Below are 72,089 nucleotides of genomic sequence, written 5' to 3' on the forward strand. Positions count from 1 at the left end.
AAAAAAAATTCAAATTGCATCAAGTGACTTACTGTTTAAATTTTCAATGGTTTCTCAATGCATGTAAAATACAGTGTAGACTCCTTGCCCCCAAGACTCCTTTCCCCTCTGACCCCATTTGCTGCAGTTCTCTCTTTAGCTTACTAGGAACAGCTACTCTTTGTTCAGCTCCTCAAACTTAGCAAACTTTCCCTAGTCTTTGAAATTGTTCTTCCCTCACTCTGCCTTTTCCAAGGGTTCTCTGCGCTATTCATGATTGTTATCATTTTATTTTTTACTTTTTCTTGAGGTCTGTGAGGACCATGAGTCAGAGTCCCTGACTGTCTTGCCCACTCTTTTACCCCCAGCTGCCTCTGCACTATTCCTGGCAGATAATTTTTTAAACAATACCTTTTGAACACAGAAACTGTTGAATCAATGTAGTGCAAAACCTAATTAGAAGTATTATATTGAGGAGGAAGGACATCTATTTCAATGAGACTGGAAAGAAGGAGTAAGAGCAGGTGCTGGTCTGCAGGAGCTTATAGCTTTGGGGTAGGAAGTTACCTGAAGGCTTGATTTCCTTTCTGAATGAGGAGGACAAGTCCCCTGCCTAGAATTAATGAGTGGGTGACGGGGCATGGGGTTGAAAGGGAGCCACTGAAAAAAATTTTTTAAGATTTTATTTATTTATTTATTTATTTATTTGAGAGAGAGAGAGAGAGAGAGAGAGAGAGAGTGCAAGTGGAGGGAGGGAGAGGGACAAGCAGACTCTGCACAGAGCCCGAGGCACTGCTCAATCTCACTATCCTGAGAGCATGGTCTGAGCCAAAATCACAAGGCAGTTGCTTAACCGAGCCATCCACACACCCCAAGAGCCACTGAAATTTGAATAACTAATAAAAGGAGTAGGAGAATTACAAAAGAAACTCTAGAAGAAATGGCAGGTGGTTCAGGTGGTGTTGGGGACCATGACCTTGTCATGACCTCTCTTAGTAGAGTTGAGAGTTTTCTGCAGCTCAGCGGCATAGGCTGTGGGGACAAATCAGCTTCACTGAACCGATGTTTAAAGTTTGAAGGATAGGTGTAAAGAAAGTAAAAAGACATTTAAAAAAATTGAGAACAGTGGTGAAAGTGATTGCACTGATTAACAGCGACCTTCGATTGAATAGAGAAAGAGGTGAAGCCAAATGGCGGCTAATATTCTGACAAAATGGGAGGATTACAGGAATGCAAGTATCCATGCGTCTGAGGAGAGGGAGAGGCGGAGGGGAGAGGTGGGGCTGAGAGATCTCTTTAGAATAAGGCACTTGTAGGAGGATTTCATAGGAGGATTTCTTCCAAGATCTTTTTCTACCAGATGATGTTTTAACTGCTTCAGTACTGCGGTATCTTGAAGGAAAAACAAGCCTAGAATATTTTATGGAATGTGTGGTAATGAAGTGATTCATTTGGCAGTGGCAAAACAAGGGTCTATTAATAATTCATGCATCTTAACAATTTCCAGAGGCAATTTGATAAATGACTCAGGATAAATTCAGATCACTAGCAGCTTATCCTCAGTTAGAACATTTTCCCCCTTGGGCTGAGGAAGCATTCCAAGAATGTATTTAATGAGGTGCTATAGTAATCAGCCATTCCCTGGGTATACGTCTCTATGAGTGCTGACGCTAATTGCCAAATAAACGTGTTTTCTCAAATATTCCTTACCTCTATACAGACCATTTTAAAAGGAATCACATATCTTTAGTTGTTAACCTCAATCAACAAATCTTTATTGATGAAATAAAGTGACTTTCGGTGCGACTTAATGATAACAACAGGATGACTGGCAAAAGGACAAATGAGAACATAATTCTCAGTAGGATCTTAGCAAAAGGGTGAAAATTTGATGTCAATAGTAAGAGTATCAAATATGTGTGCGTAATACTTTACAATTCTTGTCATTTATATTTAGTTTATTTGATTCTCATAACAATCCTTGGAGGTTTTATTAGCCCCTATTTTACCGGTGGGAAAACTGCTTTACAGATTTTCAATGATTTATCTAAGGTGACTGGCAAGTCATTTTCCCCCGATACACTTCACTTCCTCAATTGTCCAGTAGTACGTCAGGTGCACAGCCTAGCGCTACACGGCAGGATGGTGTCCCAGGTCAGGATCCCTTCTAGGCTGAGTTCAGTTGCTCCAGGAACTGGAGAGGCGTGCGCACAGCCATTTCTACCATGGCTCCACTAGGTGGCAGTGAAGGCCACCCCACTCGAACGTGTCACTCAAGACATCTGGCTTTAAGTGGTCAAAGCCAGAAAGAGAAAAGCAAAGCGATGCTCTTCTTCTAGACTCAGAAAAGACTGCATATGCATGTGTATGCGTGCACGCGCGTGTGTGTGCGCACATGTGTTTGCTAGGCAGAGGAGCTGGAAAATGAATAGAAACTGTTACTGCACTCTATGCAGTTTCTCATACTGCTAGTGGGTAGGACCAGAGTGAAAGAAAGACCTTGATATTTGGCACCTTGATGCTATAATGTGTTCTCTTAGCCCATATCTGCAAGGATGGATCCTGGATATCCACTTAGGTATTACATGATGTCCAAGAGTATCATTGTCATTTGGCATAAAAGTGAATGTTCTCTCAAGAGGAAGAATTCATGACTTCGGTGCATTGTCTGTGGGTTGTGCCTACGCTCTTGTCTTTCTCCTCGAGTGTATTACGATCTGTTGTTGTGTTATAGCTGGCAGAAAGAAAAACCACTTGCAGTATCCTATGCGTAAAGAAACTCAATAGCTAAAGGAATTCAACATACTTTTGATGCTTTCTTGGTTCAGTAATAACCAGCATTGCTAGAGGTTAGTTGCAAATTTTGGCCACTGGATGAGGAATTGGAGTTCCCAATTAGAGCAATTCCATCTTAGAAAATAGATGTGGCTGGAAATGAAGAGTTGGAACCCATCCTTTCCAATGAATAATGTTTACTTGTCATCCTAAATCTTCCAGAAGTTGGGAAAAAAAAGTTTCATTTGTCTGTCTCTAGCAACTCTGGGGAAACCCCCACCCCATTTATAAAACCAGAATTCCCATCAGTTTGAAGAGTGTTCCACTCGAGGAGACTCGTCCACTGGGGGCACCTGCTTCTCTTCTGGCACTGGGGGTAGATCAGGTGCTTTCTGTCCACACCTTGCAACGGTGAAGCGACTCATGTGAAGAGCTTCTTCATACCCTGGGAGGGTGTCCAAAGAGGAGGGCAATTGGCCGAGGGGGCTGTGGGAGTGAGCCACAGCCAGGATTCTTCGAGCTGCAGGGCCAAATATTGACTGCAGGGCTAGGGAGGAAAGAAGGAATAGAATTAAAGTAAATGTGACATCTTCAGAAATCAGGGACTTACAACACACTTAATTTCCCTTCATTTTTAGCAAGTGTCCAAACCATTGCCACTCTCGGCCACAAAATGTTATGAAAATGCTGTGAACCTTGTTTGGAAACCAACTTCACTCTGCTGGAAGATACTTTCTTCTCTGGGGTCCTCAACTAATCTAAATTGTGTCCCCATGTCTGACAACATTGTCCTTCCCTTTTACGGACTTGGGACCCTTTACACCAACCCACTGATAATGCAGACTCCTTAGAAATATTTATTTCTGTCTTACTTATCTTTTTTCAAAGGGCAGTAAGTGAGACAGGAAAGGTGAACAGCAATGTAGTCTCTCTTCAAAAGAAATTTCACAATGTTGTGCCACCTGCTGTTCTGACTAGTCTTTCTTCTCCCATTTCAGGAAAGAATATAATATGAAGAAGAGAACAGAAGGACATAAAGGAAAGTGTTTTATAAGCATCAAGGTGATGTTAGGCTAACATATAAGTGTATCAGCAGATACACTACAGAACAAAGAATTGCAAGTACACATGACTAATCTCTTCAAAGATGTAAAATAATATATAGGTAATAAAAAATACAGGTTCTCACAAAATCCAAGACATTTTTGAAAAAGGGATACACCCAGAGCTTAAAATAGTTTTATCAAAATAGCTTTATAAACTGGGTAATTCTTCCTATAAGACATTTCCAATATTTTCTCCAACATTCTACTTCTTTCTTCACTCTATCATTAGACCAGTATTTGAGAACACAGCATCAGTGAGAGCCCAGGTCACCACACCATCAGGTTTCTGGAAATTAAAACAACCCTGAGTTCTAGAATCTTTAATACTATTCAATCCATGTTGCTATATTGTTTCATCATCCTGATCATTCTTTTACTTGTCTTTTTTTTTTTTTTTTTTAGTAGGTTCCTCACTCAGCGTGGAACCCAGTAAAGGGCTTGAACTCACAACCCTGAGATCAAGACCTGAGCTGAGATCAAGAGTCTGACACTTAATTGACTGAACCACCCAAGGGCCCCCAATCATCCTTTTTTCCCCTTAATTTTATTTATTTATTTGACAGAAAGAGAAATAGCGAGAGAGGGAACACAAGCAGGGGGAGCAGGAGAGGGAGAAGCAGGCTCCCCGCTGAACAGGGAGCCTGATGAGGGGCTTGATCCCAGGATTCCAGGGTCATGACCTGAGTGGAAGGCAGACAGTTAACCCACTGAGCCACCCACGCGCCTCCCTGATCATCCTTTTAAACCCCCTTTCAGGTTATAATGTCAGAGTACTCACAAGTGATAGTGCTCTGGAGAGTGCTATCATGATCAAAAGCTATGACTGTCACTTCATAGGGAGGCCGGCCCTCATCTTCCCCATTTTGCTGGCAACTCAGACAGCAGCGGAAGCACGCAGAAATCAGGCCGCACAGAAGAAGCAGTGCTCCAATTACCACCAGCAACCTGCAAGAAGACCACCCCCCAGAGAAAGCTCTGTGATCTGGTGTGTTTCCCAGCCCTGGCCGTAACTGGTCTTCAGTGTCTACATTTTTGACTTTGACTATTTTGCACAATAATCATAAGACTTTAATTTCAACACTTTCACTTCACATGCATACTTATTTTGTCGGCAAGACTACATCAGTTCATTAAAACAGTAAGAGATCTAATGTGGTTTGGAGGGTCTGCTTTCTACTTTATATTCTCCTCTCTGTAGAAATTTCTAGAGCTGACCCTGACAAAACACACAATAACCTTTTGATGGCTGAGGAGATGGTATTGAAATAGGAAATCCTGGCATATTGTCACATAGTTAATGATGAGGTAAAGAAACTTTACTCATGAGATGCTAGGTAAGTAGGCTGGCTGTCTCATACATTTTTTTCCTGCTGTCAATATATTTAAAAACTAAAAAACTAAAAATGAATGCCCTTGAGAAAAATAAAGTTCCTTTGAAATGTCTTTCTGCGTATGATAGCTGAAACTTACCATATGTACCAGAGATGCACCCAATCTGTGGTCAGGCAACTATGGAGAAAGAATAAAGTTTTTTTTGCAATAAAAACATAGTCGGTGCCTGTTGTAGTTCCAGAATCAGGAATATGAGTTACAATATAATTTGCTACCTTGTTATAACAAAAGCATCACAACTTACATATATTTTTTTAAGTTTGAGTTTTAATTCCAATTAGTTAACATATAACAAGTTATTCTAACTTCAATATAGCCAGCAGAATCTGTTGCAAAATGGGATGCCTTAAAGTGTTTAGTACTACAGATGACATTGGGTAAATAATTTTGTAAATCATTATAAGACAGACTAGTGATTATGAAAATGGTGTTAATAGAAAAAATAACCATGACCACAGTAAACACTTACGATGACAATTACCAAGAAAGAATTTGGAGTGTAAGTTTACAAAGTTTGAAAATGGGTAGGAAAGTTAAGGTTTGTGTGTGTGTGTGTGTATATATTTGAGTTCAATAAAATTTAAACATAAAGAAAATTTCAGTTATAAGCATGAAAGCAATACAATGAAGTTTGTAACTTATGTTTTGCAAATTGTTGCGAAAAGGGTCACCATTAAACCATAAAAATTCTCACCATGAAAAAAAACCCTGAACTTTCACATCCAATATCAAAACTAATATATACACCCACTGAAGCCAAATAGGAAGGAGGAAAAATATAGAAACCAACTTCACCATGTTGAAAGTTAAAGTAACTGAATTTTCTCTATAGAGATGACAAAAATATGGATTGCAAGGAAGAAGGAGTATGGGGTAAGCGCAGGAGTAGGAAGGGGAGAGGAAGGAAATATTTATGTTTGAAGATGAACAAATTTAATAATACTTTCTGATATATTGAGCTATTGAAACCTATTGAAATTTTCTTCTACATCCTCTCTTTGGTTGCACAGTTGTAGAATATACGATTTGCTTTTTCAATAAACAATGTCTCCTGTAGGTTTCTCACATTCTCCATTTATTTAAAACCTCTTCTAGTTCTATAGTGTTAGTGATTCTGATTCTGTTAAAAGTGATTCTTCCTGAGTAGTAGGTGTCTAAAACCTCAGACAGTGTGACAAGCAACCAAGGCCGCCACCATTTCCCCTGGGTTTAACAGTCTTGGCTATTGAATAACCCTTCCCATGGCTAAATATGTGTTTTCCTTCAGGCTGAGCAAGTGTTTTGTTCCAACTGGCCCTGCTTTCTTAATAATTTACCTCCAAGTGGAATGAATCTCTTCCCCTTTTATGTCCTCTGTGTCTGTGTAAGACCTAATTGTGATAGGTTTAGATTAAGGGATAACAGCATCAAAGTGACAGCTGAATGAAGTCTGCACTAAGTATTGACATGCCCTAAAATACGGAAAATGCTCATCATATTTCAGATGGTGATGCTACTTTGGAATTACCCAAACGTATCTGCCCGGGATGAGATTTTAAATCCAGTCTGTCCTGATGAGTCACTGAGAAGCATGGAAAAGAAACACTTTTGCAAATTTCTGTGACTATATAAATTGTTTTTATATTAATTAATATAAAACTATATATTTTATATTAATTATAAAAAATTAATATAAAATGGATTAATTCCATTGTTTTAATGGGAAGATAAGCCTTGGAAAAAATGCCTTGAGGGATGTTATTTTAAGTACTTAGGATGACACGAGGGCATGTCTTTATTTTTGTATGACCCATCTGTGAGATTAGTGGGTTGATGTCCATTTAAGTAAAGATAAAGGGAAGTCACAGATATTTAATGACCTCTTGACCCTGTTTTGGGTACTGTTTTTGTCTGTTTCTCCTTCTTCCCAGTTTGGTCTCAGATACTTACTGTTCAGGATTCACGCAGTTCTCCTCACATCTTATCAGGGGAAGCTGTAAGAAGGGAAATAGTCTCAGACAGGGAAATGTCTCGTCTGCTCTGCTCAGCAGTCTACCAATCATTCCTCATGACTCTGCTCTGTTTACTTGGTGAGAGCCGGGACAATATGAGGACAAGGTCATAGGGTCAGCCATGTTTAGGACTGTTTTCATTGCTCCCATGCCTGTTGATTATTATATTTGAAGTGGGAGACACTGGAAGAGCAAATATCTAATCTGGGGGGGGGTTGTTTGTTTTGTTTTTTTGTTTTGTTTTGTTTTTTTGTTTTGGGTTTTTTTTTTTTTTGGTGGTGGGTAAGCATTACAACTTTTGTGAGTGGGAGGCAGAAGCAGCATTTAAATCAATTTGTCCTAGAAATGTCCTGATCTGTCCCTCAGGATATTGTTATCACCATCTTAATTCTTTCCCAGCAACAAATTGAATTCTACCCCACTCCTCTTTTTTATTCCCTTAACTCATCAATAACACACCATACAAAAAAAGGAGAAAAAGGAGAGGAACAATTTTATTTATTTAATAGCTACTATATGCCAGTCAGGCTGCTAAGAATTTTCAATATGTCATAACATTTCATCACAAAATTCATGTAGGTGGGTATATTTAGCCTTATTTTGAAAGGTTACATGATGGAGGCAAAGGGGTTTAAGTTAACATGGCCAACTGCATGCTCCTATTGATGTAGCCAGAATTCAAATCAAACTCTATCATATATATGTGTTGAATGAATTAGTAGAACAAGGGCTAAATCTGCTCTAACAACTCCTTGATATTGCTATCAAGTCCCTTCTGCTACTGATAATGAAAGCTTCTACTCCTTCTTTTACCTGGTATTTCAGTTGACTTTTTCCTTCACATAGAGAAGCTTCTGTTTAGAAATTGCATCTCACTTCCAGTAAATTGAATGACTTAATATTCTCAGGAAATCATCAACAAAAACCACAAAGTTCCCCCACAAGGGACAGATATTTGTACTTATTGAGAGTTTATGGGAGGGAGAGGGGACACTCAAACTCATGACATAGCAGGTGAAAAGGATTTGTAAAAGGACTAAAGAGCTGTCCTCTGCAGACAACATCTGAGAAGCTTTATTTTTTTTCTTTTTAATTTAAAATGGTTGATCACTGGGCGCCTGGGTGGCTCAGTTGGTTAAGCGACTGCCTTCGGCTCAGGTCATGATCCTGGAGTCCCGGGATCGAGTCCCGCATCGGGCTCCCTGCTCGGCAGGGAGTCTGCTTCTCCCTCTGACCCTCCCCCCTCTCATGCTCTCTGTCTCTCATTCTCTCTCTCGCAAATAAATAAAATCTTAAAAAAAAAAAAATTTTAAATGGTTGATCACTAAGGATGACAAAGTGTGTACTTCCTCAACCCAGCTCTGGTTCTTTGTTTTTCTTTTCTGACTAAAGATAAGAGAAGCTTAAAGTGCTAAACAGATAAAATACTTCTTTTTGTGACTATTGCCAAAAAAGAGAAAAAAAAGAAAAGAGAAAGAAAGTGAAGGGCAAGGAAAAGAACAGGAAGCAAAAGGAAAATACAAGAAGAAGAAATGGATTTACAGACAATAATTTAACTGGGATATAGAAAGCAAAACAAGCAGTCCATTCTCTACTAAGAGATGTACAGGAATATGATACTAGCCAGTTGCTTGTTTTTCTTCTTCTTCTTTTTTTTTTTCTTTTAAAGTAAGCTCTACACCCAGCATGGAACTCAACACGCTGGGCTTGAACTCACAACGCTGAGATCATGACCTGAGTTGAGATCAAGGGTTGGACACTTAACTGACTGAGCCGCCCAGGTGCCCCTGCTTTTCCTCTTTACTAGTGTTCATAGCTATGTAAATTTCCCCTTGACAGTTGTCCAGAATCCTCAATCTAATGACCCTTTTCTCAGCTAACAAGTTACAGGGGCTTCTGATTTTTGGTAGGGAGAAATAAAAGGTTGGAAGTATTTTTCAAGAATTTTCCCTCTTTTACCTTATTTCTGATCTGGAGGCACCTAAGCTGCTAGAATTGTACCAGGGCTTATGTGGAAACTCCGTTTAGGGGAATTATGTAATTCATTTTGATTATTTAGGATTTTGAGGGATGAGTGACAGGATGCTAAAAGAGAGAAATATAGATAAGTGGCATTTCTAAATTACCATAGCTATCCTGCATGTGTATATGGTTACCCTAATCTGTCCCCCCATCTCACTGATGCCATTGGCCACACATGGGCCATGTAACCCGATAACACTAAGGAAACATTCTAGTTATGCTTTTCCCCACTACCTCTTTGGTTCAATACATGTCTTTCCCCTCAATCATTTCCCCCAAGGTTCTTCTGAGAGTTGGTTTATCTGAGAAACAACCAAACAAACAAAAGTTTTATTTTTGCATTTTTGCAACTCACCTGGATGCAATATACCAGGGCAGAGATAGTCACAGCCCGGGTTCGCACCCCCATGGGGCTGAACTGCTTCTCCAGGATCAGGTACGGCATGTCCATGTCTGTTGCCTCCTTTCCATGCTCTGTGTTGGTCTGACTTCTTGACCTGGAGGACTTAAGGAGACAAATTTTTCTCAGCAATAAAGCTTTCGCTCTCTCTTTTCCTCTTACTCCTTTGGGCTTTTATTTTCTGTGGTCTTTCTCTCCCCTTTCATCCTGGCTTCTTTCTCTATGTCTATTCTGTTGTTCCGGTCTCCACATTTGCTTCCTTTGGCCTTCTTTCCTTTCCTTCTACTAGCAATCCTTTCTATATGTCTTTAACTTTTCCCCACTGCCCCCAAAAGGAAAACATTCAGGGAGGACATATTCAGTCCTCAGAGTTAGGTATTTTTCTAGGCAGTGGTGAGAAACTTGACTTGAGGAGGCTCAACGGTGAATTGCTGGTGACCAAACAAGTTCTCTCATCTCCATCAAAAAAGGAGTAATACTCTTGGTCCTTTACTGCAGCACTTCAGGGGGACTGTTGAATAACTGCCAATCACCATCCACTCCCCTCTCCACGTAATAAGCCCTCCTCTCTTGCTCTTTGAAACCCTCCCCTTCTCTATGTTGATAATCAACTCTCCTGGTTCTGGGTCATTTATTCGTAACCATTGCAGTAGGATTGAGAGGTTAACAAATGGACCGGAAAGCACTCCCATCTTTGAGGAAAGCAGGTCCCCTCTACCTTGACTTCAGTTCTTTTTGAAACACATAAGTCAGACAGACACACATCACATTTTTTTAAACTGGGTTCCAAAAAATAGAGAATAAACTGGGTTCCAAGATCTATGGGTCTCTAGGGTTCTCTCCCTCTCTTTTAAATAAAATCTAAGGTCAGTGTAAAAATAAGCACACGTGGAAAGAGAATATTCGTAAAGAAACATCTCTACAGGAATGAGTGAATGTTGTATAAACGATTTATTCTTAAGTCAGTAATTTTTTACTTAATACAAAGTACTTCAAAAATTTTTTTAAAAATACAAAGTATTTCATAAGAAAATTAGGCATCAGTTGATGATTCTATTTCATAAGAATTGAATAAAACCACCTTTCAGATCATATCTAATGCTGAAAGTCTAATTTTACTTTTACTGAGTGATTGTTGAGGGCAACTGTTGGGTGGGATTGATTCAAAGACTCCTCACACAGCTTTAAAATATGGTATCAGCATAGAGAATATAATCTTTTTTTCCTGTTAACTAAGGGAATCAAATAGTGACAGAAAAGCCTAATATGATACTGGTGATTAGACATCATTAAGTTCCAAAACTAAATGAGCACTACATTATTTTTTTAGAAAGGAAGATAGAAATAAGATGAAGAGTATTTTTCAAATTTCAGCAGAAAAATTGACAAGGTGGGAGGTATTTCATAGGACAAAGAGAGCAGAAAAATCCTGGCCCTCCACTAAATTATTTGTGGTTTCTCCAAGCCTTAATTTTCCCATTTATAAAACAGAAGAGGAATGCTCACTTGACCTGCCCTACATGTTGTTTCATAGAAAAAAATACCATTGGAGATATGAAGGCATTTCGATTAGAATATTTCTACTTAGAGTGGCCTGTATATGGTAGCATCACTAATCTTTCCCTGACCTTTCTCTTGTCAGAGACACAGTAGAGCATCATGGCTAAGAATCCAGCTAGCTTATCTGGGATTAAATACTTGCTTTGTCACTTATTTTTATTTATTTATTTTTTTGCTTTGTCACTTATTAGCTGTGCAATCTTGGGAAAGTTATTATATCTCTGTTGGGTCAGTTTCATTCTCTCAGAATGGGGTAATAATAATAATGTTACTTCATAAACTTACAGAGATTAAGTAAGTTCATGTATGTGAAATGCATATAATTGTCCTGATGTAACAAGTATTTTATAAGCATTAACTAGGATTATCTTGATTTCCATTCAGTTTTGCCAATGACCTTCACCTTCAATATGCTGAATAACTGATGTCCTCTTGATGTATTATTACCATGACCGTGTTTTAGCTTTCCTGGTATTCCAATTCTTGAATATTTCCTCTTGCTGTTCTGGCCATCTCTTCTCCCAATCATACCAGCCAAACCTGCATGAACAGGTTTGTCAATTAACATGATTTTTCCCCATCGCACTTTCCTGCGTGTGATTGCCATCATCTTTTTGCCCTCCAGCTTTCTAACAGGTTTGAACAAAATGGGATTCTGTTAATGACCTCCTTGTTACTTTTCTTTCTTAGAATTACTACTGCTATTTTTTGTTGTTGTTGTTCTCACTGGATTATTCCTTGAAGAAGTAGAACTTCTTGTTTATCCTAATGAAAGTGATTATGCCTTGTGGCAATTTTAGTGCTGAGTTCAGTCCCTGTCAAAGCCTCCATATCAGGAACGATGACAGAGGAAAGAAGATCCCTGTAGGAAGACTGAAGACGGTATACACTGGAAGGGCAGGTAGCTGAGGTAGAGGGGAATGACCTCATTTCAATCCTACACAATCTTGTTGTACTTCCATTAAGTTTGTGAATCATTAGCTTATACCCAGGTTGTTAAGGACTTGGAGTGGAACCAATGGAGGGTGCATGTACATAGGCCTTTTCACCTATGCCTCAGGAAATTGTTATACAAAACCTGTAACAAGTGAAGCTAAAAAAATTACTTATTTCTGGCCCCTTTGACTATTCTCCTTTTGACCTTGTCTACATCAGGTGACCAACCAAGAATTCCTTTCCTTTCTGTGCCTCAGTGAAATAGATGCCAGGACAACACTTACTGTGAGTCATCAAGCATGAGTTATAAAGTGTTGAGCAATGAGTTAGGCCATACCCATGGCTTCAAAAATAGATAATAAAGCAGAAGAGATTAGTTCCATCTTGCAACTTCTCCACTAGGAATTCCCTCTATCTTATGATTCAAGATTGCAGTGTAAGCATTGAGTGACAACCTCAGAGGTATTGACAGTCAGGATTAGATTTAAGGACATTTAACAAAACAGAAGGATTAAGTTTATCACAGGATTATTAGTTTTATATGCCCTCTAACACATTACCACAAATTATATGAGTAACAATGTAAAACGACACACATTTTTGTTTATTTCACAGTGCCTGTGGATCAGAAGTATAAAAACTGTTTAGTTGGGTCCTCTGTTTAGGGTCTTATGGGCTGCAGTCAAGATGTCTGTTGGGCTGTGTTCTCATCAGAAGGCTCAACTGGGGAAGGATATACTTCCAAGCTATGTCAGGCAGGAATTCATTTCTTTGTGGCTATAGGATTTGTGTATGCTTGTTTCTTTAAATCTGGCCAGAGAAGCAGAAAGGAGGGAGAGAACCTTTAGCAAGATAGGCACTATACCTTACATAATCACATATATGGATCATATATGTTCCATCACCTTTGCCACATTCCAAGCCACAGATACCAACCCACACTCAAGTGGAGAAGATTACACAAGGGCATGAACATCAGGAGGCAGGGATAATGAGAACCACTTAGTCTGTGAAACTTTTCCAGCTATCTGCTACATCAGGATTATAGAAATTATCCCATGGATCTTTAAAAACAGAAGAAATACAAATGTCCATCAATGGATGAATGGATAAACAAAATGTGGTATATACACACAATGGAATATTATTTAGCCTTAAAAATAAAGAGAATTCTGATACATGCTACAGCGTGGATAAACCTTGAAGACACTATGTTAAGTGAAATAAGCCAGATACAAAAGGACAAGTATTGTATGTTTCCACTTATATGAGATACCTAGAGTAGTCAAATTCATAGAAACATAAAATAGAATGGTGGTTTCCAGGAACTGGGAGAAAGAAAGAATGGAGAGCTATAATAGTCAGGGTTCTCCAGAAAAACAGAACCAATAGGATGTGCATATTTATAGAGAAAGATTTATTATAAGGAACTGACTCATGCAATTATAGACTGGCAAGTCCAAATCTGTAATGTGGACCAGCTGGCTCGAGTCCCAAGAGAACGAATGATGAAGTTCCAGCCCACAGGCTGTCTGCTGGAGAATATTTTCTTATTTGAAGCAAGATTAGTGTCTTTGTTCTAGGCCTTCAACTGATTAAATGAGGCCCACTCTCATTATGGAGGGAAAACATTACCCTACTGATTAAAATGTTAATATCATCCAAAAACATTCTCAGAGAAACTCAGAAAAATATTTGACCAAATATCTGGGTGCCCCATGGCCCAGACAAGTTGACACATAAAACTAAGTATCACAGGAATTATAGTTTAATGAGTACAGAGTTTTTAATTGGATAAGAATAGTGAGCTGAGTTCTTATCTAACATCAGATAGAAAAGAGATGTTCAGTAAATCACTTCATTTTTTGGGCTTTAGCTCCACATTCTCAAAATAAAGAACTAAGACATATTTTCCTTAAATTTCTTTGTATTTTAAAACCCAGCTTATTCTGGTGATGTCTTAATAGCTAAGAATCTCAAGTGTTAACTGTTTGCTATTTACAAGATATTAAAGAACATTACAATTGATATGGTATGCCAGGGTGATAGGAAAGAATTAGTTTTTATTAATAGAAGGGGATCTATTTTTTACTTCTAAAGAGCTTATAATTTGGTTGGAGAGTTGGAATAATTTTAATGGAATTGAAAATCAATAGAGTGCACTATTAGAGTATATAAAATGAGGGAGTAAAAATTGTTGGCAATCCTACCTGTAGATGTTGAGTACAGAGGATTTTTTAAAGAAAAAAAAATGAATTGTATTTGTAGGGAGTACAGGATTTGTAGAGCTCATCACCAGGTCCTGGACTGTTTAGTGAGTTTCTTACGAGTGTGGACCCAAAAGGACAATGGATGATTATGCTCTCCTGGGTTTCATGGGTGGGGTATGAAGGTGAATAACTGAAGTCTGAGAGATCTAGCTCAATCTTAGACCTTCTCTAAAGAAAGTAGTTTTTTCTAGTGCTGTTTGTATCCTTGGGTGTTTTAGCTATATAGTAACATGCATCCTTCCAAGACAATCCTTCATAGGATAATCCATAAAAGGTTACTAGTAAGTGATGAGCTCACAAGAAAAAAATGTTTCATGTCAACAAGTGTGCTTCTGTATCACTTCTTTATCACTAGAATATTGATGGCATACAAAATAATTGAGTCACTGTGGAGAATTATAAAATGTCCTCTTCATTGTGACATGATTTCAGTATTTATTAATTCATTATTAAAAGCACTTTCCTGGGATGCCTGGGTGGCTCAGTTGGTTAAGCATCTGCCTTCAGCTCAGGTCATGATCCCAGGGTCCTGGGATCAAGTCCCACGTTGGGCTCCTTGCTCAGCCGAGAGCCTGTTTCTCCCTCTGCCTGTCTCTCCCCGTGCTTGTGCTCACTCTTCTCTCTCTCTCTCTGACAAATAAATAAATAAAATCCTTAAAAAGAAATAAATAAAAATAAAAATAAAAATACTTTACTGAGATTCTATTTATGTGAAATTCAGCATGGTGAATGCAGGAAGCAATCTTGCTTCCTGGCACTCACAGTCAAGGGAGGTGGGGTGGGGCTTCAGTGATAAAGGTAAGTAGCATTGATTTGTTACAAGCTGGTTTGACTAGGATATATTACAGGCTGAGCTTTTTTTGTGAACTGTATCATAGAGTAAAACTACATTTAATTTTTTAAAATCTTTTCTTTCTTTCTTTCTTTCTTTCTTTCTTTCTTTCTTTCTTTCTTTCTTCTTTTAGAGACAGAGCACAAGCTAGCAGAGGGGCAGAGGGAGAAGGAGAGAGAATCTTTAAGCAGGCTCCACACTTAGGGCAGAGCCTGACACGGGGCTCGGTCTCATGACCCTGAGATTATTATCCTGAGATCATGGACCTGAACTGAAATCAATAGTCTGATGCTTAATAGGCTGAGCCACCCAGGTGCCCCATAGAGTAAAACTTTAAATGACAGGTGAACTATTTTCAATTTGTTCTCAGATATCCTGCGCAGGAAAAGGGAATACAAGTAATCCAGGAAGGAGGAAGGAAATGGAATCCTAAGTAGACTGTCAGTATCAGTGATTTTTCTTAATAGCTTCCTAGATATTTTATTTGTATGTATTTTTTTCCAATGTTCTTTAACGTATCCCCTCCTTTTATTTTTTTTCCTCACGTAGTTTAAAGCAAATTCCAGATATCATATCTTTTGCCCATGAATACTTCAGAAAATATCTCTAATACATAATATTAAAAAAAAAAAAAAGCATGTATAACTGCAATGAGATATTTCTTCTCTGGTTAGGAGGTTGTAGAGGGAAAATAGGTGAGAATTCTATCAACGAATTCATATAAGCATCCTTATGGGGAGCTCACTGAAGTCTTTGAGACTCCAGTCATTTATGTGTAAAATGTATCCTTTGATGGGCAATTCAATTGTGCTGAATATTACTACTACTAATATTAATAACTATCATTTATTGAGTTCTCATGTTTGAAGTAGAATACTTAGCATTTTGAAACAATATTTCATATGAATCCAGATAGCAACATTACCAACATTATCCAGTGGACATTGCAATGTCCCAATTTATAGACAAAGACATAAGTTCAGAGTATTAAGTAAATCCCCAAGATTATAGACTAAGGTACTAGCAAAGGAAAGATTTGAAACTAGCTCCATCTGGCTCCAAATTTCTGCTGCTATGTTATACTGCCACTGTATGAAATAGCACTCCTAATTAAGTTCTTAATTACCCAGGTCACCATGGCTGGAGATGAGTCACATGTGATTAACTCCAGAATTTCTAATCTTCTGCTTATTTAACTTAAACAGTCAAAATTAAAAAGGAAAATGTGAGACTTATGAAAGCCACGGTATAGAGATAGTCTGCTACAGTGAAGTAAACAAATATGGACACTGGAATCAAGTAATCTGGTTTAAATGCAGAGTCTTCTACAAATTTAGTGTGACTTACTCTTTTGAGTTTCAGTTTCCTTATCTGAAGAGTGAATACAAATGCCTATCCTCTAATGCTCACAGAAAATAGTTTTCCCTTTCATAAATTACTTATTGAAACATCCTGAAATACTAGCAGAATCACCACTTTCCCCACCTGCAATAGACATAAACCAAGAATTTGCGTCAGCCAACTTACCAGTATGAAGCAAAGCCTCTTCTTCCTCCAACCAATGATTGAGTCATTCTTCTATTAAATAGCAGTAGCTATTTAAACACTCTAGCAGGAGCTCACAGATTTTTACTTTGCAGAAGTCCTTGACTGCTTCATTCTCTCATTCTTGGAATGAATTTGGAAATGACTTTTGATGACTTCAAGAGCAAGACTATGAAGGATCAACCTGATCAGAAGCCAAATAGAAAGAAAGCTGAAGGTATTAGGGGTGGGTGAATGTGCACAGCAACAGAATTCTAGGATTAGCCCAAAAATGTAAATTAATTGAATATAAGATTAGAAAGCTAAAACACTCGAGGATGGAAAAATATTGTAGAATTAATAACATTTACTTGAAAAACAATTCAGATATAATGGTGATGATGATGATGATGATGATGATGATGTGAATGAACTAACTTGATATGAATCATGATGTATAGATTCTGATAACTTTTATTAAACATTATCATACGTTATGTTCTATCCTATTCACTTTACATTTCTCTGAATCAGCATTTATAGGTAGACATCCAAGTTAACAGTAGTCATTTGTTCATTCATTCATTCATTTATTCATTCATTCATTCTTCATGTTGTAAATATTGAGTACCTGAATTTTTACAATTATGAAGCTAAATCTCTCAGATCAGTCACCTACTGAAAAGAATCCAATTGCTTTCTGATCAGAAAATCACTAATGGGAACAGAGGTTGGATTAATGGTCTCTACCTACCCACGGAATGGGGCAAAGGGTGTCCTGTAGAAAATGGGAGCTTGTGCCTTCCCCGAACAGGTGTTGAGCCTATGATTTTCTTCTAAAAATTCAGGAGTTTCTTCACTCAAGAGTGGTAGATATACACTCATAGTATAGAATGAATACTGATCAGAGGGAAATATTGACAGATTTACACAGATATCTACCCCCAAGCTAGAATCCTAAGCAATTATTTGCAAGAGATACAACCATCTTCTACTTCTCTGCCAACTTGCCACATACACTCCAGGAGTTTAATGACTTTTGAATCAGTGAATGAACTGTATTTCTTCCTGTTAAGATTTCTATTTTGTCTGTCTCATCTCTAGAGTCTGACAGAAGTGCTTTTGACTCTGTGAATATATTTGACCATTGACTGATTTGGATCATTACACATCTGCACTAGAAATTTGGGGATGTAATGTTCCAAGCCATGTAGCAACTGACAGTTGGATTAAAGATCTATGTTTGGATCTTAACATCTGTGTGATCTTATACAATTCACTGAGACTTCGGGTTTCCTTATCTGCATATAAATGATAACACAACCAGTACCCTATTTGTTTATTGTACAGGGTTAGGGGTTCACATAGATCATATGAGATATTTTCCCGTTGAACCAAAATATCTGTGCTTTTGCAGTGGTGGAGCTGTGAGCTACATGACTTATTTGTTTCTATAATAATGGAGAACTTTTATAACAACAAGGGCCACAGCTGGTGTAAGTATAGGACATGACATTAATATGAGTCAAATGAATATTGAAGTTTAATTCCTATTTTTCTTCAGTCAATAACCTTACTTCCAATGGTAATTTTAGTGGAATAAAAATTGAAAGCACAAAATTATAATTATTTGAGGTGACCTGTTGATTAACTAACTTACTTGTTTGGTGTCTGACATTCTTTTATGGCATACTACTTATAAAACACACTGTGTATGAGGTGCGTGTGTGTGTGTGTGTGTGTGTGTGCATACACATGGTCTATATTAAAAGTATCAGGCTCTCTGTTCTGTGGATGAAACTGATCCAACCAAGCTAGACTGAGAGTTTCTTAGAGAGTCATTATGGGGAGAGTAGATAAAGTATAAGCTTTAGAATCAGATACTTAACATCACATTATCTGATATTGAATCCTGGCTCTTAAATTGTGTCAGTTGTGTGACCAAGAGTAAATTACTTAAATTCTCTGTATTTTTCATCTGTAAATATGGACAATGAATTATTTGCAGAGCCCTTGGGAGGACTTCTACAGTAAGAAATGCAAAGTACAAGTTACAGACAGTTTCCAAAGAATTGTTTGATGACTTGCTTTCATCTTTTATGTCTTTCTGATTCTATCCTCTGTCACTCTAGGTCCTCATTTTCTTTCTTCTCGGTGGTGGTGCCCTACTGCTGTGACCCTGGGGATCCTTTGCTTGGGATTACTGGTAACTCTTATAATGCTAACAGTGCAATGTAAGTACTGGAACAGGCTGAAAAAGAACTTACAAACATGGTTTATTAATTGGTTTCATAACTATAAACAGCCTTGATTTAGATACAGTCTAGACAAACTTTTTGGAATAAGTGGGAACATGAATAAGTACAGTGTGCTTGTCCCTCAAATTGACTGGGACATGGAATTAAGATTATGAATGGTAGGTTTTTGTTTTGTTTTGTTGTTACAACTTCATGGGTAAAGTCTGTTTAAATCCTGGAATGATGAAAAAGAAAATAATTTGAAGCTACTAAGCCACAAGATCCCCTGAGACCCAAAAGGAAAAGAAACTTCATATAGTTCACACTGAGGTTGTTTTTTTTGGTTTTTGTTTGTTTGGTTTTTTAGAGAGAGAGAGCGCAAGTTGGGGGAGGAGCAGAGGGAGAGAGAAAGAGAGAATCTCAAGTAGACTCCATGTTTAGCACAGAGCCTGACATAGGGCTCAATCTGACGACCCTGAGATCATGACCTGAGCTGAAATCAAGAGTCGTATACTTAACCTACTGAGCCATCCAGGCCCTCCTACATTGAGTTTTAATTGAGATGATTAAATACCAATTTAAAGTTAAGAATCAGAAACATTATCTCAATAAATGAAACATTTAAAAGAACTGTAATTCAAATTTATAGTATGGCCACTTATAAGAGAGGATGTTGAGAGGAAAAGAAGTGATAAGAAGGATGAGAGTGGCCAAGAAGGAATGAAAATGGTATCGATCATCCATATAATCTGCCTGTGTATTTAGATTGTAGATCTGAGTTATTTTGTCCATCTAGAATCTAGATGATTAAGGCCTTGGAAGTGCTATTTGTTTTTCAATTGTTGGTTAAAGTCACCAACCATTTATTTTTTCAATCTGTTAACACTTAGGGCCTTCCCTAATGACTAGGATAAGTGCCCTTGACTCAGTGGTGGTGACTGGGTGAGTCTTCCCGTGAGAAGAATCACTTTACAACAGTCTCAAATCCAGCCTTCAACCCAAGGGGTCAGTCTGTTTTGTACTGAATCATCAAGCTTCTAGAACTGAAACATTTGACCCTTAACATTAATTGCCTGCCAGATTTCACAAACTTTATTTCATCCCCACCCTTCCTAAAATGTACTGTGGCTATAAAAACAGAACCCAAGAAACAAAAAATGCTTGAAATTGTTATGACATAGCACCTTAAAATAATTGGGAGGGTGCCTCAAAAAAGGGGTGTCACAGTTTTTAAATAAAATTAGGAAGTCTGGAAGGGTAGAGAGTTAGCAGCGGAATAAAGACACAAATAGAGTAAATCATTAATGACAACTAGTAATAATCACTGAGTCTGGTTGGCATCTATTTCAGATTGTCTGTATTTTATTTATGCCATTGATATACCCTTTATCTTATGATTGCTTTTAAGCTTGTCCGTAACTATCAATAACAAGCAAAATCCTGTTTGTTTGTTTTTTAATCAAAAGTGTCTGTGACAGTTCCTGACATTTAAAAAAAAATACTGCAGGAATATTAAATAACTTTTAAATCCATAATTTCTGAGTAATTTTCCAGCAGTTTATCTGTTGTCAAAATAGATAATTTGATTCGATTCTTTGATTTCCTCAAAATCCAGTGGAGGGATTTTTATTCAGGATTGGTAATGGAGTTCTTATTTCAGCTATGATTTAGTATCACAGGTTTCTGATCTTCTAAAGCAACAGCAAGCAAACCTTACTAACCAGGAAATTATACTGGAGGGACAGATCTTAGCACAGAAGCAGGCAGAAAAATCTTCCCAGGAGTCAGAAAGGGAACTCAAAGAAACGATAGAAACCCTTAACCAGAAGCTGGATGAAAATTCCAAAAAACAGATGGAACTTCATCATCAGAACCTGAATCTCCAAGAAGCTCTGAGGAAAGCAGCAAACTTTTCAGGTATGGGGGATGGAGAGGTGAAAAGAAGTAGTGGAAACTTCTCTGTTTAATCTAAACTCTGCTTTGAAAATGTCTCTAGGCATGAAACTGGCATATTAACATATATTCATAATGTTTGACACCAGAATTTCTCTATTTTTGTCAATCCACCCTTCCCTCTGCTAAATTCTTGAGCTACCTGATTTAATTAAGCACAGTTTTTGGTGGATTTAAATTTTCTTTCCTCATAAGAACTTCTTTATTTTTAAAATTTAGTTTTAAGATATTTCTGGAAGAATTCTCCCACCCTTACCCTTTGCCATGGATTCTTACTTCTTTCTGTTCCAATGTATCTTTTTTTTTTTAAGGATTTTATTTATTTGAGAATGAGAGAGAACAGAGTGAGAGTACCAGTAGGGGGGAGGGGCAGAGGGAGAGGGGGAAGCAGGAAGCCTGATGCAGGGCTCCATACCAGGACCTGAGCGGAAGACAGATACTAACTGACTGAACCACCCAGGCACCCCTGTACCAATGTATCTTAATCATTGATTTCTTTCCCTATGGTGTCTCCTTTGTCCCTGGGAAGCTCTACATTAACTTTATTCTATAACTCTATTTCTTAAAGTATACAACATCAATTTAAATTAAATGAATGGAGGTAGGCTGACTTGCAAGTGTTGGGTAGAGACTTTAGGTAAGAAAAAAATATAAAGGGCCCAGGAAGTCAGTTTATATAAGAAGAATTGAGTTGATCTCAGAATCTAAGAGGCAGGTAGAAAGAGCATCTATAAGAAGGGGATGATGATGTGAACTCTGATGTTATTACAGAGTTATCGGTGTCATTTAGTCTTTGTACAACATGTAATTAAGTCAGGCATATGCTTTTCATCATAGGGAGATTTAAGGGATATGAGATGGAATTACTCTCAGAGATGCATTGCTTTCTTGGCGGTGTATGAATGAGTCTCCTATTCTCAGCATTAGTAACTAACTGCTACTAATAAACAGAGATTTCTCCAGTTTCTTGCTTGTACATCTCACTTGATCTCAACCATGCAATTTATTTGAATATGGATTATATAACAGTTCACAAATACCCACAGATCTTTATTTTATAGATGAAAAAAATTGATAGCCAGAGAAGTTAAGTGATGATAAAATGATAAGTAGGTTTTTTTAATAAAGTTTTGGAGCTAATAAATCCCTTCAATATTTACAGGGTTATTTAAATTTCCAAAAGAAGCAGAGATTTTTGGACAAACTGATCTTTAGCAAGTATCAAAACTGTATTTAATGTCTTTATTAAGGAGGGAGCTATCGAGGAAATTAAAGAATACATTGTCTCTAAAAAGGTGTAAAGGAAGGAGACTAATTTATCAAAGATAGGAATGTTTATATAAGCAGACATAGCTACATACCAACCAATGATTCAGTCCCCAGATGGGGCTGTGAAACAGTTTTTTGTTTTTTTTTTTTATCAGTTGTATGAGATTAAATCTACGTCAGGACCATCCAGAACTGTCTCCCAGAGATTCCAGGCATGGGCAACCAATCAAAAATATTAAGTAATATGTTTTTCACTGGTAGATAACCCAGGTAACATGTCCCATTCCTTGACAGTGTCAGATAAAGGCCAATTAATAGAGATAGCAAATAAAGTACTGCTTCTCATCAAGCAGCTTTGAGAAGATTCTCAAAAACATTAATAATAAAATACCACATGGAAAAAAAAATAGACCAGTTTCCTCAAGTTTGAGACAAGTTTTATCTTTCTTTTTTTTTTTTTTTAAGATTTTATTTATTTATTTGACAGAGAGAGACACAGTGAGAGAGGGAACACAAGCAGGGGGAGTGAGAGAGGGAGAAGCAGGCTTCCCGCGGAGCAGGGAGCCCGATGCGGGGCTCGATGCGGGGCTTGATCCCAGGACCCCAGGATCATGACCTGAGCGGAAGGCAGACGCTTAACGACTGAGCCACCCAGGCGCCCCAAGTTTTATCTTTCTTACTAACAAGTCTGTGGTCCACAGTGTAGATATGAAGAGAGAGAGATTCTGAGAAGTTACCAAATGTGGTTTGCAGGAGGTCATCCAGCTAGAAAGGTGCAGGATCTTCACAGTAATAGACTTTATATTTAGGACTGAAATTAGTGGTGGTTGTCAACCTTTGGTATACAACATTATCACTACAGTAGCTTTTTAAAAATGGTAACTTCTAGGTTTATCCCGAGATTCTGTATCAAAATATCTTGAAGGGCACCAAGAAATTTCCTCAATTGATTCAAACGCAAAAGTTTGAGAGGTAGTGCATGTCGTGATTAAACACATGGATGTGAGAGCGAGTCTGCCAAGTTTCACATTCCCATTTACTCTATCTGAACGGAACTTATTTCATCATGTTGTTATGAGGATTAAATAAGTTAATGTGTGTAAAGTACTGCCAACATAGTGATATTGTGTTCGTTAAAAAAAAAAAAGAAATGAAAAGAGGACCCCAGGCAGGCTCAATCTGCAGAGCATGAGATTCTTGATCTTGGGGTCATGAGTTCAAGCCCCACCTTGGGGGCTTGGGTGTAGAGTTTACTTAAAAAAGAATTTTTTTTTTTAATTAAAAGAAACACAGGTAGTTTGAATACCACATATGGCTATGTATTGGACAACGTATGTCTAGAAACAGGAAGCACAATATATAAGCTTAAATTCATTATTTGAAAACCTAAAGTTTTAAAATATATAAATGTATCTTTTTTTAAAAGATTTTCTTTTTTTTTTTTAGATTTATTTATTGAATGATTTTAGAGAGAGAAAGTGCACATACTAGTGAGGGGGAGAGGGACAGAGGGAGGGAGAATCCTGAAGCAGACTCCTTGCTGAGCACAGAGCCCAAAGGGCTCCATCGCACCAGCCAGAGATCATGACCTGAGCCAAAATCAAGAGTTGGTCACTTAAGCTACTGAGCCATCCAGGCACCCCAGATTTTATTTCTAAGTATTTACTACACCCAGTGTGGGCCTAAAACCCACCCCGAGATTAAGAGTTGTGTGCTCCCCTGAGCCAGCCAGACATCCTAAACTTATCTTCTTAATAGCAGTGTGGCTTTTAACATATCCACTCCCTGAGCTCTTCCATTATTCCAAACATAATTTTAAAAAATAGGTCAGATTCTAAAGTTACATCTCAGCTCAAGTTTTGCTTTTGAACACACTTGTTTTTAATTTAGTTTACTAAAATCAGAATACTTTAGGAGAAATAAAGACTTTTGGTCTATTGAGGTCTTTGAAGACTCTGGATACAATTCTAATTAAGAAGAGATGATATGCATGTGACAGTCCCGAGGGGAGAATTGATTTAAGAACTGTAGAAATATTTTTACTCAAGCATCACTCACTGATTAGATATACTACACTTCCTAGGTCCTTGTCCCCAAGACTGGCTCTGGCATGAAGAAAACTGTTACCTATTTTCCTCTGGCCCATTTAATTGGGAAAAAAGCCAGGAGAACTGTTTGTCTTTGGATGCCCAGATGCTGAAAATTAATAGCACAGATGATCTGGTGAGTTTTTATGGTTGTACATTGGGCTGGAGTAGTGCCTTATAGGGAAATAAATCAGGTTTATGCCCTTGGTGGAGGAGCTCATGTTTGAGAATCAGAATACTTATTTTCTAGGCTCATCTGACCACTAATGATATGCATGACCTTGGGTAGAGAGGTTACATTGTATCTCTAGGCTTTTGTAAACATTTCTGTAAAACCACGGAAAGGATGTCAGAGATCTCTTTTGGTTCTTTAGGTTTGTGAATCTAACCTAAACATTACTCCCCACAGAAATTCATCCGGCAAACAAGTGCCCATTCCAATTTCCCATTCTGGATGGGGTTGTCTCTGAGGAAACCCAGCAGCGCATGGCTCTGGGAGGATGGCTCTCCTTTGATGCCCCACTTGTAAGTTTCCTATTCTTTGCTTAAGGTGCTAGTGAAGTTGCTTCCACATTCCACACAATGTCCTCTTCTTGTCAGGGAGAAGCTTGAGGAATTTCTGAACGTTCCTTCTCCACCTCTTTCAGACAGGGACTTGCCCATTTAGCCTTTCAGACCTCTGGAGTTTTCCTTCCCACATTTATTACTGATTTGAAGCTTTAAGACAAGGTTAAGTTTCTGACACAAGGTGGCAGTAAATCTACCTTTTTTTCCCACCCCTTCCCTATCTGCAGGTTTAGACTCCAGGGTCCTGTTTCCCAGAACTATCCTTCAGGCAGTTGTGCATATATACAAAGGGGAGCTGTTTTCGCTGACAACTGCATTTTAACTGCATTCAGTATATGTCAGAAGAAGGCGAATCTATTCAGAGCACAGTGAATTCGAAAGCTCTGGAAGAAGAGAAGGAGAATTCTTTTCTGGAATTTAAGTTGTCCTTCATCACTTAGGTGTAAACCACGAGAGCCCTATGAACTGCTTGTTATTAGCTGATGGCAGAACTCCCTAGCAGAGACTGGGCTTCCGGCTGCCTGGCACCTTGATATCAGAAATTTTGATCTGTTTCTCTCTCTCTGTTTTTCACCTAGCTTGTCCCAAGTCTCCCTGCCAACCCTTCAATCCCCCTTCACTTTTTTATTTTGAAGTCTTATTCCTCTTCAAGTCTTGGGAGCCCTCTGTACTCAGTCCTCTACCTCAGTACCATCTTCCCTTCACCTTCCTAAACCACATAGAAGATGGAAGGTGGAGAACTTGCCCAACCGGTGGATGCATGGAAAAATGCATGCGAAACAGAAAAGAATGCACGAAGAAACAGAAAAAGGGAAAGGCCATGCTGGAATCCAGAAACTTGTGTTCTCAACATTAAAAGCTACCACTTGTTGGTCTTTTATTTATTTATTTTTTGTTGGTCTTTTAAATTGTGATCTTTCTCCAGATTCCACCACGCACACACGCGCACACACGACATACACACCCCACATCATCACATTTTGGGGCAATTGGGATGTTCCAGGAAGTAATTACAAATTGAATGATCTTTTCAGTCAACTAATCACAATTCATTATTGGTTTTGGAATCTAATTATTTCTTCATCCTTTATCAAAGGATAGCTTAATCGCTTTAATCCTTCAGATAGTATTTGTTAGAATCATGGGGACTGAGGCAAAAATAGATTTTTTTTTTCCCCAAAGTACACACCATTTGTAAATGAGTTCTTCTCAACTCTGTTGTGCTGTGCTAATATGGAAACACACAGGACGAAAATATGAAGATACGCAATTAAAGAACAAACTGAGCCAGGTATGGAAATATAGCTGAATAGAAACAGATGGAATTAGAAGTATTCCTTCTATTTTCAGTATTTCTACGCCCTTGCTACCTCCCTTCACAGGTTATTCTACTTTTTAAAGGAAGCCTTACCATTTTGTTGCACATAATCTAGCACCAACTTTATAAAAAAAAGAAAAAGCTGTATCATTCCTAGGAAGACAAGAGATATTTTCTTTTCTTAGCACATTTATTTATGTTTAATTGACATATAACAAACTTAATATATTTGAAGTACACAAGAATTTTCATATATGTGAATATTTTCCATTGAAATCATCGCCACAATTAAGATAGTGAACATTTCCATCATCCAACTTTTATCATCCTCTCCCCAATGCCTTCTCCTCAGACAACCACCAAACTGCTTTCAGTTTGCATTTTGTAGCATTTTATATGAATGGAGTCAAACAGTATGCCTTTTTCTTTATTTTTGGTCTAGCTTCTTTCACGTAGCTAATCATTTTGAGATTCATTCATCTTATTGCTTGCAACAATTTTTCACTCTTTTTAAATGTTGAGTATTACTCCCTTGTATGAATATACCCCAATTTGTTGATAAATTACCTGTTGATGCCAATTTGGGTTGTTTTCAGTATTTGTCTATTGCAGATAAGGGTGCTATAGATATTTGTGTACAAGTCTTTGTTTGTACATAGTATTTCTCTTCTCTTGGGTAAATGCTTAAGAGTTTAATGTCAGGATCACTCAGTAGGTGTATTTGAGAAATTGCCAGACTATTTACCAAAGTTGTACCATTTGATATTCCTACCAGCAATGTATGAATGTTCCAATTCCACCTATCCTTGCTAACACTTGGTATGGTCAGTCTTGTAATTGTAACCTTCTAATAGGTGTATGGCGGTATATTACTGTGGTTTAATTTGCATTTCCTAAATGAAGAATAATCTTGAGGTCTTTTTATTTACTTATATTGTTTATTTACTATCTACATATTTTCTCTGATAAAGTAATGTACAAATCTGAGAAGTTTCGAGTTGTTTGTTTTTTTATTGTTACATTTTGAGAGCCCTTTGTATATGCTGGATAAAAGTCCCTTATCAGATGTCTTTTTGATCATCTTTTGTTTTTGTTTTTCAGTTTATGGCTTGACTTTTAATTCTCTGGAAAAGCAGTTTTAAATTTTGATGAAGTCCATTTTCATGTTTTTACTGGTGTTTCTAAGAACTTGTTGGCAAACTCAAGGTCACAAAATTTTCTCCTGTGTTTTCTTCTAGACATATAAAATGTAACTTCTAGACATATAAAATGTAACTATAAAAGTTACAGGTTTTACATGGAAATCTGTAACTTACTTTGGGTTAGTTTGTAAGTCATGTATTAAAGTGCTCTCTCTCTCTCTATTATTATTTTTTTGCATATGATATTCAACTGATTTAGCAACATTTGTTGAAAAGACTATTCTTTCTTCACTACATTGCCTTTGCACTTTTGTCAACAGTCACCCATATGTGCATATGTCTATTTCTGTCTCTCTATTCTGTTCCACTGATCTACTTACATATTTTTACACCACCATGAATATCGCAATTTCTCTAAATCATGTAGTGGTAATCCTTCAACACTGTTCTTTTTTCAAAGTTGTTTAGATTAATCTATGTCTTTGTATTCCCATGTTAACTTTTGAATTGGCTTGTCCATTTCTAAAACTTAACAAACAAACCCTGTTGAAATTTTGAATGATTGCATTGAATCTATTAGAAAAATGTGGGGAAAATTGAAATTTTAAAAATACTGATTTGTTCAACTCATAAACAAGGTATATCTCTCCATTTACTTGTGTTCTTTAATTTCTTTAAGCAATGTTTTGTAATTTTCTCTGTATAGATGTTTCACATATATTCTTAGATTATCATCATATATTTCATATTTTTGATGCTACTAGAGATGGTATTGTTATCATTTATAATTTTAATTTCCAAATGTCTCTTGATAGTATATAGAATTATAATAAACTTTTTTATACTAACCTTATATCCTGAAACACTTATTTTTTCTAGTAATGTGTATGTGTGTGTGTGTATTCCATTGGATTTTTACATAGATAATCATGTCATCTGCAAATAAAAACACTTTTATTTCTTCCTTTCTGGATGATTTTTATTTATTTTCCTTGCTAGATTTCATAGACTAGACAGACCCTCTAGTAAACATTGAAAGAAAGTGGTGAGAGTGAATATCCTTATTTTGTTCTTGATCTTGGAAGAAATCAGTGTTAATACAATTAAGTATGGTGTTAACTGTGTATTTTTCATAGATGCTCTTTTTTCATTTGAAGAAGTTCCCTTTTATTCCTAGAATGCTGAGAGATTTTATCAGGAATGGGTATTGATTTGTCTACATCTACTTTTTCTACATCTATTGAAATGATTACATATTTTAATATTTTTCTTTTTAATTTTTTAACGTGATGAATTACATTGAATAATTATAAGAGGTTAAACCAACCTTGGGTTCTTGGGATTTATTATCATTTTAATATATCGGTGGATTAGTTCTGCTAAAATTTGTTTTAGGATTTTTGCAAGTATGTTTATGAAGGATATTGATAAGTAATTTGCTTTTTGTGTAATGGCTTTGTCTGGTTTATGTTTTAGAGAAGTACTCCTCTATGTCAATTTTCTGGAAGGTTTTGTGTGGAATTGGTACTATTTGTTCATTATTTAGTATAGTTTACCACTGAAGTCATCTGGAGATGGGTTTTCTTTTTTTGTAAGATTTTTAACAATAGATTCAGTTGAATGGATGTAATATCATTCAAATAATTCTTTCTTGAGTGTACTTTGTTGGGCGTTAGTGTCTTCCAAGGAATTTGTCCACTTTATCTAAATATTTAATTTCTTGGCCTAACATTTTTCTTTGTATTTTCTTTTTGTCATTTTAATATCTCTAGATTTTGTATTAACGCGACTTCTCTCATTCTTGACATTGTTAATTTTTGTCTTTCTCTTTAATTAGTTGGTTTAGAAGAAAAAGTTCATTTTTCTTCTTGATGAAACTCTTTTTTTCATTGAATTTACTTTTTTTGTAAAAAGTACAGTCTATTACTTTTGTTTTCTATTTTATTAATTTCTGCTTCAATTGATATTTTTTCTTTCTTCTACTTAATTATGTTTTAATTTGCTCTTCTTTTTCTAGTTTCTTAAGATGAAAGTTCAGTTCACTGATTTCAGATCTTTTCTTTCTTTTTAAATATAGCCATGTTGTGCTCTATGTTTCCCCTTAAGCACTAACTGTAGTGGTATGCAACAATTCTGATTTTTTTTTCATATTTATTCAGTTCAAAATACTTCCTAATTTCCCTTTAATTTCTGTTGTCTCATAACTCCCTTGGGAGCTTCCTGTTCCTGGATGAAATCTGAAACTGCCTCATCTCCCTTACTCAAAGGGCAAGGAGAGACCAAAGAGAGGCATGCTACTCCAGGTTGGGAGGTAGCAGGTTTAATAAGCAAAGGGAACTTACATACAAGGCTTGTCTCAGGTGGCAGCAAGACTAGTTAACCCCCCCACACACACACTCCAAATATTAAAAATTTATACAGAGGGCTTAACTAGGCTCAACCATGCACACCAGGCAGGTGTTCTCATCACCACGTCACTGTCTCGAGGCTATATCCTTGGAGCAGCTCCTGGGAGCAGAAAAGGCAAGCAGAACCCGCATTTGAAAGACAGAGGAGGGAATGGGGAACCTTTGACTGCTGGTCCAGCTCACAGGTCAGTTGGAGGTCATGTCTTTTCGATGACCTTCCCCAAAACTCCACCCTTCTTGACTGGCTCTTATAATCTCACGTACCCCTCTCTTTCACAATGTGCCCTGAGCAGTCAGCAAGGGGTTTCACCAGCATGGAGGTGGCTCCTCTGGTGGCTCTCTGGCTGCATTGGAGGCAGATGCCACAGCAAGAATACAGGTACATGTAAGAGAAAACAATGATTTTAAAATCAGTGACACATTTTTTCTACCAAGAGACCGGTGATCCAAACCACTGATTTATTAATTCCCCTGGGCTGGGGGTTGGATCATTTAGGGCATTTACCTGTGTCGTTCTGTGACTTAATAAAGATAATACATTAGCAGATGTATTAGGTATGAACACATAAAATTCTGTTTGGATAACGGCATCGGTGCCTCCTTGAGAGGTAGTAATAATGTCTAAGGCCATTCTATTTTTGAAGACTCTCATTAGAGTCATTTCAGCGTTCAGTAAGGACAGGTTGTGTTGACTATCTGTTGGGTGAATTTCGTAAGGGCTTCTATGTGTCCTATAACATCCTCTAAACCAATGGGGAGCAAAGATAGCAGCCAAATAATGAACTAGTAGAAAACAGAATGTGCCCACCTGGCCTCGCGAAGAGGGAGGCTGGCAGTTTTAGGAACCTGACCTGGTTGTACATACCTCTGGGGGAGGCAGCACTGTCAGGCAGGAAATGGACTGGGGACAGGATACATCAGACCAGGACCCCTATCTTCTCCTCTCTTTCAATGACACATGTTCCTGTCCGTTCATATATTCCAACAGGTGCATCTTGCATCAGGACAACAGAATTTCAGTGGAGATTAAATAGTTTCCCCTCACCCAGAGGGTGCAAAGTAACTCACCCATCTTAGGGGGATGTCCCATTGCAAATTCCAGTAGATAATTTTTTTCCCCCAGTCATTATGGGGCTTTGTGCTCTCAGCAGCATGGAACGTTGATCCTCAGTGAGAATCAGGTCAATGGCTGTTTCCCAAGACTTCCATACCTTTATTGTATTTGTGCCTCAGCCGGGGTCCCTTGTCTGGCATGTGAGGCGACAGGCCCTACTGGTGGATCATTCAAATGTATTAAAGCCTGGGATAGTATTTTAGCCCACCCAGTCAAGATGGTTTTACCTGTTAATAATTTAATCTGCTGTTTTGGTAGTTCATTCTTCCTTTCTACCAACCCTGCTGCTTGCCATTTGTAGAGGAGATGGAACATCCAATGTCAAGTCTTTTGCGCAGTCTTGTACATCATAACCTTTGAAATGTGACCCCTCACTACTGTCTGTGCATAATACTCAGCTTCTCTCATCCCCTAGTGGTGGTAGCCGGTTTCCCCAGTGACAGGGGAAAGCTTGGATTAAGTCAGATTCAGTGTCCACACAAACCAAGGCATACTTAGAACCCTCACTCAGAGAAAGGGGGCTGACATAATCAATTTGTCAATCCCTTACTGCCTGGGAACTTCAGCGGATGGTCCCAGATTCTTCCGGCAGTTGTCCTGGGCATTGTTCAGAATACACAGGACATGCTGTTACTTCATTGACCAAGTCACTGTACTTCAAGGGCAGTCCAGCATCCTTGGCAATACTGTGGTGGTCATCTGCTTTTTTTTTAAACACCCAATCTGCTTTTTTTTTAAATTATGTTATGTTAATTGCAATACATTACATCATTAGTTTTTTATGCAGTGTTCCATGATTCATTGTTTACATATAACACCCAGAGGTCCCAATCTGCTGAATCTATTGAAGGGTCAGTAGATAGGGTTCGTAACTGATCTAGAGCATCAGCTTTCTGACTGCAAGGGGGTGTCAGTGCCTTGTGAGCTGGGACATGGAGGACAGTGAAGAGTGCCTCAGGCTTTTGCAGATGGACCCAAATGTCTTTCCACATATCCTGCCCCCACAAGAGCTTATATATGATCATCCATCCCTTGGCTTCCCATTGTCCAAGCCATAGGATCAATCCCTCTGAAAACCGCCCAACTGTCCTTGCAAAGGATTAATGACCAGGACTCATGAGTGATCACTAGGCAGATTGCTTTGAGCTCAGCCCACGGGCCACTGCACTGGCAGCTGTGTGAGAGGCTCTCCCTGGAGGAACATTGTGTACACCACCGGAGCTGTTGCTCTGTAGGGGTATAATGAGTTTCTGTTCCCTTACAGAGCCGGGACCAAACTCCTAGGGGCACTCCCCTTTCTGCTGTCTCTGCCACAGTGCTCAACTCATCCCTTCTGGAGTCGTACACACATGTAACTCAAATGGTAGCCCTGCTCGAGAGAGATGCCCAGAGCTTTAATTTACTTAACTCAAATTTTTGCTTTTTCATTGCTGCTCTGATCCCCAGTCTCATATGCACCCTTTCTTTAGCAGGCAGTATAAGGAATGGAGGCACTGAGCCCGGAGAAGAATAAAAGTCTTCCAGAACCCCATAATCCTTACAAAGTCTTGTACATCATTAATTATAGCTTTTGGGGCAACATGGGTTTTACCCAACCAGACAAATCTAAAACATTATAGCAGTGCCTGGGCTTTGGATTTTCCGTTGGTCCATTACCCATCTTCTCCCTTACAGATGCTCTAGCAAAGTCTGCAGAGTGTCCTGCAGCAGAGGCCAGTCTTCCCATGTTAACACTGTATCATCAGTGTCAGGGGCCCATTTTACTGATGTGGGGAAGGACAACAGGGACAAGTCCCAGCTACCATTCTGCATATGGTGGGTCTATGTAGGTAGCCTTGCAGGAGCACTGAAAGGTTCATCTTTGTCCCTCACACATGAAGGCAAATTGATCTTAGTTATCAGAAACCTGTGCTTGTCTAAGTCTTTTCCATGAAATCTCCTTGAAGATGAAGCACTTATACAAGACTTTTTTTTTTTTAACCAAGCATCAGAGTAAAACAATAATTGCAAATGACAAAAGAACTTAAAATGTCCATGCTTAAAGACTTGAGAGTTCATCATGATGAAATTGACAAGGGAATTTGGTTATTTCTATGACATACATTTTAAAATTGTGATTGGTGGGCGCCTGGGTGGCTCAGTTGGTTGCGTCTGCCTTTGGCTCAGGTCATGATCTCAGGATCTTGGGATCCAGTCCCACATTGGGCTCTCTGCTCAGCGGGGAGCCTGCTTCTCCCTCTCACTCTCCCTCAGTGCTCTCCCTCTCCTTCTCTCTCTCTCAAATAAATAAATAAAATCTTAAAAAAAATTGTGATTGGTAGCATTATACCAGGACATATCAGATATTAAGAATTTTATACAAATATACCGTAAAGCAAGTTTAGCACCACTTCTGATTTGACAATGCTTCTCATGAAATTTAACATAGACAAAAAAATTACATAGTTGTAAAAAAAAAAACCTTATTTTTTTTAATAGACAAGACTCAGTTTCTTAATAAAAACCTGGTAAAGACAAAACATGGAATCTTTATTTTCTAGGCAGATTACATTAAGAGTAAAGGAAAACCTTCATTTATAATTTCTTATTAAGAGCAGACCAATAATCTACAAGAACTTTGTCCTCCTAATAGAAAACCAAATTTTCATTTTACTATGGTGTACTTTTGAAATCAAAATTCTCCTCTAAAGCAAACAAACTTACATAAATCAATTCTAATCTTAGCTTGACTACAGGTAAAATTCTTTTCTCAATATGCCTTTTCCATAAACCTTCTGCAACTTTCTAAACCCATACAGCTGTCATTCCAAAATTCCAGCTGGGAATTGGGTACCCACTCCCATGACTTAAGCTTTTCACTGATATTTGTGATCTTTTGGAGGCTGTAGACTAGTTTTGGGGCAAGGGAACTTCTACAGCACTGTGCATTTTAAAAAGCCTTTCTCCTCCTTTTTTTTTTTTTTTTTTTTTCCTTCAGTCTCTGTGGGCAAAGGTTATCTACTGGGTGTTTACATTTCAAAGACATGTAAGATTTACAGCTCAAAAGGACACAGAAAGAATGTAAGTTTTCTCTTGGAAGTTTTGGGGTAATTGCTATTTAAAATTTTCTTTGTATAAAGGATCCCAAGTCATGGGGTACTTTGTTCCCTCATCAATCACCATAATAGCCTCCTCTTCATTTTCATCTTTCCCAGAAATTCTACCTCTTAATCAGGCTTTGTCACCAATGCCTGGATCTGAATCTGTGGCAGCTTGCACCCTCCTAGCTTTGCAAAATAGCATGCTAATCTCTCCAACTGATTATCCTGCTCTCCTACCTTAGCAGCCAGCCGGAAGCCAGCAGACTAGTGGACACCCACACATCCTTCTCTAACGTCAGCTCTTCTAACTTTCTGACCAGAGCATCAGCCTAGTTGGGCATCGGTGGCCAGCCAAGCTGCCCACGGTAGAGGCCAGCCCGATGCAGCACCCATATGCTTCCTTTCTCTGCCACAGTGTGCTGTCCTCAGTTTCCCCAATAAGCACATTACAGCAGCCAGCGCTTTCGAGGTGTCCCTGGAGTCATGCAGTGGTCCACAAGCATCTAACATATGGACCACCCCTCCCCACATAAAAGTCAATGGATTCCCCCAGAAGATCCCTCTTTCCCATCGCTTGTTTCTTCAGTCTCCTGGCTGGCTCACCAGTGTGTTGGTTCGCAACCCTCTTGGGAGTTTCCTCCACGTAGTCTGAAACCAGCCCCATATTCACCAAGGGCAGAGAGAAATGAACGAAAGAGGCAGGCCTTTCAAGATTGGTAGGTGGCAGGTTTAATAAGCAAAGGAAACTTACGTACAAAGCTTGTCATGGGCGGTCATAAGACAGTGAATCCCTATGCCCACCAATTTAAAAGTTTATGTAGAGACCTTAATTAGGTTCAATCACCTACACTATGCAGGTGTTCTCAACACCACATCACTATCTCAAGCTTATGTCCTTGGAGCAGCCCTGGGAGTGGGAGAAGCAAGAGGAATCATATCCAAAAACAGAGGAGAGGGTGAGGAGCCTCCCTGGGGTTAGCTCACAGGTCAATTAGCAGTTACATTTTTTTTTTCAATAACCTTCCCCAACAACTTCTTCTTTGCTCAATTGGTTGTTTAGAAATGTGTTATTCAGTTTCCAAATATTTGGGGATTTTCCAGAGATCATTGTGCTATAGGTTTTCAATTTAATTCTATTCTAGGCAGAAAACAAACTTTCTATGACTTGATCTTTTAAATTTATTGAGACCCGTTGTTAAATTTTTCATGTATACTTGAGGAGAATGTGTATTCTGCTGTTGTTAAGTGGAATGATCTAAAAATGTACATCAGATGAAAGTGGTTGATGACTTAGTTCAAGTCTACTATATCCTTGATGATTTTTGGGGGTCTATTATCCTATCAATTACTGAAAAAGAAATATCTAAACCTCTGACTATAATTGTAATTTTATCTGTTTGTCTTGTAGTTCTATCAGTTTTTGCTTTGTATATTTTAAAGCTCTGATAATAGAGGCATAAATATTGTGGATTGTTATTCCCTCTTGAGGAATTAGTGTTTGCTATGTATCTATTTGTCTGAAATTAATGTAGCCATATAGCCATTCCTGGTTTTCTCTGACCTTTTCAGTCCTTTTACCTTTTTAAAAAAAAATATTTTATTTATTTACTTGAGAGAGAGCAAGAGGGAGAGAGAGAGAGAGCAAGAGGGAGAGGGAGAAGCAGACTCTCCGCTAAGCAGAGAACCTGATGCAGGGCTTGATACCAGGACCCTGAGATCATGACCTGAGCCAAAGCCAGATGCTTAACCGACTGAGCAACTCAGGTGCCCCAGTCCTTTTACTTTTAACATATTTTTTTCTCTTTATACTTAGAACGTGGTTCTTTTAGGTGACATATAGTTGAGTCTTGCTATTTTATATAATTTGACAATTTCTGTCCTTTAGGTGTTTAAACCATTTACATTTAATGTGATTTTGATATAATTAGATTTAAATCTTTTTGATATTTGTTTTTCATTTGTCTCAACTTACCTTTGTTCTCTTTTCCTTTTCCTGCCTCCTTTTTTAAAAAAAGATTTTATTCATTTATTTGAGAGAGAGAGTGTGTGTGCACAAGAGCAGGGGAAGGGGCAGAAGGAGAGGAAGAAGGCAAGAAGCAGACTTCCCACTGAATTCAGAGTGGGGCTTGATCCCAGGATCCTGAGATCATGACCTGAGTCGAAATCAAATGCTTAATTGATGAGCCACCCAGGTGTTCCTTCCTGCCCACTTTTTTTTTTTTAAAGATTTTATTTATTTATTTGACAGAGAGAGACACAACAAGAGAGGGAACACAAGCAGGGGGAGTGGGAGAGGGAGAAGCAGTATTCCCGCTGAGCAGGGAGCCGGATGCGGGGCTCGATCCCAGGACCCTGAGATCATGACCTGAGCTGAAGGCAGACGCTTAAAGACTGAGCCACCCAGGCACCCCTCCTGCCTACTTTTGTATTAATTAACTATCCCATTTTATCTTCCTGTTGGCTTATTAGCTATTTCTCTTCATTACATTATTTTTGTAGTTGTTTCAGGATTTATAATACACATCATAACTTATTGAAGTGATATGCAACCTCATGTATAGGAATAGAACCTTACAGCAGGCTACTTCCATTTCTCTTCTCCCAGTTGTCCTGCTAATGGTACCATACATTTCATTTTTATATATATTATAAACATCAAAATACATAGTTATTATTTTTGCTTAAAGAGTAAATTATCTTTTTTTTAAAGATTTATTTATTTGTGGGGGGGGGCAGAGAGAACACATGTATGGGGAAGGGAGGGGAGAAGGAGAGAGAATCCCCAGCAGATTCAGGGCTTGATCCCACAACTCTGAGATCATGACCTGAGCCAAAACCAAGAGTTGACTGCTCAACTGACTGAACCACCCAAGCACCCCAATGTAAGTCATCTTTTAAAGATGTTTAAATAATAATAAAAAAACTACATATTTACCCATGTAGTTACTATTTCTGATGCTCTTCATTTTTTCCCCCTAGATCTACATTATTATCATGTGATATTTTCATTTGTCTTGAAGGACTTCCTTTATCATTTCCTGTTAGGATGGTCTGCTTGTGAGGAATTCTTTCTGCCTTTTGACCACGGTTGGCAAAATTTAAGCTACTAAACTATTATCTATTCAAATATGTATTCTGCTTCACCCTGAACCCCCCTTCCCTGCCACACACACTATTCAGGGACTCCAATCACATGTATATTAGGTAGCCAGAAGTTATCCCACAGTACCCTAATGCTTCTTTCCTTCCTTTTCCCTCCCCTCCCTGCCCCTCTCCTTCCTTCTCTTCCTCATTCCTTCCCTTTTAAAGTTATTTCTCTCATGTTTCATGTTTGATAGTTTCTATTGTTAAATCTTCAAGTCCATTAATCTCTTCTGCTGAGTGTCTGTCATTAATATCCTTCAGTGGGGTTTTCATCTTACACTTCATAGGTTTCATTTCTCGAAGTGTGCTTTGTTGTTGTTGTTGTTGTTGTTGTTTTTAGATTTTATTTTTAAGTAATCTCTACACTCAATGTGGGGCTCAAGCTCACAACTCAGAGATCAAGAGTCACATGCTGTACTTACTGAGCCAGCCAAGTGCCCCTACTTTTTAAAAAAATATCTTCCATGTCTTTATGCAGCTTTTTAAATATATGAATGTATTAAGAACATATGAACTATTTAATGTCTGTACCTTTTAATTTTAACTATTTAAATATCTGTACCTTTTAATTCTAGCCTCTGAGTTGGTTTTGATTATTTTTCTCCTCATGACCTCATCTCCCATAAGGGAGTCAGTTTTTCTGACTCTTGGCATGACTGTTAATCTTCAATTGAAAGCCAGGCATCATTAATTTTACCTGTCAATGCCAGATATTTTTGTGTTCCTATAAATATTCCTAAATTTTATTGTGAGATGTATTTGAGTTATATAGAAACAATACAGTGTTCCTGGTTATTCCTTTTATGATTGTTGAGCAGTACCAAGGAAGTTCTCACCCTGGGGTTAACTATTCTCCAAGGGAAGATTTTCTGAGGAGTCTTCTCAGTGGTCTAGGAACTGTGCTGTTTTCCAGCCTTGCTGTTGAGAAAGGGCATTTTTGCCTGCCCTGAGTGAATACTGTGTAGTATTTCCCCTGTTCTTCTTGGAGGGTTCTTTTTCCCAGTTTTCTGGCAGTTCCTCACACGCATGCTTTGATCTGTCCCCTGATGATTGCTCACGGTGGACCATCTGCAAATGTTTTCTCTCTCTGAGCAGCTATTCTCTTGCGCTCTTCTCCAAACTCCAGCTGGCTTTGTCTTTCTCAATTCAGGTATTTTCCAGTACCCTCCTCAGTTCCCCTTCCTGTGTGTGGCCAGCAAACTGTAAACATGACAGGCTGGGGCAACGGCAGAGCTCACCTTGTTTGTTTTCCATCTCCCATGAATCATGGCCCTTTGTTGTCTGATAAGCAATGTTTTGAAAACTGCTGTTTTATGATTTGCCTGCTTTGTTTGTTTCAAGTTAAAAGGTAAATCCGTCTTGATTTTAATCAAAAGTCCAAGAGAAAGATTTCATAATTAAGTACTTAAGCTACTGATATCTCTGAATGAAGGTAATTTGAGGGCTCCTGGGTGGCTCAGTCAGTTAAGCATCTGCCTTCAGCTCAGGTCATGATCCCAGCGTCCTGGGATCGAGTCCCACATTGGGCTCCCCACTCAGTAGGGAGCCTGCTTCTCCCTCTGCATCTGCCTCTCTCTCTCTCTCTCTGTCTCTTACGAATAAATAAATTAAAAAAAAAAAAAAAGGTAGTTTGAGCTGAAAGAATCCCTGGGGAAAAAATTCTAGAACATGAATTTCTTGCCTCTGTGTCTAGCATAGTTTCTATTTCAAAGTTGATGACAGAGCTGTCTTTGTAAGCCAAGCCGACAGTGCCTATGAGTCACTGTCCAGTTACACTTGCTATTTCTTTCTTTCTTTTTTTTTTTTTTAAGATTTTATTTATTTATTTGAGACAGAGAGAATGAGAGACAGAGAGCATGAGAGGGAGAAGGGTCAGAGGGAAAAGCAGACTCCCTGCCGAGCAGGGAGCCCCATGCGGGACTCGATCCCGGGACTCCAGGATCATGACCTGAGCCGAAGGCAGTCGCTTAACCAACTGAGCCACCCAGGCACCCCACACTTGCTATTTCTATCTCCAGTTCTTACAGACATTGGTGGCTTGTCTTCCTAAACCTTAGATTCACAGGCAATTGACCTAATCTGATCAATTTTGGGGATCTCTCTCTTTCTTATTTTAGGTGACTGTTTCTTGATTGGTTTAAATCACTTTAAACAATAAAGTTATTGTTAAACCACTACAGCTTTTGGTCTGTAGCCTATTTATGTATACCTTGACAGCAAAGACTGGTTTTTACATTTTTAAAGTGTTATTTAAAAAAAAATATGCAGCAGAGACTGTAAGTGATCCACAAAGTCTAAAATATTTACTCTCATTCTTTGCACAAAAACATTTGCTGACTCCTGATATAAATAACTTAATGCATTAAAGACATGCACAAGGATGCTGAATTTGGACTACCTGAGTTCAAATTCTAGTCTATTACTATCTCTGTTGTCTAAGGCAAGTTACTTGATATCTTAGTACCTTGATTTCCTTAATTGAAATCTTTAATTGGATATCTTATTACCCTATTTCCTTAATTGAAAGATACAGATCATGCTAGTAGCTCATAGATCTTCCTATCACATCTAGTAGCTCACAGATAGAGAATTTAATGGGATAATGTTTATGTAATACCTCATGTAGTGCCTAAGATTTGTCAAGCATTCAAGAAATGTTAGCTATTTATATTATTAGTTAATTTTTTCCTGTCTTTATAAAGTCCTACAAGTGTTTCTGTTTTTAATAGTAGGTTCTCAACCTCTTACAACAAATTTTGGCCAAATAACAAAGACTTTCTTAACCTAGGTTTAATTGTGTTTGTAAACATTGCTTAGAATTTCATTGTTGTTGTTGAAATAGTGTGCTGTGGAATGTACCCTGACTTGGCACTTCTTTCCTTAACCATAAAAAAAAAAAAAAATTACTGTTCAACGTCTCTTCCTTTCTACTTTGTAGAGATTTTCTGAGTTAATCAGGGCTCTGCAAGACATTTGGGTCAGAATGAGAATAGATGGCATATAAGTGAATATGATTTCAAATATTGGGTTACCTTAGAACATTTCACAGAGTTAGGCTATGCTGGTTTGGAGACATGAACAGAATATGTATGCTTTCCTGAACCTATCATTCAAGTTTTACAGCTTAGCAAGTAAAATGAACAAATTTTAAATATCCAATCTTCATATCTTAATATCTCTAAACATCCCTTCTTTGCACCTACATTTACTTCCAACTTCTGCCTCTCTATGATCATTTATCCTCATCCACACAGTGTGCACAGTATTAAACTGTCAAGGATTCCATGGACCAGAGAATTGATGGACCACGTTTCCTGGGAGCAAATTTTAAAAATGAGAGAGAAGTAAGTGGTTCTGAGCATCTGCACAGTTGGGAAACTCAGAATTCTAAGTAAGAGTACTAGCCATTTGGCTTGTACCTGGACCATAAGAAAATCTAAGTGGCTTTGAACATTATTGAATTGGCCCTTAGTTACGACACATTTAAACTTAATGGTCCCTATAATAAGTCAGTGAACAGTTACATGCCTCAGCTCTTTCCTGGGGCTTTTACTCCATTAAGAGCATAGCTGACAGATCATTTATAATTCTACCATTACAGAATAGACAATCCAGTGGTAGTATAAATTATTTAAGTTCCATAAAGCAGCCTATAAGATTGACAGCAGAAATCTACCTCAATATATTAATAAATGTCAAATGATCTGCCGTCGCTAAGCTTTTTTCTGAGATATGCTTATTTATAGGACCAAGTCTTTTATTTGTTTGCAACAAATCTCAAACATTAACAGAAACATTTGAATGAGCAATTTTTCCAAATATTATGACCATCATATTAAGCATGTGTGTTACATTTTGAAAATAATGTGGGATACTTAATATTTAATTTTAAAATAGCTGATTATCTATGAAATACCCAAATAATAGTATCAGGATATTTTGTTTTTCTCCAAGTTATTCTAATTTATTTTCACAGAGAGATGTGGATTAAATTTTTCTCATTTACATTTTTTTTTTTTTGGTTATTCATTCATTAACAGCTCTCTTGAGTGCCTTCTTCAATACTCACAGTGTAAACAGTAATGAATATACATAGGGCCTATTCTCATGCTGCTTACAATCTAGTGTGGATGAAGAAAGACAACAGTTAAATTAAAAATAACTACATGTATACAATTTTATTCATTTATTTAACATGTACAAGTACTATTCTGGATATTGGGAATTAATAGTGAACAAGACAAGGTCTCTGCCCTCTGGGAACTTATGATATGGTGGTAGAAATTAAGAATTAAAAATTACGAGCGCCTGGGTAGCTCAGTCGGTTAAGCATCCCACTCTTGGTTTCAGCTCAGGTCATGAACTCATGGGTCATCTGCTTGAAGATTCTCTACCTCTGCCCCACTCCAACATGCTCTCAGGCGCACGCGCTCTCTCGCTCTCTCTCTCTAAAATAAATAAATAAATCTTTAAGAAATTAAAAATTAAATAAACATACATGGCAATAATATAGATGCCTTTAAGCAGAGTGAAAGTCACATTTTTATTATGAATTGGGACCAACCTGCAGAAATTCTTCAGTTTTACTCAAGTGAATAAAATAGTCACTTCCTCTAACTTGTCCTGAAATTCCCACCACAAAGCAGCAGATGGCCCCATCACCTCGTTCACGCCTGCCAAATTTTGCTAAATCTTTTTGATTACTTTGTCCTGACTTCACTCAGATCACACACCCCATGGAATCTGTTTTCATCTTTTTTTAGTTATCCTGTACCTCTCTTACTCACCATCCAATGTTCCCAGTACAGATTTAAGACCCATCATACCCATTTTACTGGTGAGGAAACAAGCAGATAAAAAAAAAAAAAATTAAACAACATATCTAAAGTCAATCAGCGACAGAATCAGGAGCGGCCAGGCAACAGGCAACATGATGCATTTTTTAGAACATGGACTTCGAATACAGAAGTTCTGCCAACAAGAAGTTCTTAGGGATATTTTTTCCCCCTATGCAATTCAAGTCCCCTATCTTGGGTTGCTTCTTCTCTCTCAAAAAAAAAAAAAAAAAAAAAAAGGGATATACCAGGTGAATAGCTTCTATTTTGAGGGTTCAATTGCTTTTCTTCTAAGTGAAATTATATATGAAATTCCTACATATAAAACAAGCAAAATCATGGGTGCCTGGCTGCCTCAGGCAGTAGAACATGCGACTCTTGTTCTTAGGGTCCTGAGTTCAAGCCCCATGTTGGGCATGGAGCCTAGTTAAACAACAACAACAACAAACAAAAACCACAAACAAAATCAGAGATGCTCTGGTTGTATCAATGCTGGGGCAGCCTAGAGATTTCCCTGTTTGTTCTGTCCTGTATCACATTTTGCTGTATCTTTCTTCCTATTAAAGATGAGGCTGAATTCAACGGTACAGGAGAAAATAAAAATGCAGTTACTGCAGTCACGTTCCACTAAAATGTGAATGTCCAATGTAGCAATAAAAGTAAACACAATGGAGAAAGAAGAGCCATGATGGGTGGAAGAGAGAGGGACAATGCCGCAGGTAACCTCACACAAACACATAAAAAATACTTCCCACTTGAAAATGACACCTACTGCCCATTGTTTTCCTCTGCTCTCCAAAGGAAATTTAAAGACAACTTGGTTGTGATTTGGGACTAGAAATTAGAATTGCCAATATTTTGGTTCTTTCATAAGGTATATAATTGCTTGTGCCCCCCCCTCCCAAATAGACACAACTCTGGAGACACTGTACTAGACATTGGACAGAGAATACCCATAGAGACAGAATTCTTACCTTTTTGGCGTTTATAAACTGGATCAGACAATAGAATTGGATAATTTTAGACTATAATATATGAAGGTAAATGTGTATATTTTACACATATATTATTACTTTTAAAGGTTTTTAATTACTTTATACATTAACCCAACATGTATTTATTGCTAATGTGCCATGAATCAGAAGCTAGTGTAGGTTCTTGGGATATTTCAGTGAACAAGACAAACAAAATTCTTAAGTCGTGGAGCTTACAAACTTGTGAACAGGGGGAGTCTAATTATAAACAGAGGAGTGATTTTTGAATAGCATGAAATGCTTTGAAGAAAAAAAGTAAATAACGATGTGATTCAGAATGATGGGAAAGCACCCTGGTTGTATTCTGCTTCAGACTGAGGAATCAGGGAAGACTGCCCAGAGAGAATGATGTTTGAACTGAGAACTGATTATCCAGAAAAATCCCTCATGCAAAATTCTGAAGGCAAAGCATGTAGCCAAAGTATAAGTGCAAAGTCTCTCAGACAGGAGCAAATCCGTGTGTCTGTGTGATAAAAAAGAAGACCAGTAGGGCTGAGAGATAGAGCCAAGCAGCGATAGGGGGGTAGTGAACTATCTGCAGAGAATTTAAAAAATAACAAAATTTATTAAAGGTCAGTCTGCTTTTTATCACCAGCAATACTTAACAATGTCAATGATAAAATAGTCCCTGAAAATATATTTTGCTGCCCAAAGTTTTGAACGATTTTTGTGATTATTGTTTAGTCTTAAAACTCTGTTTATCTATTTATCTACACAGTCCATTCTCGTTATTCATGGTAGTCCATTCTCGTTATTTATGGTAGTTATGATCTATGACGTGACAGAGAACACTGAATAACTATTGCTTCTGTGGGAAATACAAGGTTACATTTCTTTAACATCTGATCCCAACATTTTCTGTCAACAGATTGATACATAACCTTGTTTTATATATGTTTCTGTTTAAAGACACCTTAGCAAATATATAATGTTGTTTCATTAACATTGAACTCATAACCAACAGCACTATTACTCATGCCTGCATAAAGCTTATCTAATACACATATTTTCTCTGTAAGGCACATCACAGCCTTCTTGAGCTTAGGAATACCGGACTGCACTTCAGCACGATGTTTGAGGGCATTGTAAGCAGTGAAGTAATCAACAAAGAATGCAAAAAAAAAAAAAAAAAAAAAAAGGCACTAAATAGACCGTGAAAAGGACACTCGTATGATATGATGGCTGCAACTAGAAAGCAGTATTGCTTTGTTCAAAGTCATCTGGAATCAGGCATGTTGCGTTGCAGGCTGCCCCAAGATGGGCCACTTTGGCATAGCGATTATTTTCAGTTAAAAGTAATCAAAGCCCAGCAGATGCAGGAAAAACTCTCTGCCTCCCCCACAACTGCCTAAATTTACATTGGACAGGAGAGACTGCGACAGGTACAGGAGTATTAACTGAGACTCTCTTTTACTGAAGGAACTTATTTGCATAATAGGACAAACTTGCTCTTCCAAACATCTCCTCTCACCTTCCTGCTGAAGGCCTTCCCCCCCTTTGTGTCCCCAGACCCGCCTCCTCTCCTTAGCTCATATAAGCTTCCTGTTGTCTCCTTGTCTTCAGAATCTCTGTCCCTTACCTATGCCTATTACTTTTGATTTCCTCCTGTTACTTTGTCTCGTGTAGTTTGATTCTAAGTCCAGCTAGAAGGACCACAGGGCAAAGGAGGGTCTTTTTCCCGAACAGCGAGGATCAAACTTTTCACTGTTCTGCCCATGCCTGTGAATGATCGTGAAAGAGCCGTGATTATTGATTTGGGATTACAATTAAATTTTAGCAAGTAGGCAAATTTGTAATTTTGGAGTCCACGAACAATGAGGATCAACTTATCTGTGTATATAGATCTATATTTATATCTATCTCTATATGCTTCAAATAAGCATTTGATTAGCAAATTACCTTTTCCTTTAGTAAGTGTATTCTACATGGAAGTTAATTCACAGAACTCCTAGTTGTGGTTGTGGAACAATTTGGAATGGTTTGGAATTGCTCAAGTTCACTCAGAGTACCGCTTGCTTTGCGTTGCTTGCAATTACTCATTATGGAATATTTCTGTTTAAAATGTAGATTTGAAATCAACATCGATAGCATTGCCCAGTGATTATAAAGTGAAAAAGAGTTTGAGCTTCTATTCGTTCTATGTGACAATTTTCAATTATCATTATGTCCTTACACAATTTTTCAACCTACAGAGAAATTTGAAGTTTCTAAAATGTATCCTGAGAAAACAAAGACATAGACAATATTGTAATTTCTGGAATCACTGTGAAATAGAATTTTATAAATCTTTGCCACACATATTCTATGTATAAGTCTTTTTCCTATTTATATATCTGTTGCTTCAGTGAAAGAAATTTTTTCAGAATTAAAATTGATGCAGTTTTGGGATATAGGTGAGGTTCAAAGGGGTGGAGTCCGGAGCCAAAGACTAAGAAAGAATTCTTGAGATGTCTTTGGTGCAAAATGGTGGTTTTATTAAAGCACGGTGACAGGACCTGTGGGCAGAAAGAGCTGCTGCATCGGGGTTGTGAGGGGTGGCTGATTATATACTATGGGGTTGGGGGAGGAAAAAGGGAGGTTTCTGAAAGAACTTTCATATGCTAAAGAAGACTCACAGGAGACTGGAGGCCTTGCCATTGTCAAGTTAAGGTTGTTTACCCCTCTAGTAAGGCATTAACATTAAGATAGTTGGGAACTTCTGGGAAGAACATTACACTTTGCCCACTTCAAGTATGTCGATGGGCGATGGGCAGCAGGTCATAAAGACATTTAATTGTATTTACACTCCCTTCTGGAAGCTATTGCTAAGGCTTTTGTAAGTAAACTGAGGAAGACTCCGGTCTTGCAGGATTGTGATCTCTTTAACTATTTGTTTTTCCTTTAGGGCAGCCAGGAGTGCCTGAGGAATGTCACATATATCCCATGGGGGTGGGGGATTGTGGGGTGTCAGCTTCTGCTTTGTCCTCAGCTTGCCTTCTGTTCCCTCAACAAAATGAACAAAAAATGGTCTTAAATCAATTTTGAGCAAAGTTGAATTGATGTGTCTGGAAACACAGTCTACTTACCACGAACATGTAAAAAAGATTAATTTTGACAATATCATTGACAAATTTGGAGAAGGTAAGGGACACAAACAGAAATTGTAATATTATTTATTATTGTGACATACCTATATATAGGTGTAAATTCCACTCCCTTTCCAAAAAAATAAAGGCATTAATGTAATTGAAAAGATTTTATCCACACATTTTAATTTTCATTGGCATTATTTTATATACAACTTTTAAAAAATATTTTATTTATTTATTTGAGAGAGACAGCATGCATGAGCTGGGGGAGGGGCAGAAGGAGAGGGAGAGACAGAGAATCCCAAGCAGACTTGTGCAAGCGCAGAACCCCACATGGGGCTCGATCCCATGACCTAGAGATCATGACCTGAGCCGAAACCAAGAGTTGGACACCTAACTGAAAAAGCCACCAGACACCCCTATTTTATATACAACTTTCAACAAAAAATATTCACTACCTACATTTGTTTTCTGACCCTTATTATTCATTCATTCCATTTCATGATCATTACTGGAAACTATTTTGTTGTGTAAAGGAAAGGAAAGGAAAAATTAAAAACAAAACAAAAATAAGTCTGGGTGTTAAATATGCTAGGTACACCACTGCTTAAGAACTCAAGGATTAGTGAAGAAAACTGTTATAAGCATCTAACAATAAGAAAATGACACATAAATTCATCTCTTCCTTGGGGAGATTGGGAAATTTCAAATACAAATGCCATAGGAGAGTGATGTATACACTATATATACTTCTCCCCCATTAAAATGGAAGAAAAGAGGCACAAGGTGGAAGGGATAATAGAAGCTATATGTGAAATGTGAACAATGTAGCAAATGGAAACCATGAAGCTACTGGAGCAGAAGGGTAGCAGGAGCATAAATAGATTCGGAAAAGATGGTTGAAGGCACATTTTAACTATGAAGGATCTATTGATATAAAGACAGCCTTTGGTTTATTTAAAAAGTTGTTAGCCCTCTAAGAAAGAATTCCATATCAACTACCTCATTTGTGATTAGCTTAAAATTAAAACTGGAATGACTGCTGTGAACAAAGCTAAGTAATTTTTTGGTCTGCCCAAACCAGAGGTACTTAAACAATTTAAGTGTTGGTTTTTTGTTTTGTTTTGTTTTTCTGTCCTCCAAATATAATATGAAACCAATTAGGATGGGGATTGGGTCTCATTCTTCTTTGTATTCAGACTTCTGAGAATATGGTACATGCTTAATTGACATTTAATTGCTTAATGGATAGAAGAGGTTAGAGAAGGGGGGATGGAGGGAGGGAGGAAGGAGATCCAAGTTAGCCTTCAAATTAGAGATGCAATTTGAGGATTTTTTGGAAATTTGTGAACATTAATGGGGAAGATACTTTGGAAGGTTGCTATCTCCTGTAGACTCAATATTTTTTTCTACAGTTTTAAGTGAATGCTAATTTGTTTTTAATAATCTTGTTTTCTATTTAATTCATTTATTCATCTATTTATATCTATTTATTTATTTTTATTCACTTCTTTATGTAAGTTTTCCAAAAAGTCACCCTGAACATATGCTTCAGGCTCTCCTGTGTTTCCTTTTGCTGGTTTAACACTCATTCTAGTAAACCTAACAAAATAGATATTTGTGTAGGAAAGATATTATTTTTTGAGCTTTAATTCTGGGAGTAAATGCTACTGTTGATAACAAGCTAAATATATATAGAAATGAAAACATGACCAGGCTGATTTAGCTATTCTGAATGCGATGACTTATTGATGTAATATTTAATGTTATTCTTGATTCAACTAATTGTATTTTCACTTTATAAAATGTGTTTTTCATTTTTAAGAACTCTTCTCAGATTCATTTTTCTTTCAAGAGAAACTTGCTGTATGAATGCAATTTTTCATCAAATTTAATTTCACTGAGAATGTGAATTAGATAATTGTTGTTTGCTATTTTTGTTGTTGTTTGTTTTGATTAGATTGGTTTGTTTTTCACCTGCTTCTTACATTCATGTTTAACCAGGGGTATTTTCCTCTGAATACATGGATTGTTCTCCCCACCCCCTCCTGTTCCTTGAAATACTGAAATACTGAGAGATTTCTTTTTCTGGTTCATTAAGGATTCGTGTAATCAGTGTTCAATTGTTTTAATCCTAGACAAAAAGAGAAGACTAAAGTTTACATTTATTGAAAATCTCTTTGACAACTTAGCCAATTGTTTTTGTAGGATTGTGATTAGAGGAAGAGATTCTTAGAAAATAAAAGTTATTACACAAAATTCTCCCAGGGGACAGTCTGGATTGACAGTAGAAATCCAGCTTATTATTGCCTGGAAGGTGCTCATCTCCTTACTGTTCTGTTAGAAGGCTGGCTTTTCTTCCTTAAACCAGATATGCAATCTGTGAAAAATCCCGTTTTCCGAAGACTGTGTTACAGAACTGGGAGGCTGATGGACATTGAGATTAAGATCCACATGACTACTTCGCAACGTGTCTACAGAAAGTTAGCAAAACTTTCGTGGCAGGCTAAGTAAGGGGGAGAAACTCACTTATTTACTCTCCATTGAACCCTTCCATTCTGATATGTGTTAGTAAGAACCACAGAGCTCTTGGCTATAATATCTCCATCCAAACCTCTGCTCTAAGAGACTTGACATCGTCTAGCATGGCTAGAATCCCCCCTGAAATGCCTGCCTGAGAAAGCTTAGTGCTTCCAGGAAAATATACTGTTTGTTCTAGTCAAAACTTGGTGAAAGACACACCTCTAAATCCCCTCTTAGAGCAGTTATCTTAGAAAGCTTACAATTATAATTCCTTTCTCTGACCTTTGAAAAGTAAGTCTACTACTTGAAACTATTTCTTCAAGGACCTGAGAGCCATCTCTCTGAAATGCAAACATTCAGGGAGTTAAGAGAGATAATTCTGACTTTCCCAGTCCCTGTGGGAGCATAAGGGTCTAGCTTCAGCGGGGTCACCATCTTGCTTTAATGTGTATGGGTGCCACAATCATAAAGATAGGAGAAGTCTATTTCTCTCCTAGATAAGCACCAACTAACAAATCTTAATACCTCTTAATACTACTCAGTGTCTTTCCCTTAGCATACCTTTAAAAAGTCTTTAGTATTTTGTTTTGGGGAAGTCACGTTCCTTCATGCTGGTCCCTCTTTTCCACAGTAATTATATTACTGAATGAAAGCTGTTCTCACTGCTTTAATGAGTGTCTGGCTTCGTTTCAGATGTCTCCTTCATTCTGCTTGCTGCATAGTCTTGTAAGTGGGTTGGGTACCTTTCTGGTTTCCAGTAATGATAAGTGTTTTCCGTATCTCATTAATTTAGGTATTTTGCATAATATTTCAGTCCCAGAATTCTCCATAAGCTGTCACACTAGTTTATTCTTATCTCTGGGGGATATGTTCCAAGATCCCCAGTGGATAGTACTGAACCTTACATATATACTGTTTTGTTCTTCTTCCTGTACATACATAGCCATGAAATAGGCTTTGTGACATAGGGCTAGGCTACTATTGACTTTCTGATGGTATATTAGGAGGATCATCTGCTTCCCGATGACCACAGTTGCCTGGGGGTAACTGACACCATGGAAAGCAAAACCACAAATAAAGGGGGGACTACGTACTTGTAGTATAAGTGTATGAACAGATCATGCATTTTGTAGCAAAAGTACACTTTAGTTTGAGTCTTTGCCTCAAAATTTTTATTAGCTTCTTAAAACTGGGTAAGAGACTAAAATTTCTGTATCTCATTTTCTTCATTTGAAAATTAAAAAAGGGGCACCTGGGTGGCTCGGGTCTTGATCTTGGGGTCTTGGGATTGAGCCACATATCAGGCTCAGTGGTGAGTCTGCTTCTCCCTCTCCCTCTATTATCTTTCATGCTCTCAAAAAATAAATAAATAAAATCTTTAAAAGAGTAAAATAAACATATACCATATGGACTTGTTGGAAAATTGAGATTGAATGAGAAAACATGTGCAATGGGTAATACATAGCTCAGAGTAATTGTTCAATAAGTAATTACTACTTTGAATTATCAATCCCTGACAAATCCTGAAGAAATTTGCTTCTCCTCTTTGTCGTTACAATGCCTCCTTATGGCATCCTTCACACACCTGTCTGTAGGTTTCCTCTAATAGGCAGTGAGCTTCTTCACAGATATCTTTTATCCCTATATCTGCAGCTTCTGCCATTTGAAAAGATGGGCATTTGATAAATGTTTAGTGAATGAGCAAGTACATGAATAAATGAATGCGTGTGTGAATTCATGTTTCATTTTTCTTATATTTGGTCTGAAACAAAGATCTATCTATTGTGTTGCCTTAAAATTTTCTTAAGGCTCGTCAGTCTTAGAAATAGGATCTAAAGGTACAAATGGGAACTTACCACAGCATAGTTTTCATTTCCTGCCTTTGGCTATATCTGGTTGGACTACTTACTTAAGCTCAACTTGCTAAAACTCAGTAAATGCCTACCCCACATGATTTGGCTCATACATCCTTTTTTGTCCACAAGCAGTTGTCTTAAGAAAAGGAAGAGCTCTCAAATGCTGTGGCAATTTAGGAACTCAGTAGAACAATGGAATCCCGTTCTGGGGTAGAAAATTTGGATGAAGATGGTTATACTCAATTAGACTTCCGCTCTCAAGGCATCACTGGGAGACCTGTGGTCTTAGAGAAAGGTATCTTTTCTTTCTGCTTTCAATGTTCTTGTTCTCATCAACTAAAACACTTATGTGGAAAAAATTTGAGAGACTTATGATTTGTATGCTGAAAACCTTTTAAAAGATTTTCAGAAGTCACTGAAGATATTTTGAAATATCTTTGTTCGTTGCAAGCATTTGGTAACTAATTATTGGTATTTAAATTAATTATTAAGATGGCAGAAAATACAATTTCTCAGGTGCCTGGGTGACTCAGTTGGTCAAGTTTCTGCCTTTGGCTCAGGTCATGATCCCAGGGTCCTGGGATTGAGTCCCACATTGGGCTCCTTGCTCAGCAGGGAGCCTGCTTCTCCCTCTGCCTCTGCCTCTCTCTCTTTCTGTCTCTCATGAATAAATAAAATCTTTAAAAAGAAAAAAAGAAAACACAATTTCTCTGTTCTGTAGAAATAGACACTTCAGCAGTAAGGAACTGTAAATAAGTGTGATGAAATGCAAAGATGTAAGAATTTCAATAGAAGTGACTTGCTTGTTTGGTAGAAAGGAGTAAATCGTAGAATGGAAGTCATGGAAACTTAAAGAACTGTATATGAACAACATCAGGATATTGGAGATAAGAGAGAGAAGATAGGTGAGGGAAAAAACAAATTTGTGATTTTGTGGTAAAGGCCAAAGGGACTTCAGAAGTCATAGGGTTTGGAATCATGAATCTGATGTGTTTTTTTGGGGTAAGACATTGATTTGGATTTTTTTTTTTAACCAAATGGGAGTCTTTTGTATACTAGTGAAGGGAAATATATGTGCTAAATGAAAAGATTCCATTTGCAGAACATGAGTCTTAAACATAATAGAAAAGGAGTAAAATATGGAGGAAGGCATTACACGCTCTCTTCCTTAATAGAATGAGTCATTTGTTTCCTCTGTGGTTCTCCTATTTGACAATTCTCTGAAATGCTTGTAATGTTTATTCTCAAAGACAGAACTATATCCTTGGTGCAGTGGTATTAACACAACATCAGCTTCCTGTTATCAAGAGAAAGATTATTCATAAGTTTTGACATGAGAATTTGCTCTCTTCTGCTTTATGGTAACCCACATTGCACAATTATTTTCCCTTTACCACTTATGCAATCCTTTTCTTGCTCAACCTGTTGAGGAGGATGGAAAAACTGGATGATACAAGAGGTAGGGAGGCAGGTGTATGTTTCTACGTATTTGTTGACAAACAGTGAGTTATGTATAACGTGCTAGTAGCCTCTAGACTAGATGCTTTTATGTGTTAGCTCATTTAGTTTCCACAATAATCCTCTGAGCTATTATTAACCCAATTTTTCACAAAGAGAAATGAATAAGCAGAGGGAGTAATTCACCCAAGGCTATGCAACAAATAAGTGAAAAGAGAAGGTTATCCTCAGCAACCAGGGCTATTTCCCCTACCGTAATATGTCTTCTATAAAAATGAGTGGGATTTCAGAAACTCTGGTAATGTCAGGACCATCAGTGTGAACCTCAAATTAGGAGTGTATAGGTATCAGGGCACTGTGCTGAAATTATAGTTCCAGGACCTAAGGAGGTATGCTAAATGTGAGGGAAAATTCAGATAATTCTAGATGACTAGATTATCTGCATATCGGAGATTAATAGTTCACTTTAGAATTTTCCAGATTTTGATGAACTGTAGAACTGAAATGCTCTGTGATTTGTCATATTTCTTCATTTTAATTTCTGTTCCCTCTGGCTTCCTAGTAACTTGTGCTACATCTCCTCATTGGCGTCCCATTGCTGTGACTTTGGGAATCCTATGCTTGCTAATATTGGTGATCGCTGTGATCCTGGGTACCATGGGTGAGTATTGGTGGGGGAGATCAACAACAGCAACAACAACAACAGACATTTGATAAGCATTTATTATGTGCCAGGCACTCTTTTAAGAGCTTGACATGCATAATCTAATTGAATCTGTATATTAACCACATTGAATCAGTGCTACTAATTCATTTTACTTATAAGAGAAGTGAGAGGTGGAGAGAGATGCATTTCATTTTCTAGGGCCATAAACTAGTTAGTGGTAAGACCATGATTAGAAATTTAGGCAATCTGACTGAAAAAACGCATACTCTTTTTTTTCTTCCTTTTTTTGTTTTAGAGAGGGAGAGAGAGCCAGTACGAGTGGGGGAGGGACATAGGGAAAGAGATTCTCAAGCAGGCTCCACACTCAGCACTGAGCCTGACACGGGGCTCCATCTGATGACCCCGAGATCATGACCTGAGCTGAAATCAAGAGTCGGAGGCTTAACTGACTGAGCCACTCAGGCACCCCTAAAAAATGCATACTCTTAACTATATTGCTCTAGTATCTTCCTTGAATAGCTGGTTTTATTTTATTTTATTATTTTTAAAAATATTTTATTTATTTATTTGATAGAGAGAGACACAGCGAGAGAGGGAACACTAGCAGGGGAAGTGGGAGAGGGAGAAGCAGGCTTCCCGCAGAGCAGGGAGCCCGATGCAGGGCTCGATCCCAGGACCCCGGGATCAAGACCTGAGCCGAAGGCAGATGCTTAACAACTGAGCCACCCAGGCGACCCAAGGAGCTCTCATTTTTAAATAACAGAAGAAAGATAGAAGATTTATTACTATTTCAAATCTATCATGCTCCAATTGATGGTATTTCATGTGCCTTTTGTTTTCCCTTTCACACTCCTCTATCTGCTTTGTTTTTCTCCTTTTTACTACACCTTCATGGAAGTAATGTTTTCTTTCCATCTATTTATCTATCCTCTATTCTACCATATATCATCTATCTATCTATCTCTCTATCTATCTATCTATCTATCTCTCTATCTCTCTATCATCTACTTTTACCTCTCAATCAGCAATGTGTTATCTATTTATCATTAATCAAGAATATATCTCTTTGTATTCCAACAAAAATATGGATTTTGGAATTATAATTTCAAATATAGTAGAATGACTTTTTTTTCTGTCACTGTAATTTTTGTTAGCATATGAAGCTATTTGGAGATCCAATTCTGGGAGCAACCCATTGAAGAATGACAACTTCCCATCAAGAAATAAAGAGAACCACAGTCAAACCACACAATCATCTTTAGAAGACCATGTGGCTCCTACCAAGACTCTCACAACCACAGGCAAGGGCAGGGTTAAAAGATGAATGGAATCCTTGATACAGGAAAGTTAATTACTATGGCTAAGGCCTGGAGTAGGGTTGGTAAAGACAGTATTTTTACATGCAAGGATTGTGCATTCAAGGAAAGCACACATCAGTATTATCTCAGTATAGTATGTCCCTGTCATACATGTAATAAAGTGATATAAATATCCCATGCATTTGGCCAATGATTTCTAAGTTGGATTTTTTTTTTCTCAAATTAGTGATGAATTTATCACTCTCTACATATTTAGACCTATAGGAGATTGTATAACTTGATGCAAAGGAAAGAAATGTGTTCTCCCCCCACTTAAGAATTGACATTTTAAAGTAACAGAGATAGAATAGGAAAATGGATGTCAGAAAGGAAGAAAGGGAGAGAAAAGGAAAGAAGGGAAAATGTTCTTAGAATAAGAACTGTATGTGAATTAAACATATACAAGATACATAGACCTAATAGAATAGATACGTTCCTGAAAACTCTGGTTATATTTGTTTTTCTTTAGTCATACAATTTCATTACAATTTTAGACACACTTGACCTTTATTTCTAATTGTATTATAATTGACTATGATGATATTTTGACTTCAATTTTCCATCTCTGGACCCATACCTTCTCACTATTTGTATCAAGTAGCTAAAAATAGAAAGTAGAGATACTCTATAATGTGAATAATTGCTCTTATACGTTTCTCATTTGGAACGTTGCATTCTTTTTTTTTTTAAAGATTTTATTTATTTATTTGAGAGAGAGAATGAGACAGAGAGAGAGAGCACGAGATGGGGGAGGGTCAGAGGGAGAAGCAGGCTCCCCGCCGAGCAGGGAGCCCGATGTTTGACTCGATCCCGGGACTCCGGGATCATGACCTGAGCCGAAGGCAGTCGTCCAACCAACTGAGCCACCCAGGCGCCCTGGAAAGTTGCATTCTTAAATGGATCTCACAACTCTAAAATAAGTTAACATGAAATTACTGTATATCTTGAAGATTGATTTTGAGTTGATTTATTTTAAAAATTATCATGAAGAAAAGGAGTAATGGACTGAAGGTGAAAGAATGGAAGACAGGTCAAGAAGGAAAGGAGGGTTGACTGTCTAAAACACTGTTTATAGTTAATTCATTTTTAAGTTTTAAATGAATGAGGGGGTTTCAATGTGGTCTCTTCAGTAAAAATCATATCCCTATAATTTGAACTGAAAATGGAATATATTACTGGTAATTCATTGATTATTAAGTATCCTTGGGATGAATGATGCTTGCACTGAAAGAGCAACTGGCATGTTATGAACCTCATTGTGTTTACTTTTTATTTCCAGGAGCTTTTTCCAGCTCTTGTCCTCCTAATTGGATCATATATAAAAACAACTGTTATCTATTTAGCACATCATTAGCTTCCTGGAATAGAAGTAAAAGACAGTGCTCTCAACTGCACTCTAACCTCCTGAAGCTGGACAGTGCAGAAGAACTGGTAAGTGTAGACTTTAGTTATAATTATCTGTGGTCTATATTGAGCAGAAAAATAGAGGTAGATTCCAGGTAATGATAATTTTCCCTAAAAGAGGGCACCTGGGTAGCTCAGTCAGCTAAGTGTCTGCCTTTGGTTCAGGTCATGATCCCAGGGTCCTGGGATGGAGCCCCACATCCGGCTCCCTACTCAGCGAGGAGTTATCCCTCTCCCTCTGCCCCTCCCCACCGCTCACACTCTCTCTCTAGCACTCTCTCTCTGTCTCTCGCAGATAAATAAATAAAATCTTAAAAAAATATATTTTCCCTAAGAGAAAGTCACATTTAATATCCTCCATAATTATAATAACAGCATGTATTAAGTGGGTAAAATATATGTTTTTTTAATTAATTCAAAAATAAATATTTTCACTTTATTTTTAAAAAGATTTTATTTATTTTATTTTAGAGAGAGAGTGTGTGTGCTTGAGGCGGGGAGGGGTCAGAGGAAGAGAGAGAATCTCAAGGAGACCCTGCACTGAGTGTAGAGCCTGATGCAGGTCTCGATCTCATGACCCTGAGATCTAGACCTGAGCCAAAACCAAGAGTCGGATGCTTAACTAACTGCACCACCCAGGGGCCCCAGTGTGTTTTACCTTAAAACAAATCTATTCAAACATACTCCAAGTTTGCATGACAATAAGAATCAGGTCACTACTCATTTTTGTGTGTTTGGATTTCAATTCTTAAATTTGGTGGAGTAAAATAGAAAATTCTCCCCCTTGTCATCATTATCAAGGAAAATAGCAGCAATGATAATATACATTTATAAGTCATTTACTCCTTGCAAGATACCAGGAAAGGCAAAGAGGTTTAAAAAGTAACCTTGCTATTTCAATGCTTACATAGTTTGTAAGAAGAAAGAAAGAACTCAACAGCTGCTAAAAGTTAAATATCTGGTATTGGCACTCAGTGACATAGGAATTCAGACAGAGATCCCTGGATATATAAAGTTTTACAGAAAAAGTGGAAGTTATAATGCACTGTGAGTGAAGGGTAGAACTCAGTTGGGCTATAAGAAGGGATTAAAAACAATCTGTAACTCCTACATTTACTTTCACTTCCTTTCAACTTTTGTGTTTCTGTCCTGCATTACCCAACAGTTGTAGTTCGCATGAAAATGAATGGAAGTAGATTGTGGCAAAGAAAGGGAATGACACTGGAAGTCTGGCTTTTCGATGTTCCTGTCGTTTGTCGAATGTCATCATTAAACCTCAAATTACTTATTCATAGAACATGCAGTGGAACTATGTTAGTTTTATATTTTTATCTAACTCTGCAAAGGATTTCTTGACAAAAATGTGATAAATTCATATATTTGATTTGAGAAGATAGTGGCCTGTTGTCCATGAAAATTGCCTCGGAGCTCTGTCATTCTTGGAACTTGGCAGGCAGGTTGCATGGAGGCATTATAATTTTGACATTATGGGTCTATTCTTTATTGGAAAATTAAACAATAATGACTCTGAAGAAATGAAATATACTTTTTGAGGCACTCAATGGCATTTAATAATTGACACTTCTCTCTAGGTTGGTGCCAGTGTATGCATGCATTCTTCACCAAGGCGACTCAATCTGTTGTCTCTTTCTCAGTGTCTGTAAGAGTCTCTCTCCATCTTTTTATCTCTATCATCTCTGTCTGTCTCACTCTCTCAGTGACTCTTTGACATTTATGCTTTCCTACAGGAATTTATAGTAAGGCAAATGTCTTCTCAACCTGATAATTCATTCTGGATAGGACTTTCTCGCCATCAGACTGAAGGATCATGGCTCTGGGAGGACGGCTCAATGTTCTCTTCTAACTTGTAAGTATCTGGAAAGACAAAACTTCACACCCTTTCTCAGAAAGACAAGAGCATGTCAAGCAGTTAAGGATCTGATTTGTGAGCCATTTATGAGAATGAGAGAAAGGGAAATGGTGATGAAGAGAGAAAAAGAGTGAATCGGGAAAAAAAGAAAAGAGGGTAGAGGAGAATTTTACAGTCAAAACAAGTTGAGTGGTCATCTAGTGCTGTCAACACAAATGTTCCTCAGCTTTCTTACAAGGAGGGCGTCTGGCACCTGTTAGAAGTAGTCCAGTTAGGAGCCATCACTGTTAGTATAAAACTGTGGTGAAGAACATGGGCTTTGGAGTCACTTCTCAGGTTGAGACAATGATTGGCCCACTCACTGTGTGAAATTGGTTAAGCTGCTTGACCTACCTGAACCCCTCCCTCTTTCCTCATCTGTAAATGAGAATAATGAGAATGAAAATAATACCTGTCTGATAGGATTTTAAGATAAAGGAGATAAAAGTCAAATCACTTAGCATAGTGTCCTGCACCTAAATATGTGACACATGCTATTATTAATTTTGAAAGTAACCACATTTCACACTTTATAAAGTTCTTTTAAACATATTTCCATTTTCATTATAAATTCTCCCTTACTGTGTGTGGATCAGCTAGGGTTCTTCAGAGAAGAAGATCTATATAGATCTCCTATTGGTTCTGAAGAACTCTGATCCACACACAATGAGGAATAATTGATACATGGAGATTTATTATGAGGAATTGGCTCCCATAAGTATGGAAGCTAAGAAGGCCCACAGTCTGCCATCTGCGAGCTGGTGACCCAGGAAAACCTGGGGCTATAAATTCCCTTCAAGTATGAAGGGCTGGGAACGAGGGGAGCTAATGGTGTAAAATCCAGGGCTCAGGTAGAAAGAAGATGAGCTACACTGAGATGTCTCAGCTCACAAAGTGAGGCAGGAAAAGGCAAAGTTTCCAAAGTATATTAAAATCTCCTGCTGTGGGCGCCTGGGTGGCTCAGATGGTTGAGCGTCTGCCTTCGGCTCAGGTCATGGTCCCGGGGTCCTGGGATCGAGTCCCGCATCGGGCTCCCTGCTCCTTGGGAGCCTGCTTCTCTCTCTCTCTCTCTTTCTCTCTCTCTCTGTCTCTCATGAATAAATAAATAAAATCTTTAAAAAAAAAAAAAATCTCCTGCTGTGATTCTACTTAAAATTCTGTAACTATTTTGAGGTGCCGATGCCGTATTATTAGGCACATATAGATTTAGAATTTTTATACTGTGCAGGTGTACAGCCCATTCAAAGTACTTTTTCTTTTCTGTCTTTCCTCTTTTTGAACCGCTTAAATAATTTTATGACTCCATTTTTTCTTATATTAATTTAGAATTTACTCTTACTAGTTTTTTCATAGTTGCTCTGAAGATTACAACACACATTCTTCACTCATCAAAGTCTAATATTAATTGTTTTATAATGTTCTTCCTGGGCAATATAAAAATATATTCGAATATTTCTTTACTCTGTGTATTCCCTCCCCAATTTACATGCTATTATTTTTGTGTACTTCAATGCTCTCACATCTTTTCCCACGTTTTAAATCTCTACAGTTGGCACCTGTCTTACAATTGCAGGCCTTTTATAATCATTGTAGGTCTGAACTCAAGTTGAGCCCTGTTAAGAAGGCTTAGTGTTTGCTTCTGCCAGTCAAAGAGAGGCACCACAAACCTGAGATTACTTAAACACTCTGCTTGTTTTTTTTTGTTTTGTTTTGTTTTGTTATTTAAACACACTGGTATTATGGATTCGATTAGAAGATCTGTGTGAGTATGAGCTTGTGGTTCAGCTTCTCAGGGGATGTAATTTTTTTTCTCCCATCTTCCACTTGGTGGCAAGATTGAGACAGGCACTGCTCACTATTACTCTTTCCTGGTTATAGTTTTAGTTTTCATTTACTCCTACACCAGAATAATCCTTTGTTCTGCAGGGTTTTCTACCAAATTCCCATCTTGGATGAATTTATTTCACAGTATTAGTTAAATAAATGGTCTCTCAACAATTGATGGCATCTCAGATTCAGTAAAGAATATAGCCCTAGAAAACAGTAGATGTATAGATTTATACACAGTTCATCTAGATTTTTCCATGTATTTATGGTTTGCATTGCTTCTTATTTATTTCTGTCTCCTACCTTCCATTTCAACCATTTTCCTTAAACCTGAAGAATACTCTCTACTATTCCCTTTAGAGTAGAAATTTTAGGGTTTAGTTCTTTGTGTCTAAAACTGTTTTTATTTCAACTTTTCTAAAAAAAATTTTCTTTGATTATAAAATTGGAAATGTGTAGTTTGTTTCTCTCAGCCGCTCAAAGATACTATTATAATGTTTTCCTATTTTTTATTATTGTTTTGGAAAGGTCAGCTGTTTGAAGGTAATATATGTTTTAAACCTGGTGCCTTTTTTCAGCTTTGGAAAATTCTCAGCCAACTTGCTTCAAATGTTGCTTCCACCCTATCTTTCTTCCCTTCTAGTGGGATTCCAGTTATATACATTATAGACCCATTTACAACATTCTGTACGTCTTGTTTGCTTAATCCTTCATCCTTTTTTCTTTATATATTTACTTCTCATATATCTTTCATTTCTCAATTTTTTTTTCTCATCTGTGGTTAATCTGGTGTTAAAAGCCTCCATTAAGTTTTTAATTTTGTTTAGTGAATTTTTCAGTTCTGTAACTTCAGCTTGGTTCTTTGTCAAATCTACTCTGTCACTATTTATAATTCCTAGTTTTCTTCCAACATTCTCAAATTTATCTTTTAACTCCTAGAATATAGTTGCTTTAACATTTGTATTTGATAATTCCAACGTCTTATACTCATGTATGTCTGTTTCTATTATGTTTTTCTCCTATTTTTCATTCATGTTGATTTTTCTTATATGTCTGATTATTTTGTTATTAATTTTTAAAATTTTACTTCCAGTATAATTAACATATAGTGTTATATTAGTTTTAGGTGTTCAATATTGTGATTCATCAATTCTATGCAATACTCAATGCTTCTCATGATAAAGTATACTCTTTAATCCCCATCACCTATTTCACCCATTTCACAACCCACTTTCTCTCTAGTAACCTGTTCGTGTTCTATAATTAAGAGTCTGTTTTTTGGTTTGTCTCTTTTTTCCTTTGTTCATTTGTTTTTTCCCCTTAAATTTCACATATGAGTGAAATCATATGGTATTTGTCTTTCTGTGACTGGCTTATTTCACTTAGCATTATACTCTCTATCTCTATCCATGTTATTGCAAATGGCAAGATTTCATTCTTTTTTATGGCTGAATAATATTCCAGTGTGTGTGTGTGTGTGTGTGTGTGTGTGTATAGCCCCTCTTCTTTATCCATTTATCTATCCTTGGCCACTTAGGCTGCTTCCATAATTTGGCTACTGTAAGTAAAACTGCTATAAACATAGAGGTGCATGTATCCCTTTGAATTAGTGCTTTCATATTCTTTAGGTAAATACCCAGTACTGTGATTCCTGGATCCTAGGGTAATTCTAGTTTTAATTTTTTGAGGAACTCCATACCATTTTCCACAGTGGCTGCACCAGTTGCATTCCTACCAACAGTGTAAGAAGGTTCCTTTTTCTCCACATCTTCAACACTTGTTTCCTGAGTTTTTGATTTTGGCCATTCTGACAGGTGTGAGGTGATATCTCACTGTGGCTTTGATTTGCATTTCCCTGATGATGAGTGTTATTGAGCATCTTTTCATGTGTCTGTTGGCCATCTGAATGTCTTCTTTGGAGAAATATCTGTTCATGTCTTCTTCCCATTTTTTAATTGGATTATTTGATTTTTATGCCTGATTTTTTTTAAAGATTTTATTTATTTATTTGACAGACAGACACAGCAAGAGAAGGAACATAAGCAGGGGAATGGGAGAGGGAGAAGCAGACTCCCCACTGAGCAAGGAGCCCAATGTGGGGCTCGATCCCAGGACCCTGGGATCATGACCTGAGCCAAAGGCAGACGCTTGACTACTGAACCACCCAGGCACCCCATGCCTGATTATTTTTGATAGTGTGCTCAACGTTGTATCTTAAATGTTGTATAATTAATTTGAAATTTACAGGGTGGCTTTTAATTTGCTTCTGGTAGGCATCATTTGGGTGTAAATAATACAAACTGCTGAGTATAATCACATTTTGATTTTAACACCACTTAACTATTTCACTTCCACCAGCCTAAGCACAGTGAATTTGTTAACAATCTTGACAAAATATATGTCCTACTTTTTTTATAGCACTTGTCTTGAGTTTTCTTTTGCTTTTTAAACATATGACTAGTGGACTCTTTCTAAAAATCACAAGAGTGGGCCCAAATTATCACTTTGATATGTTACTATGCCTTGGTTTCCTGGGTGGCAGTAACTTAATGTAGCTCTGTCCATGCCCAAAAAAACCTCTTGGATGTCAAGGAAAACTTTTGGAGAACACCAGTCAGAATTCTCCCTGATGCCTGAATCAAAGTTGTTTCATGCTTTTAGCCTAGTCATTTCTACAAAAGAATTGTCTCAATCCTCCAGCCCCAGGTCCAAGAAGAGCTAGATACACAAGATGAAGAGTACCAGTCCACAGCTTTTACAGTGAAGCTCAGTGTTGCCTTTTAAGCTCGACTAATTAACACTGCTCCTTCAGGAGACTGAAGAGCAAATAGAACAGAGCTGTACTCCCACTTACCCATGATAATTATCATAATTGTCTATCACTGTATTATAATATAATTTTGTCTTCAGAATGCATTAAAATATATAATGCTGTTTTCCCTGCCTTTAAATGGCCTTGATATCTATGATTCTTCATTTATTTTTTTAAGATTTTATTTATTATTTGAGAGAGAGAGAGTGCATAAGAGAGAGCGATCATAAGCAGGGGGGAGGGGTAGAGGGAGAAGCAGACTCCCCACTGAACAGGGAGCCTGATGTGGGACTCAATCCCAGGACCCTGGGATCATGACCTGTGATAAAGGCAGATGCTTAACTGACTGAGCCACCCAGGTGCACCTATGATTCTTCACTTAGTTCTAGATACTTCTCAATAACTCTTCTGCTTGGTTTCACTAGTCTGTTGCTTTATTTGATAAATATACTTCTAGGTAAGAGGTTGAAAGATAAATAAAGAACTGTCTATAGAATACTATATGATTTTTCTTATCTGTCAGGAGCTTTATTTAGTTTTATGTAACTAATAATATTTTTCTTAAAAAATTTTGAGTCGTTTTTATGCCTTAATAATGAATGCTCTTCCGTTACCATTTGAGAACTAATGCAATCTAAATTCAAGTTTCCTTTCCCAATAATGTAACCATTTAGGAACTCTTTTCACCAATATCCTTACCCATATCCTTGCTAATTTATTTCAGCATTGTGTAGATAGTAGACAGTATTTCTTACATTTGTTTTAATTGCCTCATTATATTTTAACAGGTTTCAAATCAGAAGCACAGAAACCCAAGAAAACTCATCTCAGAGTTGTGTGTGGATTCACCTGTCAATAATTTATGACCAACTTTGTAGTGTGCCCTCATACAGTATTTGTGAGAAGAAGTTGTCAATAAAATGATGGGGGTGTCAGGGTGGAAGAGCAGACAGAAGTATGTAAAATATTAAGAAGGGCAGAAAACAAACCAGAAAAGAGAGATATTTGAGGTCAAAATAACTGCTGAAAAGATCAAGAGAGCTCAGCCAACTTTAATCTTAGATGAGAATGGAGAAGCTATGATTCTGAACTTACCAACTGAAATGGCAGGCCAGTATTAGGTTCTAGTTAATAGACCCCTAGAAATGGAATCAAGTCAGCTAAACTTAAATTTTCATTCTACCACTGACTGACCTAATATTAACATGGAATTAGCCATAAATCTTTGGTGTTTCAAGAAGATCTTTATTTCTGGGTCTATTAAAGTTGCTTTTTGTCCTTAAAAAATGCCCCTGGAGTACACATGATGTGTTTCCATGATATGCTCCTCCATGTCTAATAGTGTATCAGACACAGGTGGAAGGCAAAATGTATTTCTGAATAGCAAAATGAGGAAAAAAAAATCTTCACTACAATCAGAGCTATTTTATTATTTTGTTCATCAATATGGTTATGATCAAAAAACATCATGAAAAAGCAGCAACTCCATCTCTTTTTTTTCCCTCAGTTAAATAGCCCAGAGAATATGTCTGCCATATCTCTGACTAATAGGATCTTGTATATTGTGAAATAGTATGGTAACTGCTCTTATAAGAAAGTGTTCTCCATTGTAAATATTATCAATCAAAAAAGATCTGGTAATGAATGTAGAAAAAGAAAAAAAAAAAAAAAAAACAATCCAGGGGCCTGGGTGGCTCAGTTGGTTGAACATCCAACTCTTGATTTTGGCTGGGGTGGTGATCTCAGGATCCTGAAATTGAGCCCCGTGTCAGGCTCCACGCTGAGCGTGGAGTCTGCTTGGGATTCTCTCTCTCCTTCTCCCTCTGCCCCTCCCCCTGCTTGTGTATGCTCTCTCTAAATAAATAAATAAAATCTGAAAAAAAAAATCTTATCACTGAGGTATTAACATTCTGAAAGGCAAAACATGTCTTACTATTTTTTATGATTACCGTTTTGCAGTTTTTAGCAATTCTTCAATAATTATAATTAAAAGGTATTATTGGAACATGTTTCCTTATATGATGATCTGTCTCTTTCTTATTTTCTCTTAAATTTTCCCCTTGGTGGTGTTTTTATTTTCATTGTTATTACCATGTGAACAGAAAACTGCATCAAGTTCACTGGATTTTTCACTTTAAAATGATTAATTTTATGTTATGTGAATTTCACTGTAATAAAAAAAATGATAATCAAAGAACCTTTGGCCTCCAAATGCTGTGTGTAGTAAATATTATCACAATATGCCCTCTTCCCATAAGAAAATGATGGTGAACTTGGCTCTTAGGAAGAGGTAGTATAGTAGTAGTTTTATGTTGAACAATAAATTTGGGATCTTAAGTATTTAAAGATTGAAAAGAAGAAGATATAGAAATTTTTGGTGAAGTCTCTTAATGGCTTTTAATATACAAACTTGAATTGTCACTATATGAAAAGACATGTGGAAAGGGCAAAGATAATTCGAGAGTTAAATTAAGGCACAGGTGAGATTTTGAAGAGTACCATGTCTTTTAATTTTGTTTTTGGTTTGATCAATTCCTCCTGGGTCCTGAGAATGGAGTGGATGATTTGAGAAGTCATAATAATAAAAAATAATTCTGGATGCAGAATGTACTTAGAGCAGACACTATTTATTATTTAAATATTTATGATTTAAAGATAAAAGTGTGACTATAACAAAATGATGGTACAAAGTAAGATGCTCTAGGTTGTCCAAGCATACTATACCTGACTGGTTAATACATGTTTATACCACAGTTTACATGGGCATGTACGTGGGAATGAACAGGAAACATCCATTTTTCCAAGAGACAGAAAAGGGAAAATAGCTACTAGCTGAACTTTTTTTTTTTTTAAGATTTTATTTATTTATTTGATTGACAGAGAGAGAGAGAGAGAGCAAGAGAGGGAACACAAGCAGGGGGAGTGGGAGAGGGAGAAGCAGGCTTCCAGCCAAGCAGGGAGCCCGACAGGGGGCTCGATCCCAGAACCCTGGGACAATGACCTGAGCCGAAGGCAGCCGCTCAACCAACTGAGCTACCCAGGCGCCCCTGAACTTCTATCTAAAGGGTAAATTCAAGATGAGTAATGATCATGCTAGAGGAAACACTTACCTACTCGAGGGCCACCAACTTCTCTGGCCTGAGTTATTGTGGTAATTTTCGAAGTAATCTCCCAGTGTCCGCCTTTGTCCTTCTAAGCTACTTTTTCAAACATAGCAGAGTGATTCTTTTAAATTTAAAACAAATCATGTCAGCCCTCTACTCAAAATCTCCTAGACTTCCCATGTACCTCAGAGTAAAACTAAATATAAATAAATAAAAATGAAAAAGAAAAGACCTTTTCAATTGTCAGTGGGCCACTTTACTCCTTTGACCTAATCTACTTTTCTCCTCTTCACTCATTCCATTTAGGACACTGGTTTCTCTCTTGTTTCGTAATAACTGGCATGCTTCCACCTCAGGGCATTTGAGCTTTCTGTTCTCTTTACCTGAATGATTCTTACCCTAGATATTTCAGGACCTACTCTTGCACTTCTTATAAAATCTCTGCACATACATCATTTTCTTAAGGAGGCTGACTCTGACTGCCATATTTAAAATTACCAACCCTCCTTTTTGTATATTCTTTTTTTTTATTTTTAAGATTTATTTATTTATTTATTTTAGAGAGAGAGAGGGTGGGGGCAGAGGGAGAAAGAAAATCTCAAGCAGACTTGCCACTGAGTGTGGAGCCCAACGCAGGGCTCAGTCTTACAACCCTGAGATCATGACCCGAGCCTAAATCAAGAGTCAGTCACCCAGCTGACTGAGCCACCCAGGTGCCCCTCCTTTTTGTATATTCTTAATCTCCCTTACCTTCCATATATTTTCATAAGTCTTATTATAGTCTAATATACTCTATTATTTACTTACTTTCTTTTATGTTACCTGCCTTCCTCCATAAAATATAGGCTCTAAAGGACAGAAAGTTTTGTTTTACACTGAATGCATCCTAGAATCTGAGAATAGCACCTGAAACAAAGCAGATGTTCAAAAAATATTTTTGTCGTTGTTGAAAAAATAAGTATTTAAGGACAAGTAGGAAAAATGTTAGTACAGGTTGTTTGGTGAAAAGTATCTAGGATCTACTTGAATCAATGAAGTTTGGAGAATAGTTTTAACTGCTTTTCATGTGAATCATAATCATTAGCACCTTCTAAATGTATTCTTTCAGGCCCCCGCTCTTGCAGTTTCTATTATTGATCTTCCTGCTCCTTTCTTCTATGTGTTTCACTTACCTCTTCCTTCAAGTTTTTTTACTGCCTTATCTCCTGTAACATTTTCTAATACATCAATGCAATGCAAATAACCAAATAATTTTTTATTTACTGCTTTTTACAAGGCATGCTGCAAGAGAAAGGTCCCTTTAGGTTTGTTTTATTTAGAATAACCTGATGAACAATACATAGTTTGAGACATAATAAATCTACAGTATATGTTTCCTAATCCACCCCTCATAGGGCCTGCCTGTCCCCACCCAAGCATCTTCTCCATTTCTTTATATTTTGTATGCTTGATTTAGCTAAGCTAATAACCAAAACATAGAAAAGTATAGGTAAAATAATACAGTTGTATTTTATTAATTCAAGAAAGATTTTTGGACATTATCTAAAACAGTTTTTTCATTTCCTTCTGAGCTTAGGAAATTTAGGTAAAAATTATTACCTGGTTTCCTGGAGTCACATATAAAGTTACATGTAGTTAGCAATAATTCTAAAAGTCCTGACTTACAATTAATTGTGTAATTGTTCATGATAATGGTCTACCAAAAGTGTTAGAAAATGTTAAATTGAGTTCATATAACGTAAGAAGAAAGATCATTGAATTGACAACAGGAAGACTACGTTTTAAAGAAATTCAGTGTAGTTAACATACACTGTTACATTAGTTTCAGGTATATGTCCATATATTACTCAGTGCTCATCAGATAAGTGTACTCTTAATCCCCTTCACCTATCACCCATCCCCCTACACACCTTCCCTCTGGTAACTGTTTGTTCTCTGTAGTTAAGAGTCTGTTTCTGGTGGGCGCCTGGGTGGCTCAGTCGTTAAGCGTCTGCCTTCAGCTCAGGTCATGATCCCAGGGTCCTGGGATTGAGTCCCACATCGGGCTCCCTGCTCGGCAAGAAGCCTGCTTCTCCCACTCCCATTCCCCCTGCTTGTGTTCCTGTTCTCGCTATTTCTCTATCAAAAAAAAAAAAAAAAAAAGAGTCTGTCTCTGGTTTGTCTCTTTTTTCCTTTGTTCATTATTATTTCCCTTAAATTCCACATATGAACAAAATCATATGGTATTTGTCTTTCTCTGGTTTATTTCACTTAGCATTACATTGTCTAGCTCTATCCATGTCATTGCAACTAGTAAGATTGCATTCTTTTTTTTTTTTAAAGATTTTTATTTATTTTTATTTGAGAGAGAGAGAATGAGAGAGAGCACATGAGAGGGGGGAGGGTCAGAGGGAGAAGCAGACTCCCTGCCGAGCAGGGAGCCCGATGCGGGACTCGATCCAGGGACTCCAGGATCATGACCTGAGCCAAAGGCAGTCGCTTAACCAACTGAGCCACCCAGGCGCCCGATTTCATTCTTTTTTAATGGCTGAATAATATTCCTATATATATATATATATATAGGAATATATATATGTGTATATATATATATATATACCACCTATATATATATATGCCACATATACCACCTCTTCTTTATCCATTCATCTATCAGTGGGCACTTGGGCTGCTTCCATAGTTTGGCTATTATAAATAAAGCTGCAATAAACATAGGGGTGCATGTATCCCTTTGAATTAGTGTTTTGTATTCTTTAGGTAAATACCTAGTAGTGCAATTACTGGATCATATGGTAGTTCTATTTTTTAATTTTTTGAGGAACCTCCATACCGTCTTCCAGAGTGGCTGCACTGATTGCATTCCCACCAACAGTGTAAGAAGGTTCCTTTTTCTCTACATCCTTGCCAAAACTTGTTGTTTCTTGAGTTTTTGATTTTAGCCATTCTGACAGGTGTGAGGTGTTATCTCACTGTGTTTTTGATTTCCATTTCCCTGATGATGAGTGTTATTGAGCATCTTTTAATGTGTCTGTTGGCCATCTGAATGTCTTCTTTGGAGAAATGTCTGTTCATGTCTTCTGCCCAATTTTTAATTGGAATTTTTGGTTTTTTGTTGTTGAGTTGTATAATTTCTTTCTATATTTTGGATACTAACCTTTTGTTGGATATGTCATTTGCAAATATCTTCTCCCATTCAGTAGGTTATCTTCTAGTTTTATTGGTTGTTTCCTTTTCAGTGCAGAAGGCTGTTATTTTGATATAGTCCCAGTAGTTTATTTTTGTTTTTGTTTCCCCTTTCTCAAGAGACATATTTAGAAAGACGTTGTTATGGCCAATGTCAGAGAAATTACTGCCTATGATCTCTTCTAGGATTTTTATAGTTTCAGGTTTCACATTTAGGTCCTTAGTCCATTTTTAGTTTATTTTTGTGTATGGTATAAGAAAGTGGTCTAGTTTCATTCTTTTGCTTGTTGCTGTCCAGTTTTCCCAACACTGTTTGTTGAAGAGACTTTTTCCCATTGTGTATTCTTGTCTCGTTTGTCAGAGATTAATTGACCATAGAATTATCGGTTTATTTCTGGACTTTCTATGCTAATCTATTGATCCATGTGTCTATTTTTGTGTCAGTACCATACTGTTTTTTTTTTTTTTAAGATTTTATTTATTTACTTGAGAGAGAGAATGAGAGAGAGAGAGCACATGAGAGGGGGGAGGGTCAGAGGGAGAAGCAGACTCCCTGCTGAGCAGGGAGCCCGATGTGGGACTCGATCCCGGGACTCCAGGATCATGACCTGAGCCGGAGGCAGTCGCTTAACCAACTGAGCCACCCAGGCGCCCAGTACCATACTGTTTTGATCACAGTTTTATAGTATAACTTGAAGTCTGGGATTTTGATACCTACAGTTTTGTTGTTCTTTTTCAAGATTGCATTGGCTATTTGGTGTCTTTTGTAGTTCCATACAAATTTTAGGATTGTTTGTTCTAGTTCTGTGAAAAATGCTGTTGGCATTTTGATAGGGACTGTATTAAATCTGTAGGTTGCTTTGGGCAGTAGACATTTTAACAATATTTATTCTTCCAATGCATGAGCATGGAATGTTTTTCCATTTATTTTTGTTGTCTTCAATTGTTTTCATCAGTGTTTTATAGTTTTCAGAGCACAGGTCTTTCACCCCTTTGGTTAAGTTTATTCCTAGGTGTTTTATTATTTTTGGTGCAATTGTAAATGGGAGTGTTTTTTTAAAATTTATCTTTCTGCTATTTCATTTAATGTGTAGAAATGCAACAGATCTCTGTATGTTGATTTTGTATCCTGCAACTATTGAATTCATTTTTCAGTTCTAGTAGTTTGTTGGTGGAGTCTTTAGGGTTTTCTATATATACTATCATGTCATCTCTAAATAGTGAGTTTTACTTCTTCCTCACCAATTTGGATGCCTTTTATTTTTTTCTGTTTGATTGCTGTGGCTAGAACTTCCAGTACTATGTTGAATAAAAGTAATAAAAGTAAACATCCTTGTCTTGTTTCTGACCTTAGGAGAAAAGTTCTGTGTTTCACCATTGAATACGATGTTCGCTATGGGTTTTTCATATAAGGCCTTTTTTATGTTGAGGTATGTTTCCTCTAAACCCATTTTGTTGAGGGTTTTTTTTTTTTTAAGATTTATTTATTCATTTTGAGAGAGAGAGAGGGAGAGAGATAGAGAGCGGAGAGAGGGAATCTTTCAAGCAGACTCCCCACTAAGCATGGAGCCGGATGCAGGGCTCAATCCCATGACCCATGAGATCATGACCTGAGCTGAAAACTAAGCTTAACTGACTGAGACACCCAGGTGCCCTTGTTGAGGGTTTTTATCATGAATGGATGCTGTACTTTGACAAATGTTTTTTATACATCTATCAAAATAATCATATGCTTTTTATTCTTTCTCTTATTAATGTGATGTATCATGCTGATTAATTTGCAAATATTGAACCACCCTTGCATCCCAGGAATAAATCCCATTTTATCATGGTGAATGACTTTTTTTTTTTAAAGATTTTATTTATTTATTTATTTGACAGAGAGAGACACAGTGAGAGAGGGAACACAAGCAGGGGGAGTGGAAGAGGGAGAAGCAGGTTTCCCGTGGAGCAGGGAGCCCGATATGGGGCTCGATCCCAGGACCCTGGGATCATAACCTGAGCCGAAGGCAGATGCTTAACGACTGAGCCACCCAGGCGCCCCCATGGTGAATGACTTTTTTTTTTTTTTTTCTAATGTATTGCTGGATTTGGTTTGCTAATATTTTGTTGTGGATTTTTGTATCTATGTTCATCAGAGATACTGACCTGTAGTTCTCTTTTTTAGTGGTGTCTTTATCTGGTTTTGGTATCAGGGTAATGTTGGGCTCATAGAATGAATTTGGGAGTTTTCCTTCCTCTTCTATTTTTAGGAAAAGTTTGAGAAGAATAGGTATTAGCTATTCTTTAAATGTTCAGTAAAATTCACCTGTGAAGCCATGTGGTCCTGAACTTTTGTTTGTTGGGTGTTTTTTTTTTAATTTTTTTTTTAATTACTGATTTAATTTTATTGCTAGTAATTGGTCAGTTCAAATTTTCTATTTCTTACTGTTTCATTTTTGGAAGGTTGTATGTTTCTAGGAATTTATCCATTTCTTCTAAGTTGCCAAATTTGTTGGCATATAATTTATCATAATGTTCTCTTATAATCCTTTGTATTTCTGTGGTGTTGGTTGTTATTTCTCCTCTTTCATTTCTGATTTTGTTTATTTTAGACCTCTCTTTCCTTTTTTTTTTTTTTTTGTGAGTCTGGCTAGAGGTTTATCAATTTTGTTGATTTTTCAAAGAACGAGCTCCTGGTTTCATTTGATTCATTCTATTGGGTTTTTTGTAGTGTTTTTGTTTTGTTTTGTTTAATTTCTATATCATTTATTTCTGCTCTAATATTTACTATTTCCTTCTTCCTACTGGTTTGGGGTTTTGTTTGTTCTTCTTTCTCTAGCTCCTTTAGGTATAAGTTTATGTTAGGTTGTTTATTTGAGGTTATTCTTGTTTCTTGTGGTGGGCCTGTATTGCTATAAACTTCCCTCTTCAAACCACTTTTGCTGCATCCCAAAGATTTTGGACTGCTGTGTTTTCATTTTGTTTCTCTCCATGTAATTTTTTATTTCTTTTTGCTAGGTTGACCCATTCATTATTTAGTAGCATGTTATTTAACCTCCATGTATTTGTGGACTTTCCGTATTTTTTTTTCTTGTGGTTGATTTCTAGCTTCATTGCATTTTGATCAGAAAAGATGCACGGTATGACTTTGATCTCTTTGAATTTCCTGAGACTGTTTTGTGGTCTAATATGTGATCTATTCTGGAGAATGTTCTATATGCACTTGTAAAGAATGTGTATTCTGCTGTTTTAAGATGAAATATTTTGAACATGTATGTTAAATCCATCTGGTCCAGAGTGTCATTCAAAGCCAATGTTTTCTTGTTGATTTTCTGTTTAGATCATCTGTCCATTGATGTAAGTGGGGTCTTAAAGTCCCCTACTATTATTGTATTTCTATCAACTAGTTCCTTTATGTTTCTTATTAACTGTTTTATGTATTTAGGTGCTCCCATGTTGGATGTATAAATATTCACAATTGTTTTATCTTCTTGCTGGATTGTCCCTTTAATGATTATATAATGTCCTTCTTTGTCTCTTGTTACAGTCTCTGTTTTAAAGCATTTTGTCTGATATAAGTATTGCTAGCTTTCTTTAGACATCCATTTCCATGATCAATGTTTCTCCATCCCTGCACTTTTAATCTACATGCTGTCTTTACATCTGAAATGAATCTCTTATAGGCAACATATAGATAGGTCTTGTTTTTTTATTCATTCCATCACCTTATGTCTCTTGATTGGGGCATTTAGTCCATTTACATTCAAAGTAATTATTGATAGATATGTATTTATTGCCATTTTGTTACTTGTTTTGTGGTTGTTTTGTAGTTCTTCTCTAATTTTTAATTCTCTTGCTCTCTTCTCACACAGTTTGCTCATTTTCTTTAGTGATATACTCAGATTCCTTTCTCTTTATTTTTGCTTATCTGTTACAGATTTTTGATTTGTGGTTACCATTAGGTTT

The 72,089-nt window shown here is 37.3% G+C and overlaps 3 protein-coding genes across 6 annotated transcripts; 2 read left to right on the forward strand and 1 right to left on the reverse strand.

Moving 5' to 3' along the window:
- Window positions 1–1,787: 1,787 nt before the first annotated feature.
- Window positions 1,788–9,716, reverse strand: TMEM52B (transmembrane protein 52B). The gene is made up of 4 exons (XM_035027841.1): window positions 9,621–9,716; window positions 5,331–5,467; window positions 4,639–4,805; window positions 1,788–3,301 (listed from the first exon to the last, which is right to left on the reverse strand). Exons 1-4 carry the CDS (start codon window positions 9,714–9,716, stop codon window positions 3,060–3,062), a joined length of 642 nt encoding a protein of 213 aa, XP_034883732.1. The 3' UTR covers window positions 1,788–3,059.
- A 7,203-nt stretch (window positions 9,717–16,919) lies between these two features.
- OLR1 (oxidized low density lipoprotein receptor 1) lies at window positions 16,920–28,153 on the forward strand. 3 transcript variants are annotated; one of them, XM_035028237.1, is made up of 6 exons: window positions 16,920–17,025; window positions 18,920–19,021; window positions 20,696–20,941; window positions 24,330–24,469; window positions 24,743–24,858; window positions 25,128–28,153. In XM_035028237.1, exons 1-6 carry the CDS (start codon window positions 16,938–16,940, stop codon window positions 25,270–25,272), a joined length of 837 nt encoding a protein of 278 aa, XP_034884128.1. In that variant the 5' UTR covers window positions 16,920–16,937; the 3' UTR covers window positions 25,273–28,153. The 3 variants fall into 3 exon arrangements, with proteins under 3 accessions (XP_034884128.1, XP_034884129.1, XP_034884130.1); XM_035028238.1 differs by having other exon boundaries at window positions 25,479–28,153; XM_035028239.1 differs by having other exon boundaries at window positions 27,320–28,153.
- A 22,322-nt stretch (window positions 28,154–50,475) lies between these two features.
- Window positions 50,476–63,531, forward strand: CLEC7A (C-type lectin domain containing 7A). 2 transcript variants are annotated; one of them, XM_035028241.1, is made up of 6 exons: window positions 50,481–50,717; window positions 52,443–52,541; window positions 53,702–53,848; window positions 55,185–55,336; window positions 57,058–57,176; window positions 62,646–63,531. In XM_035028241.1, the coding sequence occupies exons 1-6, from the start codon at window positions 50,615–50,617 to the stop codon at window positions 62,779–62,781; spliced, it is 756 nt and encodes a 251-aa protein (XP_034884132.1). In that variant the 5' UTR covers window positions 50,481–50,614; the 3' UTR covers window positions 62,782–63,531. The 2 variants fall into 2 exon arrangements, with proteins under 2 accessions (XP_034884133.1, XP_034884132.1); XM_035028242.1 differs by lacking the exon at window positions 52,443–52,541 and having other exon boundaries at window positions 50,476–50,717.
- Window positions 63,532–72,089: the final 8,558 nt, after the last annotated feature.

The sequence above is a fragment of the Mirounga leonina genome, unplaced genomic scaffold, assembly GCF_011800145.1.
Source record: "Mirounga leonina isolate KUSES-001 unplaced genomic scaffold, KU_Mleo_1.0 Mir_201, whole genome shotgun sequence".
NCBI lineage: Eukaryota > Metazoa > Chordata > Mammalia > Carnivora > Phocidae > Mirounga > Mirounga leonina.

Bases quoted from the DNA above. Each gene is read 5' to 3' on its own strand.
- TMEM52B (XM_035027841.1), bottom strand. From the start codon at position 9,716: ATGGACATGCCGTACCTGATCCTGGAGAAGCAGTTCAGCCCCATGGGG. The intron at 5,468-9,620 runs GTGAGTTGCAAA...TGTTATAACAAG, and splicing joins CCCTGGTATATTGCATCCAG to GTAGCAAATTATATTGTAAC. The intron at 3,302-4,638 runs GTGAGTACTCTG...TTTCCTCCCTAG, and splicing joins TCTCCAGAGCACTATCACTT to CCCTGCAGTCAATATTTGGC.
- OLR1 (XM_035028237.1), top strand. From the start codon at position 16,938: ATGAATTTGGAAATGACTTTTGATGACTTCAAGAGCAAGACTATGAAG. The intron at 17,026-18,919 runs GTATTAGGGGTG...CTGTCACTCTAG, and splicing joins AAATAGAAAGAAAGCTGAAG to GTCCTCATTTTCTTTCTTCT. The intron at 20,942-24,329 runs GTATGGGGGATG...TACACTTCCTAG, and splicing joins GAAAGCAGCAAACTTTTCAG to GTCCTTGTCCCCAAGACTGG.
- CLEC7A (XM_035028241.1), top strand. From the start codon at position 50,615: ATGGAATCCCGTTCTGGGGTAGAAAATTTGGATGAAGATGGTTATACT. The intron at 52,542-53,701 runs GTGAGTATTGGT...AATTTTTGTTAG, and splicing joins TGTGATCCTGGGTACCATGG to CATATGAAGCTATTTGGAGA. The intron at 55,337-57,057 runs GTAAGTGTAGAC...GCTTTCCTACAG, and splicing joins TGGACAGTGCAGAAGAACTG to GAATTTATAGTAAGGCAAAT.